Genomic DNA, 72,089 nt, shown 5'->3' with positions numbered 1-72,089 from the left:
TAACTGAGAGTGCCACAAGTGAAAGCAGCAAACCATCTCCTGAAGCAAATAAGGACTTGGGGAGTCATGACAAGGATGGTATCTTCTCAGACAGTGATGCAGAAGACACTGGGTCTTCATCCAGCAGGTATGCCCAAGCAGTCAGTAATGGCAGAGGACCTTCTATTTTTGGAGGATCTGAAAGCAAGGCTTCACTTAAAGAAACAACAGAAATAGCACAGGGCATCGAACAAGTTTCATTGAAAAATGAAGGGGTTACTCAAAGCCCTGATGCTAGAGTGACAAATGATGAAAACAGTAGTAAGAGTTGCTCGATGTTGGAAGCCCACAGTTTGGATTCAACTAGTGCAAGTGTAATCGAGGCAATTGCTGCTGGTGCTTCTGTCTTCTCCTTCGGTGATGAAGATGACTTGGAAGTGAGTGATCTAGCCATCTGAGGTCCCTCATTTGTGTGGATGGATTGCATAAGGGGCCAAAAAGTTTGTGAAGCATGCCTGATCTCAACTAAGAATATCAATTCATTTTTTCTTCCATTTCGTACAACATTTGTTAAGAATTCTTGTCAAGCCAGTTATATACAATTTATGACAGTTTAATTGATTTCAGCAACATATTCTATCCAAACTCTTATCCTTTTGCAATGGATTTGATTTTTTTACTGCCTATTTGGTATTGTTGTTGTTTTTATGTTTTTGTTTCTTCACAAAGTAGTAAAATACCATATAGAGATCAATGTTGAAGATAACATCTGTATGAGATTGATGTTGTTTTATGGATTTGAAAACAAAAATAGACAACCAAAGAAATACCAAAAGGGCCCACAACTAACAATCCAAGTGTTTTCGAGGCAACTATTTTTTCCTTTGTAGGGATCTGGCAGCTAGGTCAGTTCTTTTCATAATTTGCAGCATCAACTGAAATCAAAAATTTTTTGTTTAACATTCCCTCAAGTGAGCTCAGCTCATGTCGTTAGCAGCTGTCAGCTCCACATCGCCCACAGCACCCACCTCGACCAGTGAGCCTAACATTTTTTTTATTTTTTTTTGCCAGACTCCACATTGGATTCTTTTTTCCTTAAAAAAAACTCCACACTAGCTGCCATGAAGGTGCCTCTGGCAAGCCTTGATCCAAATTGGAAGGGCGAATCATATTGCAACAATCTAAAAAAAAGCAAGGTTGACATTACAATAATTCGACATGCAAGAAGGAATTTGTAATTCCATACAAAATGCCGTTGGATATTTGTAGCCTTAATTTTTTTATTGATAATTAAGCTTTGAAGGTGGAATACAAAGGCAAGCTGACCTAACCTGGGCACAGGGTCATGGACATCCCTACATACCACACCCAAGCCCCAAAGCTCCATGAGCCTCCTGGCATGTGGCTCTTGATTAGATGGTAAGAGGAAGGAAACTGCTGCTTAACAATGAGTTTCATGCTTGAGAATGTTATTCTGTTCAGAGGCACTTGTGATATCTGAAACTCAAAGCAATTTATACAGACATGGATGGAAAAGATAAAAAGGTGAAAAATTGCAAGATGTCCCTCTAGCACAGAGCAATATGAAATTATATAAAAGCAACAAAACTTAAAATTCTTGATCATTCTTGATCTACACAACCCCTCCTGTCCCTCTTTGTCCAAACCGTCTGAAATAAGAGAGCTTTTCTACCAGGAAACTAAGAAAAAGGAGAGCGCACAACGAACTATCTCTTCCTTTATTTCCTGCCTTTTATAAAAACAAAAGATGTTTGATAAATAGATTAATTAAACAGACTTGTCTCCCTTCATAGAATCTTGCATCTTATGCAGATTCATCAACCAGTCATGCTGCCACATATATTGGTACTAGAAGTTGCATGGCAGTCACATTGCTGATTGCTCATTATTACTTCTCAAGATGCCCAAATTGTTACATTTTTCCACTGATCGTTGGTATCTTGACACAATTAATGGTTGCTGATAACTGTTATGAAACTATGACCATGTAATTGAGGTAAACACCATCAATTATATGCCCATAAACACACTTGAAGCCAGACTTCATAATTGTTTTACAAAGAAGGTTCAAGGGTGTGGGATGAAGAAAAAGTCCAACACATGCGAGTGCATGCTGGGAACTCATCATCAAGCAAACAACAAGAGTCTTTTGATCCAATAAGACTCACCCCCTTATGCAGTTAGTCAAGTAAATAGAATCTAGTGACCTGTAAAAAGAACTTGGTTTGGGGAGCTTCAATTTACCCTTCATGATGGCCATAACTAGATAACCATATCATAGATGTTGGGTCACATTAATGAACTCTTCTTTTTCTGTTCACATTAACAGCTAGATGCTCAAAATTTTCTGAGGTCTTCAATCTTATCATTTGTTACTTTGTGAATAGAGTTGGAGAAGAAATATGCAGTACATCAATCCACACTCAATGTATTTGCATGAGATGACAGAGTTGCAAAACATAGCAGTAGTAAAGTTACCGCAACACTGGAATGCAAATAATTGCCTGTATAAAACACAACATAATAGATCACAGAAACAGTCGGACAAGACAGAAAAGTACTAGATACTATAAGGCTTTATGAAAAAACTAGCAAGCCAAAGAGTACAATATAAGTAGAGATTTATGAGACAATGACAATCAAGTGGTATTCAATCTTGATGTGCATTGCCTGCTCATGGAAAAACATATTGCTTGTGGTTTGAATAACAAGTTGGTTACTATAATGCAAGGGGCAGGTGCAGCAATAGTTTATGTCATGTCAGTAAAAACAGGCAATGAAACCAAAATTCTCAAAAGATGCCTAGTTCATGGCATGTACTTTGTTTCATCAATTCAGCATGAGATGACTTTCTTGCTCCTTGGCCTTCATGTAAGAGGGATGCAAGTAATTCAGGAGCAATGATCGGTCAAATCACCCTCCCAATCAATATCATATTAAATTAGTAGCAAGGTGGGCACAAAGATGGTAGCATCATGGTACCATACGCACAAGGAAAAGCTGTGGATGAGGTGATAATAAACAAACTAGACATATGCACAACAAAAGAACGATGAAAATTTCTATATATATGCTAATGGGTAAATGTAAGAAGAAGCTTCCCCTATCGACCAAAGTTTTACATTATCGGTGCACTGAAAATTTATATGCCTTTAGGTCAAATTATCATTAAGAGAACCTGGATTGGGTCAAAATGTCGCAAGACACCATTTCTTGATAACAAGAATACAAACCACGAACATACATGCAGGTTCCATGTATATACACCAAGCATAGCCAACAACCTGTACTAGCCAAATAAACTTATTGGCATGCACAAGAGACATGCTTGAGACCACATATGACCAAATAACAATGATACAAAAAGTCGTAAGGCCAAGGATTCAAGTCCCAGCAGGGCAGGGGCCATCCCAGCCGTCCTATTCTGTTCCTGTGAGATTATAGCATGTAGGACAAGTGTGAGACCCTGAAATCAATCTAACCCTCATCCCGGCCGTCCCGCCTTCATCCCAGCTGGGTCACACACCAATACGGTTGTCTTGGTCCGTTCAACCCTCAACCCCACCTTTTTTCTCGATGATACTTCGGTTTGTCACCAAGAAAGAGGAGGGAGAAAAGCTCGATTCAGCCTCACCTCTATTTCCTTTTTTCTTGATGATGCGTCGACTTCACTACCTGTCGTCGCCAGAAGGGAGGAAGAACAACTCCGTTCATGAGGCTCCTGCTTTTCTTCTTCTTCTTTTTTCATTTTTCCCTGATGAGCATGTGTCATAGGGTTCAGTGGTCACGTGCCCCTTTTTTCCCTTCCTGATGAGTACGCATGTGGTCAATAAGGAGTAGATGTGGAGCCGAGTTTCTTTGCATGAAAGCGCCGCCGTTAGATCACCAACCGCACAAATCTCAAAAACCTCAAACTTCATCATTCATCCGTTGGCACAAATCTCAATGTGATCAGTTGATGGTCCAATAGTGGATTCGTCCTATCCTAATAAATGATGACTAAGAGATAGAGTCCTAATAGTGGTACGGGGCCGGTTCGGACCGGTATGGAGCCGGTACGGTGCTGGTTCGGACCGGTACCGAGCCGGTACGGAACCGGTACAGGGCCGGTACGGGGCCGGTATGGGCCGCCACCAGTACGCCGACCGGTATCGGTACGGCGGACCTTGTTTACAAATGCCATAGACATTTCACATGGGAATAGTAGTAAGTTTGATATGTTTATCTTAAACCGATGAATCCATTTTGTGTAATATTCATTTACAGGTGACCAAGATTAATGTAATAAACATTGTAACTTTTTTTATCAAATTACATCATTTTTGCTTTACTAAGGACTAGTGCAATATCAATTATAAGATATTGTTGCTTGGCAATCAAGGAAGGATCTCAATAACTTGGAAGGCTATAATATATTGTAGTGTTAGTTTTACATAGAGCTAGTTTATCATAGATGCATTACCTTTGAAGTTCAAATATGTTTAAAAAATAAATAGAACAGTAAAAGTTCAAGATAAATTTTAAAAGATAAATATATATATATATAAAAAAGGGCATCCCAAGCAAATAGTGGGATGCTCAATCAAGATAGCCATAGGGACGGGGTGAGACATAGGGCATCCCATTCGGTGGGAAAACCGAGACATCCCTATCCCACAGGATTTAAAACTTTTCTTAAGGCGCCAAGGATGTTGTATTTAGACATATTAGAAAAATCTATAGAAGACAAGGATGCAAGACTCGAGCATATCAGCCCAAAATCCCATTGTACCCAACAGTACAGGCTACATACCGTACCAGCCAACCATCAATATCCTCATATATTGAATGTTTGGTAGAAGACAATCACCATACAAAGTTAATCATGGGACGAGCAGTCACCTTGGCCAACAAGATCTCTATGAACAAAATCATCATTGGGACCAAAGCCAAGATCTCATGATCCTATTATGCTCGTAGCTAAAATCATTAACCATCTCGTCTGCTCTTCAGCACACAACAGAACAAATCCTGTAGACTCTCATAAAAAAGATGGTTTAAAACAGTATCATATGATGAATAGTGGAGGAAAGCATTTAAAACTGAGCAAGTAGTGAAAATTATGTTAGAAAAGTTCTTAGAAATTATTTATATATTTCAATTCAAAATAACCCCCCCCCCCCCCAACCCAGAGACACCTAAGGTTGAATGAAAGAGAGAAAGGAAAAGAAAAGCATATGGTACCGAAAAAGATAGTGCAGGCAATGTGACAAGGCCAAAACAATTGGAGCTGGCTCAAGCTCAAGCCATTTAAGCACATAGCACAAAGCACTAACTGCTCCAGAGCAAGAAGATGATGAGAAACTGTAACAAAATATATGATTAACAGAATGCAAACAAAAACAAAAGCGATTTTTCTGAAATTTAAAACACAAACTAAGGGGCAAATCCCAAATCTGACAATTATGGCAGGACAGAGCAAAGAACATTGCAACTACAAATTACATCTAGAAGAAGGCTAAGCTCTTGATCAATTCAAAGTCATAAGGCAAAGGGCTTTATGGGAGGGTGTGGGGAGAGAACCAAAGCAAGTTAGATTTACCCTATGATGAGGTCTGTTGGTGAAGATGTAGTTGCCCAGAAATTGAAATTTGGTCCCTATCATGGATGAAGCCAATGAGCATATTACTTTCTATGGGCTATTAAGAAGATCCAACAAACTCTTACAATCATCCTGATTCCACAACTCTAATCCCAAAGTTTCGCCGGAATCTGGTGAACCTCCACATGTTTACTGGTCTCAGGTCATCTTGGGTCACTAAGTTCTGATGATTTTCTAGCAATGAAGTGCAGAAATAAACAAACTTTAGAACACTTCAGAACTGAAGTTCAAAGATGGGCGATAGGATATGCATGCACCAAGACTTAGCAAACATTCGTTCCAGCTTCATGTTAACAGTGATGGGCACCAATGGACATATAAACTGCACCAATCTCCTAAAAAGGGGAACAGTCTAATATGTTCATATATTTTGTTGTTTTCAGATTAAAAGCAAAAGGTATACTATGACAGAACTCAAAGAATGGAATAAGCATGACAAAGAATTATTGGTGTTTGCACACTTTTTCCACACAAAACTGAGCCACTCTCCAATACAGGACCTTCTCCCATCTTAGTTGGATGTAAACATGCTGTTATGGACCTTCTCTCCAGATTTTCAACACAGCTATTTTGTCTTCATTAATACATGTGACATAAAGGAAAATTATGAAAGTTTGTTCTTCAAACATTATATTTTTGTTCTGTATACGCATAAACGAGAACAGATCTTCCTTGGCATGCACAGTCATGATTATGATCAAATAATATTGTATTTTCTCTGAATGCATTGCTTCCCAAAAATGTTACCTCTTAAGCATGAGAATATCATTACCAATTAAATGCATATATCGCACATCCAAAGACATCAGAAAAGAAAAAGTGATGCACATAAAACATAATTCCTCGTGAAATTGCAACTTCCAGAACCTAGAATTAATTATATGGTTACCTCCATTCCACATTAGTGGGGTCAGTTTACTGTTTATAATCTTGATGTTCATGTGTTTTGAATGCTAAAAACCTTCAGGCAAGTGCTAGACTTCAAATGCCATGGACTTCCTGTGCATTAGTTCCTCTAGCATGTGATTAATTCAGAAATTTCCTACTATAAAAATATTGATTTAGTTGTATATTGTTTTAAAAGTTAAAAGGCCTACTAATTGAACTCTTGACACCTAAAAAATGCCATCACAAGACAAAGCAGTTAACCAAATCTGAAACTAATGTGTATGGAAATAAAAATAATAAAAATAAAAATAAAATAAAACACCACTCATTACCTTCTCCGCAATCAATGATAAGCTAGCCTTACTGGTTTATTATATATTGGACTATTCTCATTTAGAGTTTTTTTAGCACCTCTTATTAAATAAGGATACATATAACCAACAAAAAGAAAACGAATCAAAAAACAAAAGCATGAGAGAAGAGAACCATGTCATGCTATGCAATAACAGTATCACAAAACAACTGCAACTGCATTTACCTTTCACTTCCATACCATCACATATTCACAACAGTAAAAAATTCAGGTCATCACCAAGTTGGTCAATGCTTTATCAGCAAATGAGCCAAGATATATAGAACCCTATACACAATATTATCAAGATAAGGAGCACGGGCAGCAGCACACAAAAAGCCAAGATGTATGACCCCAAAAGACGTAAACAATCATCAAGATTTTTTGGACAACAATACAATTGTGAAAATAGCATTAGAAAGCCAAAACAAGTTCTAAAACCAGATTTACGTGCCTTTTGTATTATGTCTCGTCATGTTAATGCTATAAGGTAATTTGATGCAACAACAAAGTGTGGAACCTATTATTTGATATCATGTTTTATGTAATTCAAGTCATGCTGAAGTTATGACTGAACTGCCAGCTTCAAAGCGAGATATCCAGACGAGGTTTCTGCAAACCATACCTTGAACACACTTGCACTCTTTTAGAACAATAAAAGAGACAGATAATGGTAATATTAGACAACAAAGGACAAACTTTAGCAAAGTGACTTTCTTTGGTGAAAAGTGGATTCTTGATAACACTTTTCTTCAGCTTGTGAGTATTGCAAATCACCACAATGTCAAATCAAAGGAACCCCCATGCGGCCAAGAAGGGCATGACTCACCAACAATGTTATAATCACCATATGAGGAAATGCGTTAACCCCATATGACAAACTTATATCCTAAGAAGTGATGTCATGCAACATGCATAATCAGGCTATTTGTACAGTTTATATGTAATTTCATTTGGTATTTGCTTACATGTCACCAATTTATTGTTTTGATCATCATGTCATGTTTTATTTCAGAGAATCCCTGCTACAAGGATAGCAAGCTAGTCATATTCTGGTTAATAAGTTGAAGGTATAGCAATTCAAGCTTTGGGACCAACCAATACCCTCATAAGCCAGAGCAATATATAAAGAATGTTGTTTTAGAAAACCAGGCACCATAAAATCCCTTCTTCTTGAGCAATACAAGCCCCGGCACTACCATAGTCTTTTGTCATCCAAACTTCTCTGCTGTGAAGAAAATTTTGGCACATATGCAGCTCATTTATGATATATAAATGGTATCACACAAAAGAAATTAGCAGCTACAGAGCATGAGAAAAGAAGAAGCTGTGATTATATGAAACATCAGTTGCACAAAACGATGGCATTCATCTTTCACTTTTTGTATACCATCAGAAGAAAAACAACAGTTAAAAGAAAGTCGGTCAGAACATCACCAAGCTAGTCGACGACCCGACCACAAACGGCTCCATCAGCAGCCGAGTCAAGAAATAGAATCCCACACCAAGCATGATCGAGATCGGCAGCGCCGGCAGAGCGTGCCGGCAAACCGACAGCAAGATGAGGGTGCATCCAAGCCCCGAAATGATCGCCAGATAGCAAGCATACACAGTCATCAGATCATACATCGCCGCCCTGCCCACAAGAACACTGTAGAAGACAAAGTCCCCGAGGCCGAGCCTGATGCCCCGCGTCGTCTCAAACATCTCAATACCCGAGGAAGAAGAAGACGGAGATGAAGGGGAAGAAGAACGAGTCCTCCTCCCAGTCCTGGCAGCACTCGCCGGCCGCTGCTGCGGCTCATCGCCACCTGTAGATGATCCGGTGGATGGCACCAAAGGGGACCTCTCCTCATCAAGATTCTCAATTTCAATGACGGCATGATCTGAATTGGACTCCCGGGCGCTGAGAACCGGGCGGTGATCTGCAGGAGGGGGATCGACGGGCTGGAGCTCCACAGAGCCGAAGGAGGCAGCGGCGGCGGTGGCGGCGGCAGGGTGAGAGGAGGAGGAGGAGGAGGGGGCGACGGCAGGGCGGGCCTCGTAAACGAGGGCGGGGAGGTCGTCGTCGCGGGAGGAGGCAAGGTCGACGAGGATGCGGAGGGGGCCGCGAGGGGAGAGAACGGCGACGGCGTCGTAGAGGGCGAGAGCGATGAGGAGGGACCAGGTGGTCCACTCGGGGAGCTTGGTGAGCCAGGCGGCGACGATGACGCCGAGGGAGACGGTGTAGGCCTGGCGGAGGAGGATGGGGACGGCGGGGGAGAAGACGGAGAGGACGCCGACGGCGGCGAGGTTGAAGAGGAGGAGGAGGCAGGTGGGGGCGTCGAGAGGGAGGGCGAAGCGGCGGAGGAGGGAGAGGAGGATAGGGCCGCCCATGGAGGCGAGGACGAAGAAGGCGGAGAAGCGCATGTAGTTCTTGAGGAAGCCGGTGAAGTTGTAGTAGTAGAGGACGACGAGGAGGAAGGTGACGGCAGCGACGAGGGCGACGAAGACGGCGGCGTTGAGGAGGGCGCCCTCGAGCTTCTGGCCGGGGGAGTCGGAGGGGGACTCGAGGTAGACGAGGGTGGCGGCGGTGACGGGCGGTGGAACGGAGGCAGATGGCGGGGGAGAGAGGAAGGAGACGATGAAGACAACGAGGAGCATGCAGATGGAGACGGGGGACATCACGCCGATGATCTCCACGCCCAGCGAGTCCATGATGCTGCCCTCCATCGCCGGCCGTCCGATCGGTGGTTTTGGGAGGGAATTGAGATGGAGATCAGACGGAAGGGGGAGACATATTTGGCGTCCCAAATCGGAGAAGACCACCTCTCTCTCTCTCTTTCTTCTCCTACGCTGCAGTCGAAGAGAGGAAGGGGGAAAACGAAAAGAAAAGGCTAATCAGGTATTTGGTGGGGTGAACTGAGAAGATGTGTTTTCAGAAAAATCAGACGGCAATGGGCTGGCCGAAGGGCCAAACTATATATATATATATATATATATATATATATAATTTGGTATAACGACAATTCAGGCATGAAAGAAGCCAGTTGATCAGCTCAAATGAAGCCATCAGCATGGTGAGCTGCAAATAAAGCCACCCGGTCAGCCTCTCTATTTCGCCTTTTTGTAAACGTGTATGACTCTATAGAGACCACACTCAGTTAGGAACCTGCAGATGTCGCGTAGCAGCAGTCTGAAGCTGGCATCACGTTTTCGGCCCCGGATTCACTCCACTACTATGGCCGAGTCACCCTCGAGAAGGATACAGTCCGAAGAGTCAAACTACATCTTTGGTCAAATCCCATGTATGACCGCATTAGAAAAGCTTGCCTTAAAAAATATCTAACTTTTGAACTTTTTATATTTTTTATTATCTCAAATGCTGAAAAAAATCCAGTAATTATGTTGTTGTTTTTTTTAAATTTTAGCATATCATTATAATTTTTGCAAGTGGATAGAGATACTTTATAAAGTGTTGCAATGTTGCTCTGATGTGCATCCAATTTTTCTATTAATGTGCTCTCGTAGAAATGACATTGAAATGTTTTGGAAGAGACATGAAAAATAAAAGCTTTTGTAAATAATCAGAGACCCTCGTCAAATTGTGACCATAAGCTTTTGTAAATAACTTCATTAAAAAAAAATTCCTAAAAACGCATCTACAGATGCCTTTTCATAAGTAAGAGACCATAAAACATCAAATTGAGATACAAAAATAGTTTACTACGGGAGAGTCGACAAGAATACAAGGAGGGAATGGCATGCCCCTCTGGTCTTCAACTTTCCCATTTTTATAGAGCTCATTTACTGTTACTTCTAGATCTTAGTGCATGTCCGCCTAGCCTCCATCAATGGTATCATCTGATGAAGAAGAGTTTGAGGGGAAATATCCTTGTTATCTTGAGCCCCACATAGCATTGCCCTGTTGAAATAGAGGGCCATGAAGAGTCCAATTCGCCTCAAAATTTGACCTTGGGTAGATATCAAAATGGGTGAGATGACCATTAGAATTATGTAGGTGGCATCTCTGAGGGTCGTACTAATGGATCTCATTCAGGTTTTCACAAAAGACTGTAACTTGGAAGACAAATAGATCTCTAGCAATCAACATTCTAAGGTTGACTCGATTAAGGTGGTGAAGCTAGAAACAATCTTTCTGACAATTTTACTGTTCCAAGCAAACAAAGTTATAGACGATGAGGAGCGGTCCCATCTCCATAGGATCAAGCACAAACAGAGAAAGTAAAAAAAGTTGTGACACAGTGTGTCATGCCAACGAGCCTGCATTAGAGAGATTTGGGAGAGCAAGGTGACTAAGTAGGTACTATAACCTAGCTTAATCGGATTTCAGTCAAACCTCGGATGAAGAGGCATGAGAGCTTGGGCTACCTGCAGTGCATTCGGAGGGTGAACCCCCTATCTCACAGGACAGACGTGGACCACCCCAACACTAGAGAGCTCCCAATAGCACTGCAAATGTGTATCTTTAGTTGGTAGGAAAACCTCCGAGTTTTCTATCCTTGCTTCTATAAAGAGCTTTTCCACATTCTCTTTTCTTTTGCCCCACTCGATAGTGTCTGAAAGTGCCCCTCGCCCTTACAAAAGAAGCAGGACCGAGAGGGTTTAGAAAGAGATGAATGGTGGGAAGAGTTAATAGCAGAGTTAAATGCTGTATTATTGATTGCTGGAGGAAGGAGGGCCTGCAATTTTTATTGCTCTCTGGCTGTCGTTTGGAAAAAGGTGGGGGCTTGAATAATTCTCTTCAAAGTGTCAGAGAAGGAGCGAGTGCTTCAAGCTAGCTTGATTATATTGAAAGATAGATCCGGCCACTGTGATCAACTAAATCCAAAGGAGTCCGAGCAATGGAGGGAGGGTCATCCTCTGCTTGGGATATTTAGGCGATGTTAAAGGATGGAGTGGCTTTTCAAACTAAGCATGTATTCAGAGAGGCCAACGAGACCGCGGACTGGATGGCTGCTTATGTGGTCTGCCACTCCGGAGGCACCCTGTGGGTCAAGAAAAGAGAGTTGACTGGGGCACTTCGTGATCTATTATTTTTGATTTTATTGAGTGTATCCGTACTCATAACGTATAAAATACTCGTTTCAAAAAAAAAAAAAAATCCCTTCTCCAAGACTCTATTAGATGGGGGATAGTATGAAATCAGGGAATGGTTGGAGTATGCTCGGTCTTTCACCAGAATGCGTTGCAGCCCTAGGGAGTTTCACCTGCAATCAATGATGATACTACTTTCACAGTGCCCTCGAGCATCAAGTTCCACCCTCAATGCATTGGAGAACTGCCAGTGGAGGCCTGGCTGAGGACTTGCACCTAAACTAGAATGAGCGTTCTCCACTTCCCCTGCTCCCGAACAACTCATAGAGCTCCGAACCTGGCTACTAATTCCATTCAACTCTGGCCACTCGCTCTGCCCTGGGCTCTTGCTTTACCCCGAGCTCCTGCTGGTGAGGGCCTCATAGTCATCCTGGCTCTCCCTTTAATTTCTCTCTCTTTGATTATGTACAGAAGCTTTTATTTTCCATGTCTTTTCCAACTAATTTCTACATCATTTTCATAGGAGCGCATCAACAGCAAAATTGGGCATCAGTTGACAGTAGGCCAGCATTGCAATACTTTATAAGTACCCATGTCCAATTGCAAAAATTGGAATGACATGCTAAATTTGGGAAAGTGCATAAGTATAAGAATTTTTCAATAATTAAGCTATCTTTTATTTTCATAAAAAATTAATTATTAAATTTATTATGACTTAATTTTTTTATTTTTAATCATGTATTGGAAGAATAAAAGCAAGTAAGGCTGCATTCATTACTTTCCAACTAATGGACTAGCCTTGGCCCATCTTATCATCAATGAAATTGGTAAGACTATGTGATGCAAACAAAGCTTGCTCTCTTTTGAACCATTTACTTTTTATCAAATTTATGTTATTAAATTCAAATTTTAGTCTAAGATAATTGAAGAGGTTATTAGAATATTATTGAGCTAATCATTAGTGAGATCTTTATTAACCAAGCTAGTTATTGTGTGACTTGTGTCATGCCCACCATCTAAAAGCATGTATAGAGGCTTGTGGCCACCAATTGCAGCGGTTGGATCCCATAAGCATGCAAGGCGACCGTTTGTCAAACAAAATAAATATAACTAAATTAACAATAATCCAATAACATAGGCACGATATCAGTTTCTAAAACTTAATTAAATTTTTCCATGACTTGAGTTAACCATACACCAATTTCCAAAACAACCACAAGTTAAACATTCAAATAAAATAACAACTTAGTTAACATAACCACTTCACAAAATTTGTTAAATCCAAATAGTTCTACAAAACCATAGTATCGAAAAGAGTTCTAAACAAGATTGTAAAGGCCAGATCGGCCCAACTAAGACTATGACCTCACTCTAAGCTTACAGTATGTCCAACCTCTACCCATCCCCTCTTACATCTCAAGCTCTAATAGTAATAATAATAATAATAATAATAATAATAATAATAAGAGTAAGCTAAAAATCCAGCAAGCAACCAAAAACCCGAGCAAGAGGAATTGAGCAAGTGCAATAGAAAAAAGGCTTATCAGCAACTCATATATAATTATTTCTAAATAATGATATACAAATTATTTTCTAAAATCACTACTCCACATACAATTCCAAGGGGAATTTATAAATTACTTTCCAAAATCAACATAATACTTCTGTAAATATTTCTAATGAACAATGAACCATGTTGTGAATTAGGATTTCACAAGTAATTTTAATAAACTTTATCTTCCCCTTTCTTATTGAAATGGGATGAAAGAACATAATAAATCTATAGCCAAGTTGATTAATTGTGTGTGGTTGTGCCACTGATATCTGAACTGAAAAGAGGTACGAGTAATCGTAGGCCCTACCACCTTAAACTTCAAGGACTTTTGCTACTAATATGCTGCCTTTCGAAGAGGAGGAGCAAGGACTATGGAGCTACTCTAGAAACGACAGACTAAGGGTAAAACTAAGATAAATGAAAGCAACTAAATATAAGATAAAATAAAGTAGATAATTCTTTGATAGGTGAAGAACTTCCTTTTAGAATTATATTTTCATTACTATACATTCCCTCTATAACCATTGGGCAGCTATTTTCTTCCAATACTGACATTTGTTTCTTAGTTAACAACTGCTATCCTATCCACCTTCTTTTGACAGTTGGTTACGCCTATTCACTCCACTTTCCATGATCAATCATGTTAGTTCTTGGTCCATGTTTGGCATGCACATCTTTGCCTCATACATGGCCGATATCTAAGGTTGTCAAACTTGATCAGCCTCTATTCTCCAAATAGGACCCTTTCACACTAGGCCTACACTTGCAACCTCTATCACTCAGCCTATATCTTAAATAGACAGTCGTCTAGCTAATTTAGTTACTGCTCAACCTAGGCCTTAAATGGCGACTTGACCTAATTTATTTAGTTGCCACTCTGCTAAATCTTTATGGCACCTTTTGGTAATTCAATTAGTCTACTTTTAACCAGATGTCACCATATTAATCGATCAACTTGTATTGGATCCCATGGCTGCTCATAGATATCACCATATTAACCTTCCTGCAAGATTGTTTTTTTTTACACCAATCATATAGTGCTAGATAGAAATGGCAATTCCAATAATTTCTTTGTCCTCAAGACCTCCTATTTTCAGGAATTAGTTACTTCAACAATCTTTGATGGTTATACGAGTATCCAACACTCCTGTTAGACCCGATGGCAATAAGGAAAAGAAAAATTTATAACAAAGTTTTCATATTATTGATTCTTTGGTGTAGTACTTTTTTCTTTACGCTTTCTATTAATATTAGTAGAATAGGATTGATCTACAATATAGAACCAATAGGTGTAACCTTTTGCTCAATACTCAAATTAACAATTGAAGCATCTGAGGCTACATCAGTCAAGGATACATGATAGAAAGAGTTATTTAATCTTCAAACTCACCTTCACCACCGTAGCTTTATTTCAATAATTATTCTTTCTCATAATGCTGAAGTCTAAAAAAGAAAAAAAAATCAAATAGTACGATCTCTATAATAGGTAAATGCCTTTTTTTCTCCTGAAGTTGTAGAAATTATTCATAATAGAATATTGGCTACAATTGAAGAGGTCTTATCGATAAAATTTATTTTTATCTGAGATCTAGGCATAATTTGCAATAATTTCTATAATCTATAATTAGAATTATTTTCATTACCCTTCAAGAAAAATGATCCTACAAACCAAGGATTTGTACTGCACAAATTAACATAAAAATAGAATAATTCTATAAATATGAACCTTTCTCACTATTGGCTAATTTAATTAAAGTCTTCCATTAAAAAACAACGTCGATGAAGACGTATAGGTGCACTATTACGTGGTGGGGATTGCAATTTTCCATGATTTTCTCATTTTTCACTCAACGATGGAACTTTGTTTCTTCTTTTTTTGAAGATCCATAAATCAAATGATATTTCTGTTCCATTTTTTGTTGCTTCTTCTCCCTATGAATCATGCTTTTTCTTGCCATAATGTTTGGTTCCTATTATCACCAATTATTATAAATAATATAGTTTGGATCCAAGATGTAAAAATACAAGAAGGCAAATTCTCCCTCTCTATTGAAATAAATAAGATTGTTGCTGATACAGTACATGAAAAAAAATAAATTAACCATTTTTTTCCACATTAGTGAATATATAATCTATGAAAAAGTGGGCTAATCCAACCAATGCTGCTTGCACAATGCAAAGAGCCATTAGTTTCTCTCTCCATCAAATTAAATCAGCCAAAGGTGTGTGTTCATGAGCCCATGCTAAAGGACAAAAAGAGAAGAGATGTTGACCCCCTAATGGATTTTGATGAATACAAAACACTAGAGTTTAATTCCATTTATCTTAACAATTTACTTGAGAATTTCAGGTGATTAACTAAGAATATTGTTAAGAAATGTCTAGGCAAGTTCCCATATTTTTCAAGAATTTATTGAAGAATTTTTGAGTTGAAGAAAACAGATCAGGGACAGCCGAGATGTCTCCGAGTCGTCTCAGAGACGTCTCTGGCACAAACAGGAAGAATTGGCACGTCTGGAGACGTCCCCGGCACCTGGCGAGGCGTCTCGCAGGGTCGGAGTCGACTTCCGACACTGCGGAGTCGACTCTCTCAGAGGCGGCAGAAAGGCCGATTTCAAGGGATGCGCGCGAGTCGTCTCCACAGGAAGCGGAGTCGTCCCCGCAAGTAAAAAGCAGACTTTCCGAGTCGTCCCCAGAGAGTGCAGAGTCGACTCTCTCAGGGTATTCCAGAGGGCGTGTTTTCCGTTGACAGAACTGCCGAGATGTCCCCTGAAAGAGCGGAGTCGACTCTCTCAGAGAATTCCAGAAGACATATTTTTCAGAGATAAAACAGCGGAGTCGTCCCCGAGGCAGCGGAGTCGTCCCCATGCAAAAAGCGTAAACATCCCGAGACGTCCCCGTAAAGTGCCGAGCCGACTCTCTCAGAAAAACAGAAAAACAAGAAGTCAAAGAGACCTTCTGCGGAGTCGTCCCCGTAAAGCGCAGAGTCGACCCCAAACAACGTCAAAAGAAAGTTTATACAGCCGAGACGTCTCGCGTTGAAGCGGAGACGTCTCCGGAGCGCCTGGGATGCGACTGACACACTTTTTCAGGTTTGTTTGAATTTCAAACTTCCATATCTTTGTGTCTAACGGCTATATTTGCTTTTTGGTCTATAAAAGGGAGCTCTTGAGTGCCTTCCTATATCTATCACCAACCCAACACAAGATCATTCAAGAGAGAAGAAAGAAAAAGAGGTTCAAGGGAGTTAGAGCTTTCAAGAGGAGAAATCAAGTACATTCAAGTTTTCCCAACTGATTTCGTGCTCAACCACTCACTCCCACTTGGCATTCAAAGCTCACATTCAAGCCAACGCGATTCACATTGGAAGAACCATCATTCCCCAAGCTTCCAACGGCCAAAAGGGTTCTTCCGGGTTTTAATATTTCTCATTTCTATATTCGCTTCATTAAGAGCTTTTAAATCCTTGTAAAACTTTTCATTATTGTGCTTGTTCCAGTCAAGGGACTTGGAACAAGGAAAAGGCATCCCAAGCCTAGGTGAAATTGGGGGATTGTAGGGTTCGTTGTTAGCCCGGAGTAAAACAACGAGTTGGGTAGTGCACTCGCAAAACTACCGGACTGTAATCTTGGATTATAGTGGAAATTTCCAAAGGTGCTTTGGGGAGTGGATGTAGGAGCAGTGGAAGCTCCGAACCACTATAAAACCTTGTGTTTGCGATTGACTGTTCTCATACCTCTATCTTTACTCTAGTTCATACATTTGTGTGTTTTATTTTTAATTAGACAAAAAGTTTTAAAACACCCAATTCACCCCCCTCTTGGGTGACCATCTCTGGGCAACAAGTGGTATCAGAGCAGGTGCTCTGTGTATTTCTTGAAGACCTAACCGTCTTAGCCAAAGATCTAGATGGCAACACCCTTCAATAATATTCCTGCTGAGGGGCAGGCAACCAATAGACCTCCACTCTTCAATGGGACAAATTATACCTATTGGAAGACTAGAATGAGGGTTTTTATTCAAGCACAAGATTATGCCTTGTGGAGGGTTATAATCAAGGGACCACACGAACCATCTCACATGGTTAATGGCATTCAAGTTCCCAAACCTGAGGAGGATTAGGATGAGAATGATAATAGGATGGTTCAACTCAACGCTAGAGCGATGAACTCATTATTCTGTGCTCTAGATGTGAATGAGTTCAATAGAGTTTCCACCTGTAATTCCGCCAAGGAAATATGGGATAGGCTTGAAGTTACCCACGAGGGTACAAATCAAGTCAAAGAGTCTAAAGTGAACATTCTAGTTCACAAATATGAGTTATTTAAGATGGAACCCAATGAAACCATTTCATGCATGTTCACACGCTTCACGGACATAATAAATGGTCTAAAGAATTTAGGTAAATCTTACACTAACCCAGAACTTGTGAGTAAAATTCTCAGGTCTTTGCCAAAAGCATGGAAAGCGAAGGTCACGGCGATCGTAGAAGCCAAAGACCTCAACACACTGGGGCTTGAACAACTATTGGGCTCATTGATGACGCATGAGCTCACAATGAAGCAACATGAAGAAGATTTGCCAAAGAAGAAGACAATCGCACTCAAGGCTACTTCGAGTGTGTGTGAAGAAGAAAGTAGTGAGAGTGAAGAAGAAAGCGAAGATGAGGATTTGGGTTTAATAGTAAGGAAGTTTAAGAAATTCATGAGAAGAAAGAAACCCTTCCCAAGAAAGAAGTTTGGAGGGAGAAATGATTGGGAAAAGGAAAAAGAAAAGGAAAGATACCCAATCATATGTTATGATTGCAAAAGACCGGGACACATCCGTTCCGAATGCCCTCAACAGAAGAAGCACTTTGGAAAGAGAAGAAGAAGGCGTTGAAAGCAACGTGGGATGATAGTGACACATCCTCCTCCGAGGAAGAGAAGGAAGAGACCGCCAACTTGTGCTTCATGGCATTCGAAGACGATGAGGTATGTCAAAGCTCAACTACAAATTTTACATTAGAAGAGTTATATGAAGCTTTTCAAGAACTCATGAGTGATTGTAGTATGCTAGGAGCAAAGAATAAAGAATTAAAAGCCTCCAATCAAAGACTAAAGGATGATATTAAAAACCTATTGATTGAGAAGGAGAGCGTTAAAAATGTTAACACCATTGACCTAGAAAATGAAAATTCAAAACTTAGCATTGAAAATGAAACGGCAAAAACACTAATTAAGAAATTGAATCTAAAAGTAAAATCCTTCTCAATTGTAATGCCTCACTTGCACAAAATGTTGAAACCCTTAAAAATGATAGGAAGAATTGGCTAAAGAAAATTTGGTTCTTAAAAATGAGGTACATAAGTACAAACCAATTGTGGAGAAATTTACACAAAGTTCTGAAAAATTAAATCTTATTCTATCAAATCAAAGAGCTATTTTTAATAAAGCCGGATTAGGATATAAAACTAGCAAACAACAAAAGTATCTAAAGAATTTCTTTGTGAAAGCAAAAGATGTCAAAACTGAAAAACCTACATGCTTTCATTGTGGAAAAAGTGGACATAAAGCCTATTCTTGTATTCAAAGAAAGATTCAAACTAACAAGAGTACATTTGTAAAAGGTAAAAACACAACTAAAGTATGGGTGCCCAAGGGAACAAACTACACTAACCAAGAAGGACCCAAGAAAACTTGGGTACCTAAGAGCTTCACATGATTATTTCGCATGTATGCCTTGCAGCCGGGAATAAAAAGAGAATGTGGTATCTTGATAGTGGTTGCTCAAGGCATATGACCGGTGACAAGAGTCTCTTCGTCACCTTGAAATCAAAAGAAGGAGGAGTAGTCACATTTGGAGACAATGCTAAAGGTCAAATCATTGGTGTTGGTAAAATCTCCATATCACCCTCCTCATTTATTGACAATGTATTGTTAGTTAATGGACTAAAACATAATTTATTGAGTATAAGTCAATTTTGTGACAAGGGCTTTAAAGTGTCATTTGAATCTTCACTATGCATAATTAGTAGTCCAGTTGACAATGAGATCATACTTACAGGACATAGGCATGGAAATGTTTACATGGTAGACCTTGATGATCTCACCATGAAGGATGGCCAATGTCTTGTAGCCATGGATCCCAAAGTCAATGAGACTAGTTGGTTATGGCATCATAGGTTAGGGCATGCTAGCATGGATTTAATTTCTAAATTGATTACAAAAGATCTAGTCGAAGGACTACCAAAAATAGACTTTGAAAAGAACAAAATTTGTGCTGCATGTCAATTAGGGAAACAAACAAGAAGTTCTTTCAAGTCTAAGAACATAGTCTCAACATCAAAACCCCTAGAACTAATTCACATGGATTTGTTTGGACCCACTAGAACTGCTAGTCTAGGGGGTAAGAAATTTGGTCTTGTAATTGTTGATGATTTTTCACGTTTTACATGGGTTTTATTTCTTGCACATAAAGATGAGTCCTTTCCCGCTTTCATCAAGTTTCATAATAAGGTTTCGAATGAACTCAATCTTAAACTAAAAGCAATTAGGAGTGATCATGGTACCGAGTTTGAAAATCAGCATTTTGAAAAGTTTTGTGAAGAAAACGGTATCAATCACAATTTCTCGGCACCTAGGACACCCCAACAAAATGGGGTGGTAGAAAGGAAGAATCGCACACTAGCAGACATGGCTCGTACCATGTTGTGCGAATCGGATCTACCAAAGTACTTTTGGGCTGAAGCAATAAATACTGCTTGTCATATTTTAAACCGTGCTTTAGTTAGATCTATCTTAAAGAAAACGCCTTATGAGTTAATGAAAAATAAGAAGCCCAATATAAGCTATTTTCATGTTTTCGGTTGTCGCTGCTTTATTTTAAACAATGGGAAGGACAATCTAAGTAAATTTAGTGCTAGATCAGATGAGGGGATCTTCTTAGGTTATTCCTCATCCAGTAGAGCATACAGGGTCTTCAACAAGAGAACTCTCGTTGTTGAAGAATCCATTCATGTTGTTTTTGGTGAAGCTAATGGAGATTCTTCTAGAAAAGAAGAAGATAGTGATGCAGGTATACTTAAAGACAGAATGAAGGAGTTCTCCATACAAGACAAACAACTTGAAGATGAAGTCAAAGAAGATACAATTCAGCAAGATGAAGAAGATCAACCCCAAGCAAGAAATCAAGATCTTCCTAAGCAATGGAGGTATGCACACGGTCACCCAAGGGATCTAATCCTTGGTGATCCTTCACAAGGGGTAAGGACAAGATCCTCTCTAAGAAATACTAGTAATTATCTTGCTTTCGTTTCACAAATAGAGCCTAAATCACTAGAGGAAGCCGACAAGGATGAAAATTGGATAAATGCTATGCAAGAGGAATTAAATCAATTTGAAAGAAATCAAGTTTGGACTCTAATGAAAAGACCCCCTAATGTTTCAATTATAGGCACCAAGTGGGTATATAGAAATAAACTAGATGAAGATGGAATAGTTATAAGAAACAAAACTAGACTAGTTGCCAAAGGCTATAATCAGGAGGAAGGAATAGATTTTGATGAAACTTTTGCTCCTGTTGCTAGGTTAGAAGCTATTAGACTACTTTTGGCATATGCATGCTTCATGGATTTTAAACTCTATCAAATGGATGTAAAAAGTGCCTTTTTAAATGGTTATATAATGGAGGAAGTTTATGTAGGACAACCCCCAGGTTTTGAAAACCACTTACATCCAGATTACGTTTATAAATTGCATAAAGCATTGTATGGACTTAAGCAAGCCCCTAGGGCATGGTATGAAAGATTAAGTAATTTTCTAATTGAAAATAAATTTAAGAGAGGAAATGTAGACAAAACTCTCTTCATTAAAAGAAAAGGGAATGACTTATTGCTTGTGCAAATTTATGTGGATGATATAATTTTTGGTGCTACTAATGATAGTCTTTGTCAAGAGTTTGCCAAGCTTATGCAGGGAGAATTTGAAATGAGCATGATGGGTGAGCTCAACTTCTTTCTTGGGCTACAAATAAAACAATCAGAGGAAGGCATCTTCATCAGTCAGTCCAAATATATCTAGGAAATGTTGGAAAAATTCAAGATGAAAGATGCAAAGGAAATCAGCACACCCATGGGCTCAAGTTGCAAGCTTGACAAAGATGAAAAAGGTAAAAGTATAGACTGCAAATTGTACAGAGGTATGATAGGCTCTTTACTTTACCTTACTGCTAGTAGGCCAGATATATTATTCAGTGTTTGCATGTGTGCTAGATACCAAGCATGTCCTAAGGAATCACACTTGCAAGCTGTTAAAAGAATTTTTAGATATCTAGTAGGGACATCTAATGTAGGCTTATGGTATTCTAAGCAATCTGACATAAATTTAATTGCTTATTCCGATGCTGACTTTGCCGGGTGCAAACTCGACAGAAAAAGCACAAGTAGCACATGTCAATTCTTGGGTGCTAATTTAGTTTCTTGGTTTAGCAAGAAACAGAATTCAGTGGCCTTATCCACAGCTGAGGCTGAATACATTGCAGCTGGGAGCTGTTGTGCCCAAGTGCTTTGGATTAAGCAACAACTCGAAGACTTCGGTATCAAAATGGACAACATACTAGTTAGATGTGATAATACAAGTGCAATTAATTTAACAAAGAATCCTGTCCAACACTCTAAATCAAAACACATAGAAATTAGGCATCACTTTATAAGAGATCATGTGCTGAAAAATGATGTGATGATTGAGTATGTATATACTGAAAATCAATTGGCCGATATCTTTACAAAGCCCCTTTGTAAAGATAGGTTCAGCTTCTTAAGGAATGCTTTGTGCTTATTTGATCCTAGCAAATAAATTGAACTTGTAATGCAATGCTTTGCTACTCAAGCTAGTAATCCACCACAAGGTCAGAAATAGCAAACCTAGCATCTATTAAGTGAAAGCATAAATCTATCTAAGTTAAATGACGAATTGTTTGACTTTCTGGAGAATGGTTACCCTCCCTTGGACTCTTCATGGAGATATTTTCAGAGCCTATTTTATAGGTATTCGAAATTTGGTCAAATATTCCTTATTTCAATATTAATAATTCAAAAATCATTATCAAACTTTTATAGGGTGTATTATTAAAGGGGAGGATCACAAACAAACTCACTCTATATTCACTAAAAGAAATCATGTTGATTAGTGTGGTTAAATAAAATAAATTGGGAAAAATAGAAATCATTCAGAAAATTTTCAGTGCCGGAGACGTCTCTGGCAAATCACAGAGACGTCCCCCCGGCGAGACGTCTCGCGCTAGTCGTGGAGACGTCTCGGGGACCGAACGAGGATTTTTAAATAGGTGAAACAGCTCGAGCCGACCCGAGCTATCTTCTTTCGTCCCCGACAAAAACAAAAAACCCTAGCCTTCGTTTGCTCTCCACCTCAAACCGAACCAAAATCTCCCCATTTCCCTAGGGTTTTCGATTCATGGCACCTAAGAGAGCTAGGAGAACGGGTGGGAGGCATCCTAGGGTAGCGACCGACGGCGAGGAACGGAGGGAAGAGCCTTCCGCGCCATCTCCTCCGGTTGCTCCGCCAACCACGACCCTTTCCTGTGCAAATCGCACAGTAACCACTGGTAGGTACATCGACTTTCAGTTTCTAGCAAATGAGGGGTTCTCTATTGGAGAGAGACTCCGAGCCCAAGGTTGGGAATACCTTTGTACCCTAAATACATCAACCTATCCCGGCCTAGTTAGGGAAATGTTTAGCAACATGGCCTTAGGGGACTCGGGGTACACTGGATATGTCCGAGGGACATTGATAGAGATTAATGAGGATGTTCTATCTAGTGTATTACAAATTCCTAAATATGGTGAGGCTCCGACCTCACACTCTCAAAGGGAAATTGCCCTAAACTTAGTTTTAGGACGAGAGGACTGCGGCCCTCTTGATGTGGTTAACTCCCAAGACCTCAATGCCGAGATGAGATTACTCTTGAGCATTGTTAACCGGGTCCTATTCCCAAAAACCGGCCGCTTCGATTTCGTTTCGGAGCGAGATTTAGTTATCATGCACCACATCTTACTAGGGATCCCCCTAAACCTCCCTAGACTTATGTTAAACTACATCTCTATATGTCATAGGTATTCTAGGTTTAGCATACCATATGAGATGATTTTCACTTTACTATTCAAACACTTCAAAGTTCCCATTCCTGAAAATGAGCCTGCAAAACCCTTAAGAAACACCGACTACTGCAATGAAAGTACAATGCATAGAATGGAGTTTCACAAGGTAGATGGATCATGGGTTAAGGTCCCAAAAAGAAAATCTCAAATCCTAGAACCTGAGATCCCACATCAGGAGCCAGACCACCACTCTCCTCCACATAGCCATATGGGCTTTCCTGATGTACCCTCCAGCTCAGCTGGACCTTCCACATCCATGCCTCCTCCTCCTCCTCCAGTCAGTGGATCCTTCTCCCTGTCAGATGAACAGATGCACACTCTAGCATCTGTGATATGCCAGCAGATGAGAGAGGAGATGAGATCGTTGATCACTGCTGAGTTGGCTCCTCTTCGTACCTCACATGAAGGGCTTCTACAAGAATTGAAGGAGATCAAAACTCAGGTAGAAGCTACAGCATCAGAGTTGGTTCATGTGGGTACCCTCCAAACTATACGATCAATTGAGCTACAGGAGAAATTGAAGATCATATCAGATGGTCTTCAAGAGTTGACGAGCCCTGGAGGCAATTTGGGCACCGTGGCTGCCCAACTTAAAGGAAAAATTGAAAGGGCAAGTCTCGAGTTTGAAGCACTAGTAGCAGCCTTCCATCAATCTCAAGGAGATCAGTTCATAACTCTACTGGACTCAATAAATGCAATTATGGAGGCAGCTGCTAGGGCTATTGAACAACGTCGCCAATGAGGGACATTTTGTAAAAAATCTAGGGTTCATCTGTTTTGTAAAACCCTAGGCTCATTTTGAAACTTCTTTTGTATTAGGAATCAATACTTGTAATGATTTCCTCTCTTAACTTTGTAATGACTTCAAATGATTGCAATGATATATGAATGTCATACAATTCCTTTGAAACTTTGTGTATGTGATTCTGTGATGTGCCATAAAAATCTCATAACATACCTTAAGTGTTCAAACTTGACACAACTTATCAATGCATATAAAACAGGGGGAGCACATCTTGTAATAACTATTTTAAACAAAAAAAAAGGTCTGAAATGAATTCCAAAACAAAGGGGGAGTGAAATGAATGCTGCATTCATTAATAGACCTAACTTGGACAACGGGAGCATAACTTGAATATCCTTAAGTGAATCATGGTACCATGCTGAATTCCACTATAAATTGTGTTTTAAGTACCTAAGAATAATTTGTCCCCTTCATTGTTGATGACAAAAAGGGGGAGTAGATATATAGAACCTATATATGGAGTATATGAAGTATATGGAGTAGAACCTAAATATGGAATGCAAAATTTACACTCATACTTAAAAGTTGAATTAGAAAAGACAAAATTGAAGAATATTGGCTGTAAGATAATTGCCCTTCTGGAAAAGAAAGGGGGAGTCAAAAAGTACTTAGCCTTCAATTGTCTTTAGCATCAATACTTCATTAATTTACATTTTAACTTGATTCAAATTCAGTTGATATACCAAAATTGCTCAAGAGATACTAAGACCAATACTTATGCATAAGAAAAAAAAAACTGAAAAAACTGAAAACACAATACTTGTACATCTGATCAAATACTGTGTATATGTTTAAATTTCGAATTTTGCATATACTCAGTGTTTTGTCATCATCAAAAAGGGAGAGATTGTTGACCCCCTAATGGATTTTGATGAATACAAAACACTAGAGTTTAATTCCATTTATCTTAACAATTTACTTGAGGATTTCAGGTGATTAACTAAGAATATTGTTAAGAAATGTCTAGGCAAGTTCCCATATTTTTCAAGAATTTATTGAAGAATTTTTGAGTTGAAGAAAATAGATCAGGGACAGCCGAGACGTCTCCGGGTCGTCTCAGAGACGTCTCTGGCACAAACAGGAAGAATTGGCACGTCTGGAGACGTCCCCGGCACCTGGCGAGGCGTCTCGCAGGGTCGGAGTCGACTCCCGACACTGCGGAGTCGACTCTCTCAGAGGCGGCAGAAAGGCCGATTTCAAGGAATGCGCGCGAGTCGTCTCCACAGGAAGCGGAGTCGTCCCCGCAAGTAAAAAGCAGACTTTCCGAGTCGTCCCCAGAGAGTGCGGAGTCGACTCTCTCAGGGTATTCCAGAGGGCGTGTTTTCCGTTGACAGAACTGCCGAGACGTCCCCTGAAAGAGCGGAGTCGACTCTCTCAGAGAATTCCAGAGGACATATTTTTCAGAGATAAAACAGCGGAGTCGTCCCCGAGGCAGCGGAGTCGTCCCCATGCAAAAAGTGTAAACATCCCGAGACGTCCCCGTAAAGTGCCGAGCCGACTCTCTCAGAAAAACAGAAAAACAAGAAGTCAAAGAGACCTTCTGCGGAGTCGTCCCCGTAAAGCGCAGAGTCGACCCCAAACAACGTCAAAAGAAAGTTTATACAGCCGAGACGTCTCGCGTTGAAGCGGAGACGTCTCCGGAGCGCCTGGGACGCGACTGACACACTTTTTCAAGTTTGTTTGAATTTCAAACTTCCATATCTTTGTGTCTAACGGCTATATTTGCTTTTTGGTCTATAAAAGGGAGCTCTTGAGTGCCTTCCTATATCTATCACCAACCCAACACAAGATCATTCAAGAGAGAAGAAAGAAAAAGAGGTTCAAGGGAGTTAGAGCTTTCAAGAGGAAAAATCAAGTGCATTCAAGTTTTCCCAACTGATTTCGTGCTCAACCACTCACTCCCACTTGGCATTCAAAGCTCACATTCAAGCCAACGCGATCCACATCGGAAGAACCATCATTCCCCAAGCTTCCAACGGCCAAAAGGGTTCTTCCGGGTTTTAATATTTTTCATTTCTATATTCGCTTCATTAAGAGCTTTTAAATCCTTGTAAAACTTTTCATTATTGTGCTTGTTCCAGTCAAGGGACTTGGAACAAGGGAAAGGCATCTCAAGCCTAGGTGAAATTGGGGGATTGTAGGGTTCGTTGTTAGCCCGGAGTAAAACAACGAGTTGGGTAGTGCACTCGCAAAACTACCAGACTGTAATCTTGGATTATAGTGGAAATTCCCAAAGGTGCTTTGGGGAGTGGATGTAGGAGCAGTGGAAGCTCCGAACCACTATAAAACCTTGTGTTTGCGATTGACTGTTCTCATACCTCTATCTTTACTCTAGTTCATACATTTGTGTGTTTTATTTTTAATTAGACAAAAAGTTTTAAAACACCCAATTCACCCCCCTCTTGGGTGACCATCTCTGGGCAACAAGAGACTTGGATAAAAAAAAAATGAAGTGACTTAGACAAATCTTATTTGTCAATTGCCTCCGACCAATCAATTGAATATTAATTAATACGTAATCGATTGAATACTATTTGAAAATAGTTTTTCTGTTTAGAAATGAAATGTCCCAAATGTTTCTAAAAATTCTTTCTCCCATTGGAAAATTTGCATCTATATGCATTAGGATCCCAATTCATGGATCTCTCCATTTGAGAAATAAGAGGATCAAGCCATTTCTTCTAACTCTTTTACAACTTGGATAAATGTTGGTTAATCATATATTTTGTTATAGTTATATGATTTTGAGTATCATTTTCTATTTAATCTCTTTGGATTCCATATTTGAAGTTGCGATTGGATCTATTTATTAAAAAAAATTGATTTGATACATTTCTTATAGACCCATGCTACTATCATTATTCTCCTTGTATCCTCTTTTCGTCTAATCCAAATGCCAACGGTACACTCATGCAATTGCTTAATTAGCTCTTATGCTTGTTACCCCTTGCCCGCCTCCTGATAGAATAAGAGCAACAACATAAATCTAAGTTAGAAAGACATGGAATATCTTATAATCAATTGAGAGTGAAATTATATAATGATAATTACATTTACCCACTATTGTTATTTTTCTTTCTAAGATAATAATTATTTTTTTAGGTTAAAAATTGTTATAAAGATTCTAATTTCTAATGTGACCAAGTTTTTCTTTTCTCATTTCAATCATTGAGAGAAGGGCATGCCGGAAAACTTGTTAGCTGATGAAGAGTGGTAATAAACCTTGTTCTTACTTGTTTGCACCATGTAGGCTACTATTGTCATGCATAGTAGTTAACTTTTCTCCACTGCTCTTTTTACCACTCTTCTAATGTTCTGGGTAGTGGTAACTGGTAAAATAAATGTAACCATCATGTTCCTCTCATATTTTGAGTAGTAAGATAGGTATAACTACTTGTTGGTTTGTGACACATAGCCCGCAAAGCATGAGAATCACCTCTTTTTCCACTACTACCATATTCAGGATAACACTTTCATCCATGTACTAAGTAGTAGTAACTGTTGCTTAGCCACTCCTTAGCTTTCGCTCTATAAAAAGTCTCATTCTAGGCCGATAACTCTCGCCCTTCTCGGTCTATACCATATTCACTCAATCTTACATCCTTGGTGTCTCGGCTCGCATCTTAACTATTTTGGCTTGCACTTTTTTGGTATATTAGCCTTTAAATCACAGTCATTTTAGATATGGTGTAAACAAATCCATAGGTTGAATAAAAAAAATTTAAATTTGTATCACTAATACTTAAATAGATCTATAGCTATATATTGGAAAACTAGGTCAAGGAAAAGAATATAAAAATAAGCCACTGCTTTCGAGGAGGGAATATATTTTATGATAGTTGAAAATGCAGTAAGGTGTTCTCAAGACAAACCATTTTTTAAGTGAATTAAAGAGTTGCTATGTTAATAAATGGTAACAATATAGTTTGTCTTTCTAGTGCAAGGGGAAGGACTTGTCTTGTGCAATATCATGTTATAATAGTGATCTCTATACATGTTTTACAATATATATTATATTAATTTTTTCCTATGTACAATACTTAGCTAAGTACCTAACCATTACATGATGCTTATACATTGTCAAATTTTAAGATCTTCCCTATTAGCACATGTTTTCCTACTGCTTATGTCTTAATTTTCTCAAGCGATCTGAATAAACAATGTTATGATAGATATATCGTTTGTATTTGATCACTTGTACGGATGACCTAACGACAAAACATGATTTGATGCAAATTGACATTTCAGGTTAGTTTTACCTAAAGAAAACCACCACTAAGGAGTAGTTATTATTGAAAATAACCAACTGCGAAGGTACAATTTTGCTAGAAATAACTATCTGAATAAAGGTGGTTTTTGATGGAACAAAGCACTAGGACTCTATCTATAGATATTGAAGAAGGCTATTAGATGAGGGCTCTATATACAAATTCAACTCTAATTATGATATAAGTTTCTGCATGGGATCAGGATTCTTGCATTTTTATTATATATCTTTTAAATTTCTGTAAGCACTTCTTTATGTTTCGCGATCTTTCAGGTATTGTACTTTTTTATTCTTTGTATGTTTTTCAATTGTAATTTTAATTTTTTTAGTGAATTCTTTAACTTGCAAATCATGAGATAATTACTTGAGACCATGCCTTGATTATAATCAAATCATGGAGGGCTTTCAGAATCAACTTAAGATTAGTGTTATTGCTACACTTTGTGATGACACCAAATTTCTAAGTCCCTTTTATTGAGGCAAGTCAAAAGAAACCAATGAACTTTTTAATTGCTGACCGTTCAACTATTGATCAGGTGATCGCCGATCACAAACAGCCGATTATTGATTGGATAAAAGCTTAATATACAAAGACCTACTCAGCATATGTCAATTATCATTCAATCTATTAATCTGTTTTATTTTGTTTGCTTTTATATTTAGCATGGTCAATGAAGAGGAATCCAACTTCAAGAGCTGGGTCATCTTGTAAGGTTGGGAGGTAAGCACTACAAAAATAGCCCATAACTTTTGCAATAATTTGTGGTTAGGCTACAAGTTGGCCTGCCAAGATTTCAACCCTGCTAGGATAAGAGATTCATTCTTTTAAATGTATGTTTCTTTGTAACGATGGAGTCTAAATAGCAACATGGGGGATAAAATTAGAATGTCTACATCAAGGTGAAATTGCTTGCCATCTTTCATCACTTCAATGCTCCTTTCGATTTGAAGTCACATCTCGACTTTAGACTTCAAAAAGCTAAAATTTTATGTTCCATCCTCTCAATCAAGTCTGAATTGATCAACCAATCAAAAATAAGCATAGACGTCATTATGTCATGCAAGTACCTGCTCTTGAAGATTGGCTAATTTCTTATTGCTGGCATTTTTCCGGTTCATTCTTTTCATGAATTTGAAAAATAAATTTCCAGCTCTCCTTTCATTGACTTGTGATTTGAACTTCTAAGCCAAGCTGCAGACACTCTAATTGTAACACAAATTCTAAACATGATGGAAGCTTAATTATCTCAATTCCCCAAGATCTATGTTCATGAATCGTTCATCCATATGTGTGTTTAAACATGGGAACTCAAAATTAACTACGTAGAAAAATTTTGAGACAGTAGTGTGTGGTGCACAAAAGAACACAATTTGCTATGTTTGTGATTCGACTAGTAGCAATCATATGACAAGAATGGTTTTAAGAGATTTAAGGAGACCCGGTATCCTTCATGATCATGGATGAGTAGCCTGTCGATTTCGAAGTAATTGCCGAGGATGGTACTAAAATCAAGCAATGTTGATTGAATATGTTCCCATGGTAGAACTTCTTGACCGCATACCAAGGCATGAGCTAAGCTTATCATGGATCTCCATGTCTTCTTGGGAGGAGATTATAGATCTCCAAGTTAGACACTCAACATACCAAAAGAAGATGCCGGCAAACCATTCCTGTGTTCCCATTCCAAAATATAGTTCAGGGAATTCTCTCATTCATCTTGTGTTCAAAACGTCCACTCCAATTTTGACTGCAAATCTCATACAAACAACAAAACAATTTGGTGAAATTTGCAGGAGCTCTAATTATCATGATATATTTGATTTGGGTACTGTAATACATTACTCAAGGCTATTATCATACTATATAATATTTTAATCACTGTAACATTTTTATCCTTAGTAACATATTAAGCACACTATATAGAAATGCATACAAAAGATAAATGCATGCATGTTCATGTACACTAATGCAGAAAAATGTACATAAATTCTCATGTATACATGCAATTCTGTGTCATTTCATCCATACATGTGTATGTATGCTCAGATGCACCACATTCGAAGATCTCATTGTACAATACCTCTCACTGTATCTGCAGATGTGGGGAGGTCTCTGCAACCAAAATGTATTGATGGGAGATCAACCAAACTGGTTGAAACAAGATCATTTAAGCACCAAACCAAAGGTAGATAGCTGGTCATAGACAGCGATCCCCATGAATTTCTCACATTAAGTGTGAGCTTATAAAGCAGCACAGAGACTATGATTAAGTGGTCATTGATTGTATCCACTTTACTGGAAAAGCTTAGTGATTCATGTGACCAAAGAAAGAGAAAGGAGGAGAAAACTTGGCTGACTTTGTAAAAGCTGAGGGAGCGAAAGAGGGAGGGGATGAGTCAGCCAGGTAGATGACAGGTGAAAAAGGCTCACTCCCTTGATGTCTTCCTGTATATAAGCACTCACATGTTCATGAGACACCTGTAGGGGACAGAGGTAAAGGAAGCCAGGGAGAAGGAAGAGTTAAGAGGAAGGAAAAGGAGAGAAGGGGTGGTCTTTGAGGCGGTAGAGCCAAGCAATTACCATGGGAAGGTCCCCTTGCTGCGATAAGATTGGCATCAAGAAAGGGCCTTGGACTCCTGAAGAAGACATCATCTTGGTCTCATACATCCAAGAGCATGGGCCTGGAAACTGGAGAGCAGTCCCTGCAAACACAGGTGAAGTGTCCAAACTCATATATTTTAATATCTCTTGTTGTATATTGTCTTCCACTCATAATTTGCCAAGTTTTGTAGAATTTCAACCTTATTTATGTCTTTTGTTGTTTTCATGATTTGCTTCAACTGAATTGCAGGGGCTTGCACCAATTTCTAATCTAAGTTTGCTAATTAAATTCATGTTTGCTGTTGTAATTTTGCAAGGATTTTTGTTGGTTTCCTAGAATATCTTTTCTATACATACTACTATAGAACAACATTATCTCACTTTTCTGTTCCTTAAATCATAGGCTTGCTAAGATGTAGCAAGAGTTGCAGACTAAGATGGACTAATTACCTCAGACCTGGAATCAAGCGTGGCAACTTCACCCCACATGAAGAAGGAATGATCATCCATCTTCAGGCCTTGCTTGGTAATAGGTAATCATAATTCTTTTCTCCGATCGATTCCATCGCATAAATTTTTTTTTCAGAGAAATACTAATTGCACCAGACTTGTTCAGAACTAAATAATAAAATGATGATCTTAATCAATTGTATGAATCGCGGTGATTAGGAATAGAAAAAGGAAGAAAAGAATTGCGAGTCTTAATTAGAACATGAGACAGAGAACTCAGACTTGCAAGCTTTTCACACCTTTTGCTTCTCTCTTTATACTTTGGTCTTCTTTACCTGTAGGTGGGCGGCAATAGCTTCTTACCTTCCTCAAAGAACAGACAATGATATAAAGAACTACTGGAACACCCACCTCAAGAAGAAGATCAAGAAGTACCAGACAGCACTTGATAATTATATGATCTCAACGGATTCAGGCTCCAGCTGCCATGACATGATGTCGAAAGGCTACGACAAGGATGCAATTCAGAATCCAGATTTCTCCGGCTCACACTTGCAGCCCTCCAGGTATCATCAGAGCCCCTCCACCTATGCTTCCAGCACCGACAACATCTCAAGGCTCCTCGAAGGATGGATGCGGCCATCACCGAAGTCCACTCAAGGCAAGAACCAACGAAGCAACAACAGCGAAGACAGTGAATCACTAGGAGATCGAGGGTGCTGCGCTGCAGTAACTAAAGAAGACCTTGACTCGCTAATCTCATTCGAGAACCTTAGCAGCATTTCTTGGGAGAAGTCATCATCATTGGTTGACTCGGTTCTCCAAAGGCCGCAGCTGGAACCAGCCGGTAGTGAGGCCAAACAGGGGGTGGCGGAGGGCCAGCAGCAGCCACCCTTGTCCTTCCTGGAGAAGTGGCTCCTCGACGAGGCCTCGGGCCAGGTGGATGGCTTCATGGAACTCCCTGCTGACTGCTGCTCAAACCCAATGCTGTAATCCACATAACATGAACTCTGGATTCCTCTGCAGAACTTTGCATGAGTGGAAACAGAAACCAAGTGCATGAGCTGCCTGATGACCAATTAGAATTACTGCTTCCTAAGAAAATTATGGGGAATAAGTACTAGAAGGCAAGTGAAAATGGCTATTGCCACCAAATGTAAAAATAAAGAGCGATGTTTCTATGGAATTGTATGAAATAAATCAGGCTTCAGCTTCATCGGATCTTTTTTATTTCCTCTACTTTTTTTTATTCCCTTAGAGTTTGTTTAGTAGACCTGAACGTTCAAAGCAGATGAATCTAACTTTTGGCTGCTGCCTCTGACGTTAAAGGGAGGCCTCATTCAATCAGATCCCTGTGCTTGGCCTGGAGCAGGAGAAGAATTAGGAAAGAGAAATGAAAGATTTGGGACAGAGTACCCTTAGCCCTGTTTTGGACAATTTGATTAGATTGTTAAAACAGTTTTTTTCCAATGTAATAGCGAGATGGTTGAATAATGTTGCTTAAAGTTGGACGAGCAGGCTGGCACTTTTGCCGCACGGACGGTGTTGACTCTGCTAAGTCCGTGACAGCTAGCTAGCAAGCAAGCAAGAAATAAAAAGCTAGAAAAGCATACCAAGGGGGCATTAACATATATCCCACGTTGAGGTTTTTGTTGATTTATTTCTTTCCTCTCTCAATCTAACACTATTATAGGAGGCTCCCAAGTGGCGGCTTCACCTGAAATACATACATACATATGTATATATACGTACAGCACACTCGCGCACGCACATTTTTAGCACCTGCCCTGATGAAATGAGCATACTATCATTTAAAATTCTAATTTTTGCCCTTTAGGGCATTTTACATAGGGAATGAGATTTCCATTTGTTCTCGAGTATCCACCTATTTCTGTACTTCGTTAATATAATGGAGATAAATTATTTACCATGAAAAGGTTAAATTTATTTGATTTCCTCACTATGCACTTCTACTATAATAGAGTATGGCAGTTATGAAGCACATTATGGGATTGAAAATTTTTGATGCAGTCTAGAAGAACTATATTTGAAGGCTAAAGACTTTTCCTGAGAACTATAATTATATTATTCAGGAATTTCTTTCTACCCTTTCAAGTGCCAAGTTTCATATTCAAATTTGAGTGGCAGTGAATAACCATCATGTTCTCAAGTAAAAAATAGTCCCAGGAAAGTATGATGAATGCCTAAAATCAACTTGAAGAGTTCACATATAGTAAGAGATTATCTGAAGACAGGAAATGTACCCTTCCACATAACTATTTACTCCATGCAACTTAACTACATATATGTGGGGGTATCAATGAAGGCCAATAACCTGCCAATTAGATTCGACACCGACCCAAAACATAAGGTTTAGATATGAAAAATAAATTATTAGATTGGGTTCGAACCTTCAAATCTGAAACTTGGGCTAATTAGATACGTACATAAAATATGAATATATGCTTACTTGCACTCATACAGACATATATATAGGACGGTGGACTATATACTTTGTGTTAACTCCTTGAAAAAGAGTTAACCATTTAAACTCAATGTTGGACTATCAAAATTCAAAATCCAAACCATTGAATATGATCTAAGCTATTAAAAAAGCTTAGAAACCAAAATTCATATGTTTTAGTGGTCTCTAATCAAACATGAAATAAAATGCCGCTAATGGACAATTTGAATATCATGATACTATATTTTACTGTAATTTAATAATCAAATCTAGTGAATTTAAATCCAACCCTATTTCAAAATGTAGAGATCATGATTCATAAATTAGATTTTCAATTTATATGTTCTATCTTATATTTTTACCACACTAATATAGTTGGTATTGTTTATTTTTTATCATCTTGATATATAGGTTAGAGATCACCAAAATATGTAAATTTAATTTCTAGATATCTTTTTTGTAGTGTATATCACATTCAACAATTTGGATCTTCAATTTGAGTAGCTTTTCATCCTTTTACAGGAAATGAACACAAAGTATGTAGTGCAACTCATATATATGTATGTTGTGTGTGTACATTTGTATATATGTATATATGTATGTAAGATAACATTCTTGATGTATTGAATAATTTGAAAAAATAATCTGAAAGTATAGAAAGCAACTTTCTAGATACTTGATTTCAGTCTGAAACCCGACATGATATCCAACCTTTTTGGGTTTAATATTGGATACACGTATAGAGCTTTAGATTTGGGTTTGAATCTTACAAATATATTTTGACTTTGGATATGGTTTGGATCACCGATCCAAACCTGGCCGACTGACATCCATACATGTGCAAAGGCATTTGCTTTCAGTAATATCTTTCTTTTTTCTACTTTAGAGGTCGGAGTTTTGTGATATTACTTAGGCAAAACAAGAATTGAGATCGCTTCTATTTGATATTCTAAGTAATCAGTTATCTATTGAACTCATTTAGTTCATAGGAAGAATTTTTGTTCATTGAAATGTTTTTCTTAAAAAGCTGATGTCCAGGTATATGATGTCTATGAAAGTGATTTTTGCATATTTGGTTGACCATAGAAAAGTGCATGGCACATTTCAGAGGGACTTATATTTGGTTGAGCATTTATTTTCTTAAAAAAAATCTAAAAAATACCGTTATACCCTTAATAAAGAAAAAAAAATTTTATCACATTCTATCTAAAAGCTTAAGGGCATATTTAGAAAAAAAAAATCTCCACTTTTCAGACCATGGAAATTGGACTTTTTCATATCCTATATAATTTTTTTTCTCATAAAATATAGAAATCATATTCCTATGAAAAAGCTATTTCTTATCTCTCTCCTTTGAAAACTCAATCAAGCATAAGGCATTTCTTTATTTTTTCTGTTGACCACATTTTTCCCTCTCCACTTCCCACAACCCAAAAATGAGTCAGGGTTAAGGGCAAATCTAAAACTTTCAGCCCCTCTTTTGTCATGTAAAGAGCTGAAGGTTAAATTTCTCAAGGACAAACAGTTAAATTCATGTAAATCTAAGGACTATGACATTCTCTCTCTGTCTCTGTACGTGTGTGTGTGTGTGCCCATTTTTATGTGCGGGCATTTTGTGTTTGTTTATGCATGGGGGGGAGGGACAAGAAAAGGAAGGAAAGGCACCATTTAAAGTTGGCAGCCTTGCAGCAAACAAAACCCAGCACAAGATGATCAATTTCCAACTCTTCCATGGAGCATCAGTGGAGATAGAATCGAATCAGGCGAGGGACAAGAAAAGGAAGTAGAGGCATCATTTAAAGTTGGCAGCCTTACAGCAAACAAAACCCAGCAAAAGATGATCAATTTCCAACTCTTCCAATATAGATGGGTGGCATGGAAGGAGACCCGCCATAGTATCAAGGTCCGTCTGGTAGTTATGCAATTTAATGTGTTGAAAGAAGAAAAATCTTTTGAAAAAAATCTGCACATGTGCTCACCACTAAAAGTATAATTGGAAGGATGGCTTTGGATGGGAGAGGAGAGAAATAGGGTCTTATCATCCATTCCATTTGCCATATAATGATAGGATGCGCCATATATCCTTGATTTCTTGTAAAGAAAAATTAAAAGCATGTTTCCATCATTGTCATTTTATTTTTATTTTCTAAACAAAGAATTGTAAAAATCAAGACAAAAACATAAGTTTAATCATTTTTATTTTCTTTAAAATTATTTTTTATTCTAGAAATGAAAGTAAGTAATTTTTATTTTCATTATTTGTGAAAGCAATGCATATTTTTTACCATCTCCACCGCCACCATGCTTCTAACATCGTCCTTGTCCTTAGCACCATCATTGTCGCTACTGTTGCCACCATCATCTCGATTACAAATGCTACTACCACAACCACTACCATTACCATTGTTAGCCTCACCATCTCTATCACACCATCACCTCTACCATTCTATATCACCGTATTTATTATACCACCGCCGCCGCCACATTACCTATGCTGCTGCTATATAGCTTATACTCCATTGTGCTATCACTACCAGCACCATTATTACCATCATTATTTTCATCACCACTATCATCATCTTGACTGACATAATCATATTTATGATTCTAACAATAATTGACTCTACTAAATATATTTATATTTTTAAAATTTAAATATAAATTAGATTTAAGTTTTTATATTTGAAAATAGAAAATAAAGGCCATGCTAAATGGCATCTAATATGCTAGGCTCGCTTCCTCCATGGCTGATTATTTAGAAGGTGAGGAAGGGGAGATGATAGCAACAACTTTCATGCATAATGGGATCCATAAGGAAGAAGGTACATGTAAGACAAATTTGATGTACAAGATGAAGACATAGAAATTTGGGAGCCAAAAAAAAAAAAAAAAAGAAAGAAAAAGAACTTCAAGAAAGTAAAAATGGGGCAGGAGAGCATAGTTTTAAAAAAATAATAATTTAAAAATTTAAAGAAGGAACTAAAGGAAAAAGAAAGAAAGAAAATAGGGTTGGAAAGGAGGAACAAAAATCATATGGGTGGGCACTATAGAAGAAAATATAGTATGAACTTCCTATTTTGCCACATTTTTATAATGATCATTTTCAAAAAGAAACCCAAAAGTCAAGACTTCTTTTTATAACCGAGATGTCAATTTTGTGATTAAAAAAGCTATAAAAAGAAAGAAATCGTGTGCGGCATCTTTTTTCTTTTTTATTTTGAGAACATACTTTTTACTGACACACACTACATAGCCTGGTGATACACACCAAGCAAACTAGTCATTTAGCAAGCTAATATATATCTCTAGGTACATCGGTACACAGTTTTTAAAATATAATATTCACTAGTATATAGTCAGGCCAGATAATATACAATAAATTAGTGATATAGCTAGGGGTGGCAAAATATGACCCGACCCGCCAACTCGACCCGTGTTCGACCCGCCATAAACAGGTTTGTATTTGGCCTAACAGGTTCGGGTCGTAAACAGGTTGACCCGTTTAACCTGTTTATTAATTGGATCGGATACGAGTTTTAGATGTCTGACCCGTTTAACCCGTTTAATCTGTTTAACTATTGGGCTGATAGATGAGAGTCATAACCCACAAGATAAAGTCCAGAGCCGACCCAACTCCCCGCCTAAGCCCGATTTCACTCCATAGCCCGATTTCACTGTCTAGGCCCGATTCACTCAGCCCGATTCAGCCCGATTTTAGAATTAGGATTTAGGGTTTGTGAAACATTGAAATGGCGCCGCCGAGCTCTATTCCCTCAGCCCCTCCCCGAGTCTCCTCTCCTCCGAACCTCAAGTCCACCTCCCCATGGCTATTCTCTCCTCCTCTTCTCGCCCTTCTCCTCTTCCTTCTCCTCCACCCTTTCTCCTCCTCTTCCAAATCGACAATTCTCGCCCTTCTCCTCCACCCTTCCTCCTCCTCCTCCAAATCGACGGTTCTCGCCCTTCTCCTCCTCCTCCTCCTCCCTCTCCTCCACCCTTCTTCCTCCTCCTCCAAATCGACGGCTCCGAAGAAGCCTTATTTCAGATCCAACGGCGTTGAGGTCGTCGGAGACGCGGCAAGACAGAGTCCGCGGCGACGCGGCAAGGCGGAGTCCGTGGGTGGTACGGGGTGGCGGCTCGAGCGCAGCCATGGCGAGGGAGGCCGATCGGGGAAGAAGATGAGCAGTTTTTTTTTCTCCTTTACCTTTCTGCCTCTCTCTCTCTCGGTCTCTCCTCTCTCTCTCTCTCTCTCTCGGTCTCTACTCTCTCCTCTTCCTCTCTCTCTCTCTCAAGTCTTTTCCCCTCCCATCCCGCCGACCCTCATCTTTTTTCTTTTTTTTATTCTTAAACGGGTCTTAAACGGGTCGGGTCAGATGACCTGTTTATTAAATAGGTCAGATTCAGGTTGTAATTCCTGACCTATTTAATAAACAAGTCGGGTTCAAATTTATAATTTTTTGACCCGATTTGTATCTGACCCGACCCGATTGCCGCCCCTAGATATAGCAACCTAATATATATAGTCAAGCAAACTAATACACAATTTTCAGAATATCATATTCATCAATATATACTACATGGTCAGATGATACATAATTGTTGATTTCTTAATGTGTACTGTAAGCTTCTTTGACACACACTTAGCAATGATTTAATACACTTCCAAATAAATCGATACATAATTTTTAGATTATGCTTTTTACTAGGAGACACCATATGGCCAGATAATACATACTAAGCAAATTAGTTATTTAATAAGCCAATACATACCTCTAGAAAAATCAATACATAATTTTCAAAATTACATACATACCATTCATTAGATTTTATAAAAATCCTAAAAAAGAGTGGAGGGGGAGACAAACTCGAAAAGGAGAAGAAAGAGCTCATGGATGAGAGAGATAACTTGATGAGAAAGAGGATGGATGGAAAAGCTTGATGAGGAAGAAAGCGGATATGACATGTGATTTTTTTTTTCTTTTTTAATCATGGTCCTGATGACTCCACTAGTAGAAAAGTTCATAACTTTTAAGTTTTTTTATTTAAGATGGTCGGTAAGAGTTGCATGGCATAATAGAGTTTGCCCTATATTTTCTTCTCTGATGTCCGTCCCATATGATTTTTTCTGGGGGAAACAGATGCTGCAATCTTATTTGTTCTTTATATGTGGAATAATTGATTGCTAAAGAGTAGGAAACCTCAAATTTTAAATGTTGGGAAGTGCATGGCCCAATCCGCTTTGTCTACCAATAAATAGCAGTCTTGCATTTTTCCGACTGGGCATGGGGTTTCCCGCCCAACCCGTAATATAATAGAAGGACCAAAAACCATGACTCAACGAGATTGCCTCGCGAGTGTCACACCCCTCTTTTTAGTGACACATCATGTCTCTCTCTAGCTTTTCTCTTATTTTTTGTTCATGGAATATTAAGTTTTTTTTTTTATTTTCAATTTTTCTTTAAGTACAAGAGACCAAGTTTTTTAAAGTCTTAGTCTTACAAAATTAACAATAATCTATACTTATAAGAATCTGGCTATCAATTTTTGTTACAAAAATATTTTTACGTCCTCTCTTTGCTAATATATGAAAAATATAATTAAAAGGTGAAATATATCAATCACTTGCATCTCTATTTGTTTATGCATCTCTACCACTAGTTTGTCCTACATATCTCAACTTAATTAGACTGTATTTTAAGGGGGAAAAACTCTATTTATTAATTCTTAAAATTTAAAAATAAGTAAAATATTGCTATACTTTCTAATATACATTAATTTATCTTGCTTATTCCAAATTTTTTAAATTTTCTTATGAATAATTCCTAAAACTTGCTTATATATCTATAATCAAATTTACAGGCATCACCTAAAGTATAGCAAACGAGCAAGACAAGGAGAGTAAAGGTCTATGGGTCCAATCCAAATGGCTCTCGTAAAAATGGAACTTCGAATCTCAAAAGTAGATGCTTGGACCACAGCACCAATGGAAAGTGACAAAAGATTGTGATGCTTCACGAGGTACACGGGTCATGCTGTTCTCTCTTCTTTTTTTTTGGGTACATAGTCATGTTGTTCTTTGAAAATGCTTTCATGAATTGGGTGGCTCTGCCTCTCTTATATATAAAGAAGATAAATGAATAAGAAAAGTTAATCCTCTCTGAAAATTATAATGATACAAGTTTGAGTTCCATCCATAGAATTACTTTCACTCAAAACAAAAAAAAAAAAAAAGAAGAGAAAAGTTAATCCTATCTGATTGATTATAATGATACATCTTCCTTTGTGGAAACCAACATCTTTGTTAGATCTAGTTTAGTTTAAAAATTAAAAAAAATGCATCAAAAATTAAATAAAGCTTAGCGAGCAGAATTAGCATTCTAAGTGCCAAGGACAATTGTTTCCAAAAAAAGATGTGTCGAGTATAATTTTTATACTAAAACAGTTTCGTATCCCATCCGTAAAATTTCTTTCCCTCAAATCTAAAAAAAGAGAAAAATTAATCCTACTGATCAATTATAATGATACAAGCTCCCTTCTGCAAACCAGCATTTTTGTTGGATTTAGTTTAAATTAAGATAGGAAAATTGCATCTAAAATTAAATAAAGGTTTGTGAGTAGAATTTGAATTCTAAGGGAGTATAATTCTTATACTAAAACAGTTTCAAATTTCATCCCGAGAATTACTTTCACTCAAAATAAAAAAGAGAAAAGTTAATTCTATCTGATCAGTTGTAACGGTGCAAGCTTAGTTGTGCAAACTAGCAATTTTTCTTTTTTTACAAAGATTGATGATTCATACAATTCTAGTACGGACACATTTAAGAAAGTCAAAAAACAGCAAATCAATGAGCGCTCTAGGCAACTTCCTTTTTCTAACCCATAGGGCACCCCCGAAGTGATTAGCCAAATACGAGGCTGCCCAGTCTACAGCCATGTTAGCCTCTCTATAAACATGCTTAACCTGAAATGCCACGCCTCACAAACCAGCATATTTCTTAAATTTAGTTTAAATTAATAATAGAAAAAATGTATCTAAATTTACTGCCATCTCCAATATTATTTTTTTCCATATGCTCTACATTTTCATCTAACCTAACGGGCAAATCATATAAATGGTCCAAAATAAATGAAATCGTGCTTGTAAATATCATCTTTCTTTTAACATTCACTGAGAAATTGCATCATAGCAAAGCCCCTTTTTAAGGACTCCTCACCCAATTAATTGAATCCTTTTACTCCCCATTATGCTTGACATTTTAGGTGAAGCATGTGGATTGAGTCAACAAAGAAATAAATAGCCTAATTCCTATCAATTATGTATTCAAATTAATGAAGAGAATGACTTGTAATAGGCCAAATTATGACAAAGCAACATTACAAAACTAACAATAATTGAAACCCTCTTTAATAAAATTTCACCCCAAGGAAGTCTATATCTTCTTGTGGCATTTATTATTTCATCAACCAATTTTCAAATTAACTTCTTCATGAAAGCATGCAAGACCAGCTTTAAAAGTGACCTCCACATTTTAAAAATTTTATATCTGGGGCCAAGATGTATTATGTTAGAAGTCACCTAGTCTTCCCTAACTAATCCCCTTCTCAGGTCTCAACTATCACAAATCATCATCATGCATCATCATTATGATTTCCATATTTGAGGGAAATATGCTTTGACAATGGATGTGTAAGAAAATCAAAGTTTGACCCTACCACACAAAACTCTCATATCAAAACTATTTTGACCTAATACAAACTCTACATATTCTAATAAACTTAAAATAGATATAGAACCTTATTTTGCACCAATGCAGATTTTAGAGGCTCAAGATGAAAGGGAGACTAGACAACTCCTTGGAGGAGAGGGTAATTATTTCCAACATTGTTATCCATCGGATCTACATATGAAGTATGAGAGCCTTTTGTAGATAAATAAAGCCATTGAACCTTGATCCATATAGAATGAAAAAGGCCAGAAATCCCATCTACCATCATTTTCTTCTAGACATGTGCAATGCAAATTAGAAAAAAATAGATATAATAAAAAGAAATATAAACAAATTAAAAATTAGGAAATAGAAAGTTAGAATAATAAAAATAAAATAAAGATTATGAAAAAGAAATATGGTTAGCATTAGTTAAAAATAATGAAAATAGAGAATAAAATAGAAACAAAAATAAAATCTTCAAAGACCAAGTACAAATAAAATAGAAAATACAAATAAAATGAATAAAATCAATTAAAACAACAATCAAACAATAGAAGGTTATTTTTATATAGTATAGATTCTTGATTTCTCTTTCTTAACTCCTCCTACTCGAGTATTAATCTATGTCTAAATAGGGAGCACCACCAACCCATTAATCACTTGCCTTCTTGGAAGACCATAAAAAATCTCTCTTACTCTCTCTCTCCCCCTCTCTCTCTAACTATTTCTATTTACCCAAAAATAAAACTGGAGATCAGAGAAATCGATAGATGGCCAATAATATTACAACGATCAATGTATAGTTTAATTATTTCTATCAGTGCATGACACATGGGGAAATCATTGGTCATTGTTGCCAATGTTTTAGCCTCTACTGCTTTTAATCTAAATGAGAATTTTGTCTGGACCTTGGATTTCAACATTTGATATTTGGGAATGAGCAACACCTAATGCTAGATGAGATATATTTGAGTGTTTGTAACTAGGATTGGCCACTTTTCCCACAAAAAAGGGAAATAATTCTAGCCACTTATCATCTACATAGAAAGCCGAAACAGGTCATTTGTTGTCTCCCAAAAGTTAACTAGCAAAACAGAATTTACCTCTCTTTTTTTCTAACAAATACTAAAAAAGACCTATTTGGATACTTTCATTAGTCATGCAACTAAGTACTCCCATCCCTTCGTAAATATGGAAGTATTGGATGAGAGGAGGTAAAGGTAATATATTGAATTTTACTCAAAAACAAAGATCCACCGTGCAACGAAATTTGGCTAAAAAGGATGGAATTTGCAAATATGGCGACTTTGAATGTTTCTCTTAAAAAATACTATTTTCAAACTAATTTGGTAGACTCAGATATCAGTGAAATCTAAGTTTACCGACGCATTTTCAACCCTAGGCCTAGTCCACAAAGTCAAGGATGGTGAATGAATGTTAAAATCTTGGTAAACGAGCATAGAATGGCTCAAATGTCTTACATGCAACTTCCTCAGCAAGGAGTCAACGCAAGCACAAAACTCGACAATAATTGATTAATTTCTCCTGAAAGAAATCGAAGTTCTGACCATCAAGGCCCCTCCCTCTGATCTTTTATCCGAATTGTAAAGTTTATAATACTAAACTTCATTTACTCCCCAATCTCATGATATGGTGCTTTTTTCATTTAAGAAGCCGATATTGGTTATTGTTTTTCTCTTTTATTTTTCCGTCGAAGGAGAACAGAGACAACAAGCAGACGTTATAAACAAGATGCATAAGTATGTAGGTCAAATGTCGAAATGGCCATGCAATCCAAGTCAGCTCAGATTATGTGAAAGACTACAAAGAGCAAAATGTTTGGCAGCAAAGAAACCTAAGACCTTCCCCTGTTTATTTTAGAACTACTATGTCCTATTGATCACAACAACTAAAAACCAGTATTTTCCATTACCTGGTGACACCTATGAGATTTTTCAAGACATGGATATCTGTCATCAGTCATTAACTAACTATACATGAGAAATGGCACCTCCAATTCCAAAGAGACTGTATTTATCAAGCTGCTTTTGAAAAAAAATCAAGTGGATGAGTCACAGATAACCATACTGGGCACATGTGAGAAAGGAGAGCAAAAGCATCAATAAGTGTGATCAAATGAGAGAGGAACATTGATGTATATGGTGCACTTTAGTAACAGACTCCCAATATCAGTTGGGCGCACATCTTAATTTGCTCTCATGCAAGCAAAAGTTCAACCAATTGGGATATCCCTATAATCAGATTTATGTAACAAACTATAAAGAAATCAAAAGGTTTAGGATCAAGAAATTCATATTATAATAATAATAGCAAAAAGAGAATAGAGTTAGGCTTGATGACCAAGGACAAGTGATCAATAGTAGTGGAATTCCTATATGAATTTCACTACTATTTTATGCAGGTTTCGTGGTAGCCCTACTTGGTGGTTTTAGGTTCATGGTGTTTCTGCTTCTCAGTTATTCACAATGCCACTGAAAAAAAAAAAAAAAATCAAAACTTACAGCATTTAGAACTTTGTTTTGAATGTGGTGACTGAAGTGATGGTGGTCAAGTAATGACCATGCCACTTCTTTCAGAGTTGAAAGAGGCCAAGTATCTGGTGTTGTTTACCTTGCATGAAATAAGCCCCCAAATTCAGTATGGAAAGGTCCAACCATGCTTTTTTGACCTTGGCCACCATCCATAAAACATGGGAGGGGAAAAAAGTGCATCATAACACTGGTATAAGTATAGGAAAAATTACGAAATGTTCTGCTATAAGGATTTTGTTGGTGTCCAGCCAGGTTTGATGCAGCTAAAAGGATTTGGTTATGGAAAAGTAGCAAACGAATTGAATTGGCCCATACATCTACTCTTAGTAGTTCAATTGAGTGACAGGTTTCATTGATATGAATTTGAAGCACCAAAATATAGGTTGGTTCTACAAAAGCACAGCATCACAATGAGGTGAAACATTATTATGGTCCTCTTCAACACTTGAGGAGGTTAGAACCATGCCCTGACAAACAAAAATGCTTAAAACTGGAACTGCATCTCCTTTGGATATCCCAAATCATCCAGGTGGGAAGCCATAGCCTTGTTCATGGGAGGTGGGCCACATCTCAGAATCTGCCAATCATCCAACAGAAGCTCAAGCTTTTAAAAACAGGGAAATTAGGAACTAATCAAGCATGAACATCAGAGGATTTGATAGCTCTTGTAACTCTGCTTACAACTGCATGTGTGCTCTTACTTGTCCATAAAAAAATATTAAAACATAATACCTGGATGTCAGGTGCTGGTGCAGGACAATGAACTCGAATCATTTCCTTCGAGACAAAACCAACGCCACCATTCCATTGATCAGGGGGCTGATAAATTAACAAGCATGACATCAACACTCAGATAAAAATGTAAATAAAAGAATACAGAGAGACCCAAGACACAGGAACAGGAAAAAGAAACTGAGAGTATAACAGAAACAACAGCTAACAAGCAAACAAAACAATTTAAGCTACTCATTAAACCATCTACTGCGTTACTTCATACTAGAAGAAAACCGAGGCATATACATAATTAGGTGAATGGTAGGCACAATGAACATAATAAAAACTTCCAGGGGAGATCAATCTGCGGGAAGTAGACCTGATTTAACACGTAATAGACTTTGAAGCGAGTTGGGTAGTTGCTGGCAAGGCCGTCAAGTTCTTCCTGCATTTATTAGCAGTTAAAAAAAAATCAGCATGCTTCTGATAAAAGTAAAATACAGACATCTGCCAGTAACTAACCAACTCATACTAATTACAAAAGTATGATACTATTCAATAATTACAAAAACCTATCTGCAGTTAGGAAAATTTAACCACAATGAAATTTTAAAATAAGATTGCAGTTTAGGTAATGCTACCTTAAGAAGGATATCTTCATACGTGACATTAGCATAGATAAGATAAACCTCCGTTTTGTCCTTTGGGTTTTCTAGTATTGCCCTCGTAACCTGGGATTTATGCAGAATGAGGAATTGAGGAATACAACTAAAATGGGTTGAGTTGTTTAGGTCCACTGATACCACAAAGACATGCAAGTCAATCCAATTTACCTGAAACATTGGAGTTATACCAGATCCTCCAGCTATCATTCCAAATGCTCTGACTTGCCCAGGTTGGTACCTAAAACGCCCCTAGAAGCATTGAAGGCACTATATGTTATCTGATACAATTTTAACCATGAAAAAAAAGCAGGTATAAAGGCACTAATTAAGCAACTTCTTTTAGAATACTGTATCAAGACCACTTCATTCAAATGCATGATCACCCAACTATGTTAAACACTGAATGATGCTAGAGTAACATCTGATCTATGTATGACTAAAAGAGAATACGTTCCAGACAGAAAAATAGGTATAAACAGAACAATATAAACGGTAAGTTTAAGTGCCAAAAATTTGCTCCCTGCTTTATGAGCTTAAATTGGGTCAACAATAACATTTTCCTTTCCATCAGTTAAGTCTTTCAAACACTCTGGCAGACCCCTCGTGACCCTAAGTTGCCTTTGCTACAAAATCAGTACCAGCATCCAAATGGCTGGTGTTAGGTTGAGAGATTGCCTTGATCATTCATACTCCTATCCATTAAGCAAACCTCAGATAAATGACATAAAGCTCTTGGTGCTTTTAGGATAAGTATAAACAGTTGTACTGAAATGAAAGTAGCAAACAAAAAAATATCCCCATAAAAAGTAAAATAAAATAACATAAAATAAAAAGAAGCAGAGGGAGGGGGAGTAGAATGTTGTTTTCAAATTTGCATCTCTCCCTCATCCCTTTTCCTTTCCTTCCCCTCCAGCATTAGCATTACAACCATGAACCCCTCCTCTCTCTCATATGCAAAAGTACTGCTTTCCAAATTTAAACATCCCAATAATCTACATGGATGGTAACAGATCTCCATGATACTCTTTTCAAAACAGTGGTTTTATTTAAAAAGTTGTAAAAGATAAAAGTGAGTAAACAGTGAGCAGTAGAAAACAAAACCAGAAATTGAAATAAAAAGAGAAGTAACAACAGATTTATTGGCCAACTGTTCACAGATATTTCCCTATGTTTTCGAAAGGCAACCATTGTGTGTATCCAGTTGTGGCACCATATGATGCCTTAGCAGTCTGCGGACACTGGTAAATTGATAATAACAAGCAAAAAAAAAAATGAAAATTAGAAATGATTTGGTAAAGTTTAGAAATAATGAGAATGCAATGGATGTGAACTTAGATAGAAATGATATGCATATTTAATAATCAATTCAAATAAATGAACCAGTTTCCTTTCTCATGGACACCTCCGAAAATAGGGCCAACTAATTTCACAAATCGGGACTTAGTAGCCATTATCCTATCGTAAGAAAACCAGCACTAGAATCTTTTTGATCTCAAATCTACACCCACTTTCTAATCGCTTCCGTACTAAAAGTGTTTCCAAAATATCTGCTTCCCGTACCTACACTCACGCCCACTCGCACACCCACCCCCAATTCTAGGAGCTAAAAACTGGGATAGTATATCTTTGCAAAAAGTTAGTGTATATTCATGCATACACACCTATATACACATCTGTTTATGCATATTACAATAACAAAAACATATATACAAATACATACAGTTATAAATATCTATATACGTACATACGAATGCCACATGATTTAAGTGCCAAGCTTTTGTTTTAAAATTTTTTTTTTGGCAAAATAATGTTGTGTCTGAAGATATAGATATCCAAAAGTCTTGAGCCTAATGATTTGATCAAGGTTTATATTGTGGCCAATATTTTGGCTGAGATATCGGTTCGTATCGGTATTAAGCAGTCATTCATATGATATAATTTATATCTAGGCCATTACTATATTTGCTGCTATAAACCCATATAATCCAAATATGCCAGCCAATATGATATCAAAATATCAGTTGAGATTTTGTAGTTTGCTTCTTAGAATTTTAAAATAATAATTAACTAGTAATTATTCAAATTAGCTGCTAAATATGAAAGTTAATCAAAACATCGAAATTAATCTGTGTTTTACTTTTTAAGTAAAAATGTTATCATATACTCATGAGAAATTAACTTTAAATAAAACTGCTGATATGCATCGAAAATCAATATGCTCATGAAGCCAAAAGATACCCAACATGGTTGCTTTCCTGCATTTAACTAATCAGAAGGATCTGAGATTAGAGAATCTATGAATTTGAAAAGATGAAGGGCAAATAAAGATGATCTAGTAGGAATCAAGAAAAAAACATGTTCCAAATGAATGCATTAACTAAAGGTATAAGGAGCAGTATCAAGTTTGAAAATAACTTATATGAGGCAAGGAAGTTTCTGGTGCTTGTGGGACTCTATACCCTTACAATATAAATCTATCATTACGAGCTTAGATTTCATAATCAGGAGAAGTCTTATTGTATAATAGTAGTTAATGATGTTATGCTGATTAAAGCATGGTTAAATGCCAATAAAATTAAAAAAAATAGGCAATAAAGTTATAGGCTAGTCAGAGCAAACAAGTATATTTAAATGGGGCGAGCGTGCAGGTGTGCACATGTATGCATTGGCAGTATATATTAATAGTCAATGGACATATAAAAGCAAGAGCAATGATTGTCATTGTGTCGATTCTGTTAGGCATACAAAGGGAGAACAAACAAGGATGCAAGCTGTATAATTTCTGATCATGGATGCGGCAAGCTGCTTACGTACACTTAATGCATCACAGGTTTATAAGGATTACATAGTATAGCCAACAATTATCTAACATCTTGGTGGTCTTCAAGGGTTCTGTTTTGAAGTTAGGGCTACCAATGTAATCAAAGAGTGCAGTTTTCCTCTATAAGAAATATTTATAATGTGTAAAAGCAGAGGCCTATACCAGAAGACAAATTATGCAAATTTTGTGGCAATCCACTGCAAAAGAGTCGTTACAATTGTCAACTATTGGTGTAACAAGAAAATGTTAATATAGGCTTCTCTAATGGATTTAAAGTCTTGGGTAATAAGAAAGGTGCATGTGAGCAAGTGAATTTCTCCTGGAGATGACAAGCATTACCATGAATTTCTAGCATAATGGAGAAGCTAAGTGCTAGAAACAACAAATGTTGGATTGACCTAGAAAGCCATGGTTGCACAAGCCATGAACTGAAAAGGCAATGCAAGTATCACAAAAAAGCATCTGATAAAATTCGTGCTGGCACAGAGCATGATAAGGTTCCACAGTTTCAAAAATAACAGGAGTCTCCTTTTTTCTCCTCAGTTAATCTACATTTGATACTACAAAGCATCAGACCAAGAAAATACTCAATATCAGTCTACTTTTCTTATTTCTATTGTTTCTGGCTAAAGGTATTTAAAGCAATCATGTATTCTACATCATTTGCTCAAATTTTTTAAATGAAATAGTTTCAGCATCTCTATTTTCCAGGGGAATGAATTAATTTTAATGAAAAAGGCACTCCACAAAAATCGAATGTTTTCAATGTAGTGAAACATCTGGTTGATACATGCATTCCCACAAGAAAATAAGAATGAATACCTTAGGGCCTTTTACAGATAAGTAATCTCCAACTCGCATTTCGCGGAAATGATGGGACATTCGCCCTTGAGGATACATCTACACAATAAGAAAAAGTCAACTCTAGTGAATGATGCTAGATGACCCTAGTACTGTTATTTTTAAGACAAGAATGGTTAAGACAAGAATGGTTGAGAATTTGAAGCATGAACTTTATGGTTTATATTCAAAGAATAAGTGTGCCAAAGTTCAATTGAGATCCGCATACCTTTATAACAAGTTCAAAGTAACCAACATCTGAATCCAGAGTAGTTGGGGTATATGGTTTAATAACTTCTTCACCAAGACTATCCTTTCCCCTATGAGAATCAATGATACAATTTCAATTACAATGAGAAAATCGCTCAATAAAATTCAAAATGTAATTGTGATGGGGGTGTGAATGGCAAGCATGTAACCAAGATGAACCAACCTGCAACTGATATGTTGTCCAATAGGAAGACCCAGAACAGATGTAGGTGTAGGAAGAGCAAACTGGAACTTGGCCACATTATGACTCAGGTGCCTTTTTTCCACGAGTTTGAAATCCTTGAAGTTTTCAGGGTCCAAGCAACCTGTTGTAGTAAGATAATCATCCCTATGAGCAAAGATTTCTATACCTTTTTCTTCCCAATAATCAATGACCGTTAGAATTCACAACAATAACAATATGAAACCTAATTTCCACATACTGTATAAGAGCTTAGATATGTGAATGATGGAATTTTCAAGCAGACAACTAATCATCAAAAAAACCTATGAAACTACAGAGAAGTGATGTATTTCAATAAGGTTCATTTTACAAATCTAAGATTTACATAATTTTATTAACCTGTTGTAGTAAGATAATCATCCCTATGAGCAAAGATTTCTATACCTTTTTCTTCCCAATAATCAATGACCATTAGAATTCACAACAATAATAATATGAAACCTAATTCCCACGTACTGTATAAGAGCTTAGATATGTGAATGATGGAATTTTCGAGCAGACAACTAATCATCAAAAAAACTTACGAAACTACAGAGAAGTGATGTATTTCAATAAGGTTCATTTACAAATCTAAGATTTACATAGTTTTATTAACAAAAAAAAAAAACTTTAGAACTGAATCGTTGACTAAGAAGAGGCATGATCTAGTTATTTTAACAGCATCTGACTTGTAAGAATCTAAAATCTCACAAAGTGATCCACCATCCGACATATAGATAAAACCACCATTCAGCATCCACCAAAACCTTGAACAAACGTTTAAGACAAGCCAGTCAAAGCCATCCAAGAGAGAGAGAGAGAGAGAGAGAAAGTTGCAAACTTCATATACAATCAACGTTCAAAATACAATCTTTGAATGAATAGAAGCCACCCAAGAAGGCATAAATCGGAAAAAATCGCTTTTTTTTTTTTGGAAAACCCACAGGTGAGGAGAAGAACGAACAAATCCAAACTCATGACGGCCCGTACCCTTGGGTTTCTTGGTGAGGTAGAGGTAGGCAGCGCCAGCGGCGACGGCCACAACGGCGACGGCTATCCCGACAATCTCCACGCTGTGGGACTGCAATGACTCCATCATGGTATACTCTCCACCCACTTCTCCTCTCCTCAATATTTCTCCTTATTTTATAGTCGCCGGGAGAGAGTTGGGGTTTGGTAGAGAAGGGATGGTTAGGAGTAGACAAGATTCTGGCCTCGGGGGTTGGTGTAACGGTGTTTGGAATTTGAAGGCACCTCCCTATCCATCGCTCGGCTTCTAAGATTTCGGGTGGGGACCAGAGAATTGTACATGTCGGGTGTAACTTGTGTGGTGGTAACTGGTAAGTGGTGGCTTTCGGTGGGCCCATTCTCTGTGGAGTCTTAGTTGCTGATGTGGCTAGTAGGTAGCTTTTGTGGTGCTTGGAGGGAGGAGATCTTCGGTGTGGATTCCTTCCGCTCACTGGATGTTGGTCAAATATGGGTGCGGCACAAGGGGTATGTTTTCACTTTTCATGGGACACTGGCATGTATAATCCACGTAATGCACAAATATTTTTTCTTTTATTAATATTTTTTAAATATAATATAGTAGTATAATAAATTATAGTAAAGAAAAAAATTTTATAGCCAATTTTTTGGTACAGACTACGTTGTACAATATAGGAAGAAAAAATATAAGAACAAATTTTTCATCTCCATAGTCACCAATTATCTATAGGTGATGTTTGGTACCCAGTAATAAACCAAAGATTAATAGCGATATAAATGGAGATGATGAGATCATTGCATTTGATTGCCATACTGATTTCAAATTTTCTTTACTCCTAAAATTACCGCCCGATCCACTAATGTTAAACACATACTTGAGGACAGGTCTCCAAGATCGCCCCAAGACAGTAATGTTGGACGGAAATTTTAGGTCAAAAATGCCGTCATTCTAGCATGAAAATTTATTTCCAAAAATATCGATCTCTCGAAAACAAAGTTTTAGCTGGGAAGGCTTTGATAATCCCTAAAAGAAATTCTTCTGGTTGGGAAGTTTAGATAATCCCCTGAAGTTATTTGATGAGTTTTGATTAAACTTTAGTCTTGTTGAATTGGTCTAAAACGATAGGTTTTAATAGTTTGATTTACATTCATGTGTATTTTTCTATGATTTCTTTGAGAATTCTGTTTAATAATTGAAAAATATATGGAATATATTAGGGATAGTTTTAATATTACATGGTCAGTGATTTTGATTTTTCATGATATACCAAATAAGTTAATCATGAAATTTGAGGATTTTTAATCACTAGAACATAGCATATTGGATATGGTGATATTAGATCATCGAGAAAAAATTATCTTGAGATAAGGATCGCCAGTAATATATATCACTGTAGTAGTCCTATTTGGGTTGCCAAACATCACTATAATGTAGAAGAAATAAGGAATGGTCGCATTAATCACCAAACCAAGGGGAAACGAACCTGTAATACAAAAAAGAAAACAAAGCATATGCCAAGTCCAAAAAAAATATTAATTCAAATAGAAAATATAGCACAATAAAAGAAATACATCAATAATATACCAATTTAAAAATCAATCTGAAATAGAAATCAAATAAATTATTAAAACAAATCAGCACCCAAAAAAAAGAAAATAAGCAAAGTTTTAAATAATCACTGCATCAAATTCAAATCTAGAAATGAATTCAATGCGAGAAGTAGGACCGAAAATGGGCTCAGGCCAACCTAATTAAGGCCCATCGGGCCATGCTAACTTCGAGTCGGGCTATAGGCTAGGCCGGAAAGAGTTCAGACTGAGTTTGTACTTAAATATAGAACCTATTTATTTTTTGTACCAAAATCGGGTATATTATTGGTCCGGCCCAAGCCCGAGCCTAAGCCTGAGTAAAGCCCGAATTCAAGTCTGAACCCATTTGCCTTTGTATACTGTTATTTGAAGAGAATGACGAGGCAATAAAGAAATGAGGTAATAAAGAACAATAGAATGGGTTAGCTAAAAATGATGTATCATATATCATTTATTTTTTATAAATATAAAAATAAGTGTTTTGGGAAAATGTTTTTTTTTTTTTTTTTTGCAAAATCTTTTTGTTTGGCACCTAAATATAAAGCCATCTCTCAATTTTATACTAAATATATAGATGAAAAAAGGTCATCTCATTTCAACTTTGCATTCAATTAACTAAATCCTCCTTGAATTTTGTAACTACAACTATTTAAAAAAAAAGGCCATCTTGTTTCAAATTCGTATTCAATTAACTAAATCCTCCTTGAATGTTACAACTATAACTGTGAAGATTGTCTTTTAATATTCATAATAGTATTCGCTAGAAAGTACTTAAGACTTGTTTAGACCCATTATCAACCCTATTTATAAAAATAATCATAATACTCTATCTGAGCACTTTATATATATATATATATATATATATATATATATATATATATATATATACACACACACACATACACACACACACATATATACTCGAGTGTTTTACACTACTCTAATTAAGGGTGAAAATGCATCGAATAATATCTATCTAGATCTGCTTTTGTATCTGAATCTATTCAGATATAGATAGAAATTTGAGCATTCAACTAATATTCAATTATTCACATCCGTATCTATATCTGATTCTATTAGTAATTCTATTTAATTTTATATGACACTCGTAAATATTTAAAAATAAATAAATGAACATACTAACATGCTATTGACTTGATTTATCATGTACTTAGTAATATCTTTAGTTTACAAATGTGAATATAGATATGCTAGTATTCAATCCGTATTTGATCCGATTTCAGCCCTAATTCTAATGCGAATATATCTTAAAAATTTCAGAAAATTATATATTTCTAAAAGCTCTAGAACCTTGTATCTTCGTTGCCATATCCTTCGGGTCCCACGAACTCGGATATTGGGGTTCACTCTTATTATAAGCACTGCCCCTCTCGCATCCCGGTTGAAATAATAAATCCAAACCAGTAGAAGAAAGTAAACGTGGTTGGTTCCATATGATTACAATAATAAGCTTTTTTCCGTCCAGTCATGGATCCAAACGGCGGTCCGAATCCAGCGTCCGCCAATGGTTTTAGTCGGTCACAACCAGCACCCGGTTTTGGAATTTCAAAACATGGTTCCATGACGGAAGCATTAGCTCAGTTGTCGCACCCCCTCGCTTTGAAACAAAGAATCGGCGGTTTGAGTATCTAATAGCGTTGTCTGTTGATATTTCAGTCATGCAGGGATTCCTCCTGCGAGAAGGGCTGAATTTGTGAGTAAAAAACTGGGGCTCGGATATTTATTCTTCCCCAGATCTCTCCCTGGTGCACCATCTACACTCTCTTATCTTTTTTTTTTTTTAAGAAAAAAATAAAGTTTCAGTGGTACCGAACCTGAACAAGAACGTGATTTAGTTAATGTTAAATCTGAATGAGATCGAGATCCCTCTGAGCATAAAGGTTTTTTCACTAGCAATATGCCATCCAATGCAATCTCCACCCCTCCCCTGAGAGCCCAACAACCCCCATCTCCCTGCGCAAAATCTAAAACCTGTTCACGGGCGACAAGCTCTGGAAAGTCACTACCTAATTCTCATTATCTCAAGTGATTGAAGATAAATTTTCAGTCTATGTTTACGGTTTGAGTTTCCACAAATACCATGATACTCCTAGAAAATTATCATGATTGAGCTTCCGTCAATGTTGTGGTACTGACGCTACATAAAAACTATGATATTGATTCTCTTGCTAAAAATTTTTCTTGGACTGAAATTAGAAAAAATGATCCGTGCCGTCTCTACAGAAGTTTGCAGTTATATCTATTGCTGCTAAAAATCAGGCCGGCCAAGATGCTGAGCTCGTTGAGCTACTAGAGTACTCGGACGGCCAGCTACTCAGTTTGTGGAGGTGGGTCAAAGATCACGACATGTCTTCGTGGTTGGGGATGCGATGGTTGGATGGTGGTGGCCCCAATGCTGTCGGTTGCTCCCGAGGTGATGTTGGACGATGGAGACTGTGCTCGGACCTTTGTTCTAAAGCCGGATCCGACTTGAAATAGTAAAAACAAAAAAAGTTCTGTTACCAAAGAGTGTCCAACAGGAGGACTCTCTAATACCTAAGTGAGACAAACTCTCCTAAAACAATAAAGGTATTGTGACAGCAGCAGAGTGGCGATGCAAGGGAGTAAAAGAGACTCAAGAGCAATTACTTGGAGGATCCTCCGGGAGTGGTTTATATAAACGAGGGTCAGCATCCATCGTCAAGAAATTCGGGCACGCAAAAAGGCCATTTTTCGTAATCGATCGCACGTCTCGAAGATCATGCATGGGCGTTTGACTTGTGCATCTTGCTCATTCGTCATGCAGTTATGCAAGCCATTTGCAATTATAGCCGTGTTGTTGCTAACTATAGGAAGAGTTTGAAATTTGAAGGAACTATCCGTATGCCTCTAGGATCAGCCATGTGGTGGGCTTTGACTGGCTGGTTGGAGGCTTCGTGGCTAACTCTCATTGGACAGTTTGCCACATCCGCTATGGTTAGTTTTAACGTGTATAACATCGCCACAAAAATTTGCTTCATCATACACATGTTGAAGTTGAACATTTCTGGATCTCTTAGATCAGTTGCGGTCGGCTGTCTTGCATCTTCGAGAGTTGAAATGCATGATGGTAGTGGTTGCCGGTGTTGAAGGAGATGGATCAAAAATTGTCTCTCGGGGATCATGTGAGAATGGTCGAGCTCCTTGGCTATCCTGAAAGCTTCTCCAATGGCCCACACTTCAGTATACATGATAGGGGGTGAAGAGAGATTTTCCTCACCTGCCAATATATGTCATAAGAAACAAAAGAACCATCTGTGCTATAGTTTACAAAAGGGTGAGGAGGTGGTTCCCGTCGAATCCTTTATGTATGCTATGGCTTGCAATACACAATTTCTAACTATTAGGCTTTGGGTTGTAATCTTAAGACTACAACAAGCATATGAAGGGTCAGGATAAAGATTGAAGTGGTGAAGCCAAGCAAGCATGGGCAGTCTCCCCCATAGCAGTCTCCACAAAAAGGTATGAGTCCAAGGTGCAACCTTCAATTTCCACATGATAGCCCATCCTCTCCATTTCTCGATCATTTGATGCTGCATCTTCTTAGATAAACATTGATTATATGTGGTCTTAGACAAAGGTTTACACACCTGCAAACCAGCCCGAGTCTAATCATTATTCCTATCAACATATGAGATGGGAAGTTTAAGGATTTTATCAATCATCTGCTGATCAAAACTCTAATCCCATGTAGACCTATCCCAACACCCCATTGATCATGGCATCGACATTAATACCATCAGTATCAGTTAACAAAAAGAAGGCTTTAAATTCAAAGGCAGGTTAAATATTTAAGGACTATGCAAAAGACTAGAATCCCTCCTACTACCGGTTGTTCTTTCCTCTTTGGGAAATGTTTGGCTATTCCTACAGGATTGGGCTCAAGATCCTATATATAGGATTCGTGGATTGCGCCGTCTATTTTAGCATGGCCTTGTATGAACTAAACTCCATCTAGATCAATCCTGTGGGAAGAAAAAAACAAAACCTATAGGGATCTTTTTTTCTTCCTGCAACACAAAAGCTAGGATCTGGGTTAGGTCTGAATAAACTCTTATAAAATGCAAGCTAGATGGACTAACAAGCCTGACTGCTACAGAATTTTCAGCCCAATCCTATAAAAACATCCAAATAAGCCCTTAATAGGATTGATTCCCCATAAGTTAGGGGTACCGTATGTCATTTGCACCATGCTGACCTATATTGAATCCTACCCATTGAGAATATCTATTTTCAAAACATTAAGACCTAGCTGAGGGATTCATATGCAATACCCTAAGGTGTTATATGAATTGCTCATCAAGTACATGTTTTGTGATATCATAACCGTAACCATTCGGCCTTTTTCCAACAAGCCAAAGTTTTTTTATGACCAACTAAGTTTAGGTATTTAATTTGTACAAGAACTTGATATCATATTTGATATATTATTGATCCAAAAGGATCACCAGATTCAACATGTATCACTTTGACCACTACAGATAATACTAGACTGGATTCAGGAGGAAGATCCATGTCATCAGGAAGTCAAATCACTTGTTAAATTTATGGAGGTCATAACTTGGTTGATGTTTAGTTGGGATGATTTTTTTCCTAATCGGATAACTTTTCAAGCTTTACAATATGGTGCTACTCTTTAAATGGTGTGGTATACCAAGTAATCAACTGCAAATTCTATATTTTGGGCTTCAAAATAGATTGCTCAAACTGAAAATTTACTTTTTGAAAAAGACTTTGACGGGGCATATCTTCCAATTTCGAAAGAATTAGGTAGAACAACTAAAGGTAAAATCGATGTAAGAGTCGAGATCTACCTCTTGTAGGATTTTAGGTTTTCATGTTTATTTTCACTAGTTATGTCTGTTTTGGAAAAATTGAGCCTTGTTTGATCTAAAAGAGGACTTCTATCAGAATTATGCAAGGGCAGATCTCACTAGCATAAATAGAGGCTATATTTCTCAGTTTGTTAATCAATAAAAAAAACGGATCCTAAATCCTACTTTTGATGAATTTTCTATTTTTTTCTAATTTTTTTTTGAAAGATTCGAGTTAAATAGGTTGGTAGAATTATTTCTTCTCCTCGATCAAATCCTTGCAATTATCATGAAATAAGAGTGTGAAACTATACAATAACACACATACACATGCTTATGACCATCATTGTTACACCTTAAAATCTATTGAAAAGGGAGTCCAACTACAAAATTTTAAAGTTCAGATGAACCAAAGGAGCTACATGGAAGTATGAACTCGCGAAGTGAAGTAAGCTCTAAACAAATGTTCTAGGTTGGACATTTAAGATAAATTGTCGGATAGTTTCACATAATTGCTAGAGAATTCAATTTTCAAATTTAGAGTTTGAATTTTTTGAATTCAAATATCAAAGTTTGAGCTCTCTTTCTCAATTTTTCTTAATTCATTCAATTTGTAGGTGGGAAATTGTCTTTTTTTTGTAAACTTTATATATGAACATACCACACATTCCTCACACATTATGAGACTTTCATTATACAATTTTTTTATAGTCTTAGAGCTTTCCAAGTTGGTCTTTCCTCTTCTTTACCATAAGAATAAATTACAAAACTCTCCCTAAAATTAGGGATAAATTATATTTACACCCAATAGTATAAAAAATCTATACTTACTCTTCTGAGGTTTATTTTTATCCAATACTTTAATCTATAACTTAATATAACGTTAGTCAAACTGTTAACTTTTAATGGGTCCCAAATACCACGTCAGAAAAAAGTTAAAAATAACCAAAATAATCTTACAAAGAATTTCTTGATGTTTACGTTTATTACACATACCCAATATTTTGTAAAACCTACACTTACACCCATTTAAATTGATAGCATTAGTAAAATTGTTTATCTATTATAAAAAGTCAAAGTTACCTCTATACAAAAATATGGCTCCTCTTTCACTTTTCCTACTTGAGGATCTTTTCAAAGTCTTTCATCTTCAAGAGTCTTCTTCTTTTCAAGATTGAGCGGCAAGGATTTATTTCTTGCTTCGCCACCCCACCACGAGCGTCCCTTTTCGACGAGCGACCAATGACAACCTTTCATCCCAACCAGTATCTAGCAACAAGCGTCTTTTCTAATCAAGTTTTGTTCTCGCTTTTCCACCCACCAGGTCATAGAGATCAAGAATGTCAATGTATTATTTATCGATTCTAAGTTCTACTTATTCAATATCGTAGATATAATTGCTTAATATTGTCGCTGTAGATGAGGATTCCTATGTTTAGATATGAAACTATGATATCTCTGGTAGCATGTCATCAAAAGAATCTAAATCAGTATGTGCGTAAGTACTCTTCCTTTTGGAGGGCGTATCAGTTGTGGTTCTATGATCTGGCTTGGATCATGGATAGGCTAGCTCAAGTGACAAAACTCTTGAGGCCTCTACTTATTTGAGAGATCTAGATTGCTTTGGTTTTTTGTATATGGCACTTTTCTAATAATTCATCAAGATCAAGCTCCAAATTTATGGCACCTTGTGGCTGTTCTTCTCCTTGGATGGATGTTATATCACTTAAGGCTAATTTGATTTTTTTATTTTTTTCTTATGTGGCATTTAGGTCTCATTTAAGTTAATAGTTTGGCTAACATTCTGTTAAATTATGGGTTAGATGTTGGATAAAAATAAACTTCAGGGAGATATGCATAAGTTTTTCAAACTATTGGATGTAAATATAATTTATTCCTAATCTCAAGGAAGGTTATTGTAATTTACTTATCACTCAAAATAATTTTGACTTTTTACATAAGGTAAATGGATTTACGAATGCTTTTACTTTAACTAGTTGTAAGTGTAGGTTTTATAAACTATTGGGTATAAGTATAATAAATGTAAACCTCAAGAAAGTTTTTATAATTTACTCTTACAATAAACATATTTCATTCGCATTGGATTTTCAAAACAAAGTTGTAGTCTAATGGAGGCTTAGAGTTCTTTGAGTCAAAATTTGTAGCAAAAGGATATAATTAAGAGGGAGTGGTTTACATTTTCAAGATCTTTAACCTAGTTATAAATCAGAACAGTATATTATTGTCAGTGTAGCAATTATTGAAGGATGATTTATTTAGTAGATAGAAGTTAAGGATAGGGTGCACACGAGTTTCAGCCAAAGCAAGAACAGAACCTAATCGATCTTATTGGTTAGTTTTTGGGTTTCAAAATGGGATTGGTTCAGTTCTAGTTTCAATTTTTAGAACTTGATCGGATTGATTTGGATTCAGGTCAAGGGTTGGGTAACCTAGATCCAAACCAACCCTAGCTTCATCTAGTAAATTCAAGTTAGCGTGGACATTCTCAGCATTAGCTTGCTTGTCATATGACTCCACTCAGTGGGATGGAAGGCGGATCTCCATGGGAATGACAGTTTCAGTGCCAAAAGAGAGGTTGAAAGGAGTTTCTCCAGTCAGGATCTGATGAGTTGTGCAATAGTCCCACAAAATACTGAGCAACTCATCTATCCAAAAGCCCTTGGCTCGATCAAAAATGGTCTTCAATCCCTACAAAATAGTGCAGTTAGTTACCTCAAATTTTGAATAGACTTTTCTGAATTGGGCATTATCGAATTATCGACCATTATCAGTGATGAGGATTCAAAAAATTTTAAATCGGCAGATGATGGATTTCCACATGAGTTTCATTCATTCTCCTCGGTGATCTGAGCTAAGGGTTCCACCTCGACCCTTCTAGTGAAGTAGGTAATAGTAATGATGAGGAACTTCCTTTGGCCGATGGTTTGTGGGAAGGACCATGAATATCCATCCCCCATTGGATGAACAGCCATGGAGCGCTGATCATAGTTAACTCCATGGCTGGTTGGCGCTGAATATTGGTATGTCTGTAGCACTGATCATTGCACTTTTTTATAAATTAAACTGCATCCGTTTGCAGTGTTGGCCAATAATACTCCTATTTCAATATTTTATGTGTTAGAGCCCTGCCCCTAAGTGATTTTTGAACATTCCTTTATGGACTTCTCAGAGGACGTACTCAATTTTAGTAGGTTAGAGGCACTGGACGTATGGCAAAATGAAAGACCTCTTATATAGTCAGCCATTGGTCAGTGTACATCAAACAACCTGATGCTTAAATTTACGAGCCTCTTTCTAGTCAGCGGGAAGCCCTCCCTCTTTGAGATAATAGACAATGAGATACATCCAGCACGGCTCGACCTCAACTTGGAGTATTTGGTCATAATTTTCACAAAAGTTGGATTTATTAAGTACTTCGAAGTAAGTTGTTTTGCTTAGATTGGAGAATTCTAAGCTGGCTACTTTAGATAGGACATCCGCCTTCATATTCTCTTTTCAAAGTACCTATTGAATTTCAAATTTATGAAAGGTAGAGGAGATCTCCTTCACATTCTGTAGGTACTTTGCGATTGTAGGATCTCAAGCCTCATACTCTCCTCAAATCTAGTTAACGATAAGCTAGGAATCATTATAGGTCCTGACTCGAGTTACTAGACGGCTTGGGCTAATCTCAATCTGATGATTAGGGCCTCATACTCTACTTCATCACTTGAGATCTTAAAGTTATCTCAGGGCATATTTGGCCACAACGTCCTTGGGGATGGCCAGGATCAGCCCGACTCTGATCCTCCTGCATTGGAGGATCCATCAACATGAAGTGTCCAAAAAGCTTGTGGCTTCAGCACATGTTGCATAGGCTCGGCTTCAGCTTTTGCTCGATTCTTGGGATTGGCCTCCTCTAGAATAATACACTTGACAATGAAGTTGGCAAGTGTCCGTGCCTTAATGTCAGACCTAGGCCAATAATTTATATCGACCTCTTCGAGCTCAATGACCCACTTGACCAAGTGGACAGAAATTTTTGGCTTCTATGGTACCTGCTTCAGTGATTTGTTGGTTATCACTTTGATGGTATGAGCTTGAAAGTATTGTCGCAATTTCAAGATGAAATCATTATAGTGTAAGCTATTTTCACCATTCTTCGATACCTTGTATTGGCATCCCAAAGTAGTTTGCTCACATAGATGGCATGCCTTTGATTTTTGTGCTCTTCTCTGGCAAAAATCGAGCTAATTGCTGAGGGGGAGACAACTATGTGGAGATAGAAATTCTGCCCAACCCTGGGTTTAGTAAGAAGTGGAGAAGACCTGAAGTACTGCTTCAATTGATTGAACGCTGATTGGCATTCTTCAGTCCATTCAAAGTTTCTAGCATTCCACAAGACCTTGAAGAAGGGGAGACACTTTTTTGTTGACTTAAATACAAATCGGCTAAGAGCGGTCACCCAACTTGCAAGCCACTTGACCTTTTTCATTGTGCTTGGAATAGTAATTGGGAACACTGCTTGGATCTTCTCTGGGTTGGCTTCAATTTCTCACTGGGTCACCATGAAACCGAGGAATTTCTCCAAGGTGAGTCCAAATGCATACTTGCTCAGGTTGAGCCTCGTAATGTATTTCCTCAAGGTCTGGAAGGCTTCATGTAGGTCGGCAATGTGATGTTCATCCTTCTAGATCTTCATGAGCATATCATGTATGTATACCTCTATGTTCTACCTGTTTTGGTCTTTGAAGACATGATTGATCAGTCATTGATATGTAGCTCCAACATTCTTTATCATATGGCAGCAATATAACCCTTTGTCGGTGATGAATGTTGTTTTCTCCTTGTTCTCAGGGTATATCCTGATCTGATTATATCCCAAAATACATCCATAAAACTAAGAAGCTGGTGGCCTGAGATGGAATCAACAAGTTGGTCGATCCTTGGGAGGAAAAAGCTGTCCTTCGAGAAAGTCTTGTTAAGGTCAGTGAAGTCGATGCATACTCTCCAACATGCATGAGACTTTTTGACGAAAAGCATGTTGGCTATCCAATCCAGGTAATTGGCTTCATGGATGATCCTAGCCTTCAGGAGCTTATTGACCTCTTCATTGATGGCTTGTTGTCACTCAGGGACAAAGCTCCTCTTTTTCTGCCACACTAGTCGATGCTTAGGGTCTACATTCAGTCTGTGCATCATAACAGAAGGACTATACCTAGCATATTGATGGCCGATCAGGCGAACATGTCGGTGTTGAAGCTGAGGAATTGGATGATTTGGTTCTTCATTTCCTCTTTGAGCTATGAGCCGATTTGGATTGCTCGACTATCTCCCTCATCGAAAAGTGAAATGGAGATAAGTTCCTCGGCGGATTCCCATATTGTTCCTTTTATTCATATCAAACATCCAAACCTTCAATAGGAAATATTTTCAAAGCTTGGTATTTTTCTGAGGGTGGCCATGTAGCACTGCCGAGCTACTAGCTGGTCGCCTCTGACTTCGCCAACCCCATTGTTGGTAGAAAATCTCCTCATTAAATGGTAAGTGGATACCATAGCTTGCATCATATTTAACTCAAGCTAACCAAGAAAGGCATTGTTTGCCGAGAAAACCTTGATGATCAGAAAGTCTATCATGATGATCACTTGTCAAGATTCTGGGTCAGTTATGACCAAAATAGTGATTATTGCCTCCATCGGTATAAGGTCTTCAAAAAAACTGATCAAAGAAGAGTCAATTCTCCTTAGCCGATCTGCTAGCAAATTTATTTTTTGGAATGCCTTATAGAATAAGGTATCTACAGAGCTTCCATTATCTACTAAAACTCTTCTTACATCAAAATTTTGCTACTATTAGAGAGATTACAATTGCATCATAATAGGAGGTCCCTCTAGGTAGGCATCCAACAAAGATATGACTTTATCGGATCTTGGTCTGTTCAAGGATGGATCTCCTGCTCAAGCTATTCGAACGTAAGTCTTCTAAGCCTACGAGCTCGACTCTCCTACTGTAGGTCCACTTGAAATAGTATTAATGACCCCCGTTGTGGGTCGGGGGTGTTCCAACTTCTCAAGTGAGTGCCTATCCCGCTGCACTCCTTTCTCTCAGCTTCGGTTTTCTACGTACCAACCAAGATGTCCTCAGTGGATAAGAGCTTCGATCTCATCCTTCAACTAGATATATTTTTTAGTATAATAACTGTAATCCTTGTGAAAACGGCAATACGTCTAGAGATTCCTGATAGCTGAAGGGGTTTTCATCTTCTTCAGCCACTACAAACACTCCTGGCATTCTATTTTTATCAAGATCTGGGCCTTAAGCCTGTTGAGAGGAGTATACCTCTCAAACCTCGGTGGTGGGCTCCTTAGTCAATGGTTGTCCTCTTTATATCTGAGCCTCTTTCTCAATTCTTCTCTTTCTTCGTGGCCCCTTCTTCTACCTTTTCCATCTATATTTTCCTCCTTCGAGCTGCCATTGCCTCTTCGGCCTTGATGTATCTCTTGGCTCTGGACAATAGCTCTACTAGGTCCTTGGAAGTCCTCTTCTCCAAGGAAAAGTAGAAAAGGGAAGATTCAACCCGCTCCTTGTAGCTGACACTGTGATCTTCTCGTCTAAGTCATGAATCTCTAGCATCTCCATATTGAAGCAGCTGATATAGATCCCGCGAGACTCATCTTCTTTCTACTTTGATGCAAACAAACTAGTTGTGCCCTTCTTCAGCCTCTGGCTACTCACAAAGTGAGCCATGAATTGACGGCTGAGCTAATCAAAGGTATGAATAGTTCCTGGCCAAAGACTACAATACCAAAGGCGAGCTGCTTTCCTTAAAGTGGCTGGAAAAGCTTAGCACAAACTACATCAATTGCTCCTTGTAACATCATGAGAGCCTTACAGCTCTAAAGGTGGTCCATCAGGTTTGAGGTTCCATCATACATCTCAAACTAAGGCATCTTGAATCTCCTCGATGATAGTTCCTCCATAACTGCCTTCGAGAATGGGGGGATCGGTTGTAATCTCTAGATCATCTCATGGTTGGCTTGTCTTTCTCTCAGGGTACGATTTTGTTGTTCATCTTCTCAATCCTTCAATCGAGGTTGGCTTCTTTTTTGGAAAGCCTCTCCAACTGGGGGGAATCTAAATCCCTTGGGATGGAGCCCATTTCAGAATAAGCACCCAGAAGACCATCTTCGCGGTGTCGACCAGAATTCTCAGGGTGACGATTGTGCATTGTGCCGGGCTGTCCTGGCGGTCTAATGGTGTAGTACGTAGTAGTTTATTGGCTCGGGCATTGCATGCCCCGAACTACCTCCATCAGAACCTACACTTTCTGGACGAGTAGATTAAACTGCTCGGGTGTTACTACTTCAGGAGCTGGTTGTGGAGTTGGAGACTGTTAAGAGCTAGGCTAAGAGTCGTTAGACTCCTGCTGGGGTTGGTTGCTGGAATGGTAATTATTTCGTCTAGATTTCGTCTCTCTTGGATCTCTATAGTAACCTCAAAAAAAGAGAGTCTTTCCTCTAGTTCCAATTTGTTGCCACTTAAAATCCGACCTGATGGACAGACGAGTTGACGGGCGAGCTGCTCTACTTGCTTGGACTATAGGAGCATCACACAGCATTGGAGCTGTCAAGCACGCCGTGATCGGACGTTTTCTTTATCTGTTGATCTGGTTGGTTATAATATTTATGTTCGGACATGTTGAGATCATGCCGAGCTGTAGCCAATCATGCTAATTGTTCGGAGATTTGATTGGACGTTGATTTTACTAGACATATGTCATTGACTGGTTGACAGGCTGAGCTATTAGATGAGATTTTAGGGATGGCGAATTCGAGCCTTATCAATCGGCTTGATAAAAGAGAAATCACTTTGATGTCCAAGAGAAGACTATGTAATTACACCTTCAGCAGACTCCATTAATTGAAAAGGAAAATTCTGGCTTCTACATGTTGGTATCGGCAAACTCTAGTTTATTTTTATCAGTTAAAATTATGTTTATGGCTTTTTCCAAGTGTCACAATAATCTCCGTTTACAAAGGCGTAGAGCTCCCTAAAGATATTCCCGTATGGAGTTTTTATAAAGAGTCGCAAACACCTAATAAAATCTTTTATTTTCACACGCACGACCCCACCAGCAAAAAGATGAATAAATAAAAATAGAAAATAAAAATGTGGAAAAGGGAGCAATTAAAATGCATTAGATGATCCTATGGCTAGGGATTGTCTCAATAGTCACACCTCTCTGCTTGGCATCTAGATATTTCGGATTGGATTCTTGATTGGTGTATATGTAAAGCTTGAACGTAGATAATTATAATACAGTTACATCTCTCTCACTTAATCAAAAGGGATGGACTCTAAGATTCATATCTGCGTGCTGCTTCTTAGCGAGGATAAATGATCCGAATGAATTACCAACCATGAATTCAACTATGCCGTAGGAAGACTACAGAAAAATCAGCAAGGCAAGTTATCAAACTTTTTTTTTTTTTGGCAGCAGAGAATCGAATCAATTCCAAAGCCACAAGTTACAACTATAGTTAACTGCATTGTTCAAGAAACATAGCAAACAAGAAGGAGAAATTACTAGATAGACCCGGTATAGTAGATCGGGACAATGGTCACTCACCACATGCAAGATGAATCATCACCCCATGTATTTACTCTTCAAGTTCAAAATTGGATGTTGATTCATTTTGCAAGTGTAATAATTCCTCTCTTAGGGAAGCAAAAAACAGGCTATAGAAGTCTCTAGGCTTGCCCTTTATACACATTGACCTACTTTCGAGGGAGCTCATTCGGTCAACGAGCACTTTCGGAATGCTTGGTAGGTAGTCTTTGCCATCATTGTTGTGATTATCATCACCATCATCATTGTCATCACTGTTGTGATCATCATCGTTGCCATCATCACCATCGTTCTCATCATCATCATTGCAGTCATCATTGTCATTGCCGTACTTGCAGTTTTGAATGCTTAAATGCTTCAGATTTGGAAATGCACCACTCTGGAAGGAAGATAGAAGCAGCTCATCATCTACATCCATCTCTAGTTCTCTAACAAAAGGAAAATCCGATGGCAGTGCTCTCAGCTTTGGGCATTCAACTATGCACAGCTTAGAGAGACGGGGAAGGAATTCTCCACCGCCTACTGCAGGCCATTCCTCCAAATCTGACATGAGCGACAGTGCCAACTCCTCCAATGCGGGGAATGCTGCTTCACCGCCATAGAACTCCGAGCCTAAACACTTGACAGCAGGAAGCATCAGTTGGAGGACCTTAAGATCTGGTAGCTGCCCGAGTGCTGGAAGGCACTTCATAGCAGGAAGCATGAGCAATTTGAGGACCCTAAGGCTGTGTAGCTGCTCCAATGCTGAAAGATGCTCACATCTAACACAGGATGTCAGAGACAGCTCGGCCAAATATGGAAGTGAAGACTCCATCAGCCACCATGGAAGTGTCTTGCCTACATATCCTTCGATCTCCAATACCTTCAGATTTTCGTGTGGCTGGAGATCTCTGAGCACATCCTCTACCACGTCAGCATCAGCATCCCAGTCTTTTGCTGCGAGTGCTTCGACAAATTCCTTCATACTTTCCCCCTCGTTCTCAGTCTCATCACATGGTTGCCCTGGTTTCACATAAGCATTCAAGTCCCATGACAATCTTAGTGAATGAAGGCTTTGTTTCTCCTTCAAGTTGGCTTTTCTGGCCTCTATAGCTTCACTTACATTTTCAAGTCCCCTAATATCCAATTCACCTGCAAGGTTCAGGCGACCAAGCTCACTAAGTCTGCAACTGCTCTTCCCATCAAGCACAAACAAGGGCAATGTCCTAAGTTGACTCAACTGTCCTATCCCTGGAGGCATGCAGACCAGTTCAAAACAATGATATATGTCTAGATGTATGAGGCTTCTCATGTTCTTCATGTTCCCTGGAAGCCTATGCAGGAAGTAACAATATCTGAGGCTCAGTGACTGCAGATTTAAAAGGGAGCTCAGGGATTCAGGCAATGTTCGGATCTGGGAAAACGAGAGGTCCAAGTTTTGCAAATTCCTGACATAACCAACAGTTTCAGGCAGTGCTCGAAGTTGTTTACAACCTAACAGGTCCAATATCTGCAGATTCTGGAGGTCACCAACAGTTTCAGGCAGTGCTCGAAGTTGTTTACAACATGACAGGTCCAATATCTGCAGATTTTGGAGAGCGCCGATACATGGTGGTAGTGTTTCGATGTCAGTTTGTGAGAGGTTCAGGTATCTCAGATGTTCAAGCTTAGTTACTGAAACTGGCATGGCTTTCATGGGACACTGGCTTAGATGTAATGCTCGTAGCAACTTCATTTTGGAGAATATAGCTTGAAGAACATCGTCTTCCTTATCCTCTTCCTTCGTCATGCCTCTGGATGCAACAAAATACAAAGTGCGCAGCCTTTCTGCATCTTTTAGAGGTTCCCATGCGGAATTTATCGGGCCTCTACATACGAGTGATGAATACCGACAACTTTGGGAAATTACTGACTTATTACCAGCATCTGCAACGGAACATTCATCACCTGCAACGGATCGAGCAAGATCGTGAAGGAGGTCGTGCATCTTAACCTGCCTTACCACACCATCTGTATCTTTCTGACCACACTGGAAGAGCGATCTCGATAGCAACTCATCAACACACTGCAAACCCACATCTTCCAAGTATGTACTTCCATTAGATGATTGCACAAAGCCTTCTGCTATCCATAACTGGACCAATTCCCTGCTTCTTATTTCCTCACCTCTAGGAAATATTGAACAATATGCAAAGCATTGTTTCAGATGTGATGGCAGGTGATTGTAGCTCAGCATCAAAGCAGGTAAGATTTCATTTTCATCATTTGGTAAGTTCCAAATTTCACTCTCCTTGATGGCCAACCACTGACTCTCTCCTCTCCTGAACCGCATCAAACTTCCTAAAGCCTTTGCTGCTAATGGAACACCTCCACATTTTTTCACAATCTCCTTCCCAATGGCCACCAAATTTGGGGTCTTCTCAGAGCCCCCCAATCCAAATGCCCTCTTTTCAAATAATAGCCAGCAATCATCCTCTGATAGACCTGATAAAAAGTGCGGCGCGACTGTTCCCATGATAGAAGCAACTCGTTCACTGCGTGTAGTCACTACAACTTTACTTCCCCTAGCACTACCAATCAACATGGTTCTCAGCCTGTCCCATTTTTCATAATTCTCACTCCAAACATCATCCAACACGAGTAAAAATCTCTTATCCTCAATCAAATTTCTGAGCTCATGCTGCATCAAATCCATTTCTGTGAGACTAAATTCGCTCCCGCTTACAGTTTCTATGATGGATCTAGTAAGCCTTTTAATATCAAAATCATCAGACACATAAACCCACATCATTTTTTCAAAATGCTTACGCACCCTCTGATCATTATAGACTAACTGGGCAACGGTCGTCTTACCCAGCCCTCCCAACCCAACAATAGCTATCACGCCAAGATCACTTTCATCAGACATGTCAATCAAGAAATCTGTTATCTTCTCTTTATCTTCCTCTCTGCCATAAACTTGTGATTCATCAATCAAAGAACCAGTCTCTTCTCTGACTGCAGTCTCGGTCCTAATGTTTTCAGCAACTCGCTCTTGTAGATGAAACTTGGTCCTCTCCCCTGCTATTTCTTCTAATCTCTCTCTAATCTTCTTTATCTTACGAGCTATCTTAGACTGAAACAGAAATGAGTTTGGGATTGAAGACAATTGACGCACCTTTTCAGTCATGTGGCCTTTGTTCTCTGATCTTCGTTTCGCAGCTTTGGCCGCAGCCTCATCCAACACGTCGTCCACATCGTAAGCCACATCTTTGAGCTTTCTCAGCCATCCTCTGAGAGCTTTCTCCTTCACCTGCCTTGCCTCGGCATCCTCAAGCACATCATGGATTGTCGATAGAGTGCTCTCGAGCTTTCTCAATTCCTTGTCGACACCCATCGACAGCCCAAACTCCTTGAGGATTTTGTTGCCCAGCTTGTCAAACACCAACCTCAGGAGACTGGAAGCGACCACCTCTGCCATTGCTCCTTCGTCCACACCAACAAGGTAGCGATGTTCCTCAATGCTCTTCTACGTGCTTCTGTTGTTCTGATTGCTTGATCACTTTCTCAAACTCTAGATTCTGAGCACCATCAGCACATCTATGGAAAGGGGAGGAAGTTGCAGTGAACTTTCCGTGAAATAAATCCACTTACTTCCAGTATTATTGAGAGACTTTCCCAATCCGTCACTAGGATCCATAAGCGCGTCCTTCCAACCACTTTAAATCGAATGACGACTTTCCGTGAAACTACAGTTCACCCACAAGACTTCGAATTATAGGTTTGGTAGGAAGGTACAAAACTTGCACTTTGCTGGAAAAAAAACCTAAAAAACAACAACGTCATAAAATTACTCATAATTTTTTTTTCTTTCCTTATGTCATTAAATAAAATATTACTATAATTTATTGAGCAACAATAATTCACACAATTTATATAATTATTTAACAAGTAAAATAATCAAGTAAGCTACAAACAAAAGATACAATTTTTATATAAAAAATCCTTCAATATAAAAGAAAAATTATGGGACCTAGTCCAGTAAAAAATTTCCACCATTTGAAATATTGTGGTTACAATAAATCTTCTTTAGTTAAATTAGAGGCTATACAAATATTATCAGAATTATATCTTAGCTTCCATAACGATAAATTCATCACTAATAAAGATGATTTTAAAAAAATAACAAAATAAAAGTTAAATCTCACCAAATATGGATATTTGAAATACCGAATGAATAAGATTTTTCAAAGATCCAAACCTATTAATTTATAGGTCCCAATGGAGGAAACAATATGCTAAAATTTTATCAAAATTAGAATAAAATCAACTATCCGATCATTCGATAAAGTAGAATTTGAACAACATCATCAATTCCCTGAACTTTCTGTTATATAGATCCACCTACTGGCTACTTCTTGCATTATTGAGAATCTACCGCAATCACACAATGGTTCCATGCACTTGTCCTTCTAACCACTTGAAATGGAATTGAGAACTTTTTGGCAGATTAAAGAAGAGAATAAATGAAATTTCCCTAAGAAGACTTTGAAAATAAGTTTCCTTAGAGGACTTAGGGGAACAATGATAGTACAAAGGTAGAGAGTTTGTCACAATTAATTGACAAAGCATGGATCCTTGATAGTGCATAGTTTGCATCATAGAGTGCTATGTAGCTGATGACCCAAAGATTGATTCAAAGATTGATTTTGATGATCACAAAACCTTGAAGTATAAATACTAATGTTTGTGTTGCAAGGAGAAAGATATTTATTTTGCAAGGAACATAGCAAGTTGGAAGAATACAAGAAGGCCTCCAAAGTTCTCAAGAAAAGTTGGAAGAAAGCTACAATTCATTGGCCCAAGCTTCAAGTTCAAAGAATTCAAGTTGAAGGAGCAAATTCAAAGAAAAATTCAAAAGAATAGTCCTCGAGTCGACTCCTGGAAGTTTCGAGTCGACTCTGGCACTCTAGAGTTTCAAGGAACAGTGCTCGAGTCGACTCCGGGACTCTACGAGTCGACTCCGACTGAGAACAAACAAAAAGACAGAGAGTTGATTTTCTGCGCTACAGTGATCTCGAGTCGACTCCCAACTTCAGGAGTCGACTCCCAACTTCAGGAGTCGACTCCCAGCTACAGTGCCGGCAGACTACTATTCACAGATCAACTCCTGTTTCAGCCGAGTCGACTCCTACTTCAGCCGAGTCGACTCGAGCACGCTGGGAGGCATAACGGCTAGTTTTTTCTTGATTCCAACGGCTCTATTTTTGTCTCTAACGGCTAGATTTTTGTTGGGACTCCCTCTAAAGCTATAAAATCAAGAGAAGAGCTAGGGGAGAAGGTATGGAAGTGGGAGAAAACATTTAGGGAAGAGATTTGAAAGAGATTACAAGGAAAATCTTCCATAAGCACAAAAGGGCCATTCAAAGTAAAATAGAGAGAAGAAGAGCATCCAAGTGAATCCCAAAGCTTCCTCTCCATCCGTGTGCTGCCTCGGAGATCCTCTACTTCGTGCAAAATCAGAAGAGGGGGCAAGTGAAGAAGAAGCCGAGTTCCTCCATCTACAAATTAGTTTGAGGGCTTCTTCTCTTTTCTTTACTTATTTACATTTGCTATATTTGCTTATTTGAGAAGCTTGTATTTGATTTAAACTCTTGTTCTAATATCTTGTAACTTGATTCAATCAAGGGATTGAATCAAGGGGTTAAGGTTTGTTGGTGAGCCAAAGAGAAAAACCAACGTTGTAAGGTTGTGGTTGGTGAGCCTTTGGGGAAAACCAACCGGGTTGATTGTGAACCCGGAAAACAATCATTGTAAGGTTGTGGTTGGTGAGCCTTTGGGAAAACCAACTGGGTTGGATTGTGAGCCCGTGGAAACAATCGGTTGGTTCTAGTCGGTGAGCCTGTGAAAACCGACCGAGTTCGTTGTGATCTCGCAAAACAACAAGTTGGGTTGTGAGCTTGTAAAACAACCGACTGTAATCTAAGGGATTATAGTGAAATTCCCAAGAGGTCTTGGGGAGTGGATGTAGGTGCTGGGGTACACCGAACCACTATACATCTTTGTGTTTGTGATGCTTTAT

At 38.1% G+C, this 72,089-nt stretch overlaps 5 protein-coding genes across 5 annotated transcripts in view; 2 read left to right on the top strand and 3 right to left on the bottom strand.

The window, feature by feature from the left end:
• Positions 1 to 619, top strand: part of LOC120112951 (phosphatidylinositol 3,4,5-trisphosphate 3-phosphatase and protein-tyrosine-phosphatase PTEN2A-like) — a 787-nt gene extending 168 nt beyond the window's left edge. The window contains exon 1 of the mRNA XM_039133174.1: positions 1 to 619. This exon is cut by the window's left edge and continues 168 nt beyond it. Coding sequence (XP_038989102.1) covers positions 1 to 437 — 437 coding nt within the window. The 3' untranslated portion in view covers positions 438 to 619.
• A 7,493-nt stretch (positions 620 to 8,112) lies between these two features.
• On the bottom strand, positions 8,113 to 9,826 carry LOC120112827 (presenilin-like protein At1g08700). Its single transcript, XM_039132717.1, has one exon. The coding sequence runs from the start codon at positions 9,591 to 9,593 to the stop codon at positions 8,307 to 8,309; it is 1,287 nt and encodes a 428-aa protein (XP_038988645.1). The 5' UTR covers positions 9,594 to 9,826; the 3' UTR covers positions 8,113 to 8,306.
• A 20,977-nt stretch (positions 9,827 to 30,803) lies between these two features.
• On the top strand, positions 30,804 to 32,976 carry LOC103696222 (transcription factor MYB60-like). Its single transcript, XM_008777765.3, has 3 exons — positions 30,804 to 31,416; positions 31,707 to 31,836; positions 32,095 to 32,976. Exons 1-3 carry the CDS (start codon positions 31,284 to 31,286, stop codon positions 32,744 to 32,746), a joined length of 915 nt encoding a protein of 304 aa, XP_008775987.1. The 5' UTR covers positions 30,804 to 31,283; the 3' UTR covers positions 32,747 to 32,976.
• Positions 32,977 to 44,798: 11,822 nt separating this feature from the next.
• On the bottom strand, positions 44,799 to 51,209 carry LOC103696221 (NADH--cytochrome b5 reductase 1-like). The gene is made up of 9 exons (XM_008777764.4): positions 50,978 to 51,209; positions 49,949 to 50,090; positions 49,745 to 49,835; positions 49,498 to 49,575; positions 46,023 to 46,103; positions 45,831 to 45,920; positions 45,569 to 45,634; positions 45,208 to 45,294; positions 44,799 to 45,052 (listed from the first exon to the last, which is right to left on the bottom strand). The coding sequence occupies exons 1-9, from the start codon at positions 51,084 to 51,086 to the stop codon at positions 44,960 to 44,962; spliced, it is 837 nt and encodes a 278-aa protein (XP_008775986.1). The 5' UTR covers positions 51,087 to 51,209; the 3' UTR covers positions 44,799 to 44,959.
• A 14,693-nt stretch (positions 51,210 to 65,902) lies between these two features.
• On the bottom strand, positions 65,903 to 69,692 carry LOC103696223 (putative disease resistance protein RGA3). Its single transcript, XM_008777766.4, has one exon. It carries the CDS (start codon positions 69,486 to 69,488, stop codon positions 66,081 to 66,083), a length of 3,408 nt encoding a protein of 1,135 aa, XP_008775988.2. The 5' UTR covers positions 69,489 to 69,692; the 3' UTR covers positions 65,903 to 66,080.
• Positions 69,693 to 72,089: the final 2,397 nt, after the last annotated feature.

This window comes from Phoenix dactylifera, chromosome 13, assembly GCF_009389715.1.
Source record: "Phoenix dactylifera cultivar Barhee BC4 chromosome 13, palm_55x_up_171113_PBpolish2nd_filt_p, whole genome shotgun sequence".
NCBI classification, from domain to species: Eukaryota; Viridiplantae; Streptophyta; class Magnoliopsida; order Arecales; family Arecaceae; genus Phoenix; species Phoenix dactylifera.
The sequence above is the reverse complement of the archived record's forward strand: the minus strand, read 5'-3'. Positions and strand labels throughout refer to the sequence as shown.

What these genes read in the sequence shown, in the direction of transcription:
- LOC120112827 (XM_039132717.1), bottom strand. Translation starts at nt 9,593, where the DNA reads ATGGAGGGCAGCATCATGGACTCGCTGGGCGTGGAGATCATCGGCGTG.
- LOC103696222 (XM_008777765.3), top strand. Translation starts at nt 31,284, where the DNA reads ATGGGAAGGTCCCCTTGCTGCGATAAGATTGGCATCAAGAAAGGGCCT. An exon ending in AGCAGTCCCTGCAAACACAG is followed by an intron (nt 31,417 to 31,706) that starts GTGAAGTGTCCA and finishes CTTAAATCATAG; the next exon opens with GCTTGCTAAGATGTAGCAAG. An exon ending in CAGGCCTTGCTTGGTAATAG is followed by an intron (nt 31,837 to 32,094) that starts GTAATCATAATT and finishes CTTTACCTGTAG; the next exon opens with GTGGGCGGCAATAGCTTCTT.
- LOC103696221 (XM_008777764.4), bottom strand. Translation starts at nt 51,086, where the DNA reads ATGATGGAGTCATTGCAGTCCCACAGCGTGGAGATTGTCGGGATAGCC. An exon ending in TATCTGTAAAAGGCCCTAAG is followed by an intron (nt 46,104 to 49,497) that starts GTATTCATTCTT and finishes CAATGCTTCTAG; the next exon opens with GGGCGTTTTAGGTACCAACC. An exon ending in TCTATTACGTGTTAAATCAG is followed by an intron (nt 45,295 to 45,568) that starts GTCTACTTCCCG and finishes TTAATTTATCAG; the next exon opens with CCCCCTGATCAATGGAATGG.
- LOC103696223 (XM_008777766.4), bottom strand. Translation starts at nt 69,488, where the DNA reads ATGGCAGAGGTGGTCGCTTCCAGTCTCCTGAGGTTGGTGTTTGACAAG.